Consider the following 72,089-nt stretch of genomic DNA (forward strand, 5'->3'; position numbering starts at 1 on the left):
CCCTGAGTAGGTTCTTGGTGGAGTTCCTGGGTGGGTTCTTGGGTAGGTTCCTGGGTGGGTTCCAGGGTAGGTTATTGGTGGGGTTCCTGGGTAGGTTTTCTGAGTAAGTTCCTGGTGGGGTTCCTGGGTGGGTTCCTGGGTAAGTTCCTGGGTAGGTTTTTGGTGGGGTTCCTGGGTGGGTTCCTGAGTAGGTTCTTGGTGGGGTTCCTGGGTGGGTTCCTGGGTGAGTTCCTGGTGGGGTTCCTGGGTGGGTTCCTGGGTAAGTTCCTGGGTAGGTTTTTGGTGGGGTTCCTGGGTGGGTTCCTGGGTAGGTTCCTGAGTGGGTTCCGGGGTAGGTTCCTGGGTGGGTTCCAGGGTAAGTTCCTGGGTGGGTTCCTGAGTGGGTTCCTGGGTGAGTTTCTGGGTGGGTTCCTGGGTAGGTTATTGGTGGGGTTCCTGGGTAGGTTCCTGAGTGGGTTCCTGGGTGAGTTTCTGGGTGGGTTCCTGGGTAGGTTATTGGTGGGGTTCCTGGGTAGGTTCCTGAGTGGGGTTCCTGGGTTCCTGGCTGACTGGTGGACTCTGTCTGAAGGCCATCTGGACTGTGGAGAATGAAGACTTCCACCTGCTGACAGCTCTGCCACAGACCATCTGTTGTCAGATCAGCGTACCTGTTCACTCGCTGAGCTTCACTGAGCGTGTGCAGACTGTGGGGGGGCACCCCAGGACAGGAAATGGACTCTGCAGCAAGTGTGGAAGTCCTCCATGATGGGACGACGACAAGGTCTCCAAATGACAGAAGGTAGAAAACACTGAGGAGGTGGAAAGATGGAGAAGATGAAGGCGTTTGTGTTCTGGAAACATGTAAATGAGACACGACTGAAACATGAGAGGACCGACAAACCAGAGGAAGAGTTCCAGATGAAAGACTACAACCAGATTTATTTCAAACTAATGGAATCCCTGCTTTTCATTGTTCACCTGTAGCTCTCTGCTGCCCTCTGGTGGACAAGCATCACACTGACACAACAGACAATGGACTAGTACTGTGAACAGAATACATTTTATAAGAAACCCACAACAATAACACCCCCCCCCCCCCTTTTTATTTATTTTAATGTATTTATATATTTATTTTTTATTATTTATTTTCTTAACCTTTCTCTTTTTCTATTGTCTTTTTTTTTACTTTTGTTTTTTATCTTGTTCATTTATACTGCACTTAAACTCTTTAAACATGGTTGTGAACATTTTTTTTAAATATAATTTTCATTCTGTCTTTTCATACATTTTTTCAGTAGTTGTTTGTGTCTGTTCATATTTGGGTAGGGCTATGTTAGTGCTTACAATCTTTTTTTACTCATGACCTCATTTTAACATCGCAAATTTCTGGCGTATGGAGAGAAATTTGTTCACAGTTAATTTGTTTTTGATCCTGTAATAGTTTGCTACACTGTTTCAAATAAAGGTTAATTTTAGAGGAAATTTAGTCTATATAATGTATATTATTATGGACGAAGGCAGAAAAGCCTGTTCCATTGGCAGATTTTTTTAAACAAAGAAGTTTTTTTTTTTTTTTTGCATATTATTTCCATGAAGTGAGTAATGACTGGTATTAGAGTTTGTTAAAATGTGAGAAAAATGCAGGTTAGCTGCATTAAAAAATGTTTTTATTTCCTAGTTTTCACACGATACATCAGTAAATCCATGTTTCTTTGCTTCAAAAATTAAACGCATGGTGTCAAGTTGACATTTTTGGAACTCCATAAAAAATAGGTTCATCAGAAAATGTTCAGTTGCATTGTTTTGTTCATGCCGAAAGAGGAATAAAAACACTCAGGAAATAAATGTTGATGAAGGTTCTCATAATTCATGCATGAAAGGTTTAATGCACTTCTGTATTTAATGGCCAGGACACTCTTGGAAAAGAGATTTTTAACCCTTTCATGCATACCGGTCACTACAGTGGACCGTTATTCTACATCTGTTCTCTCGTATATTCATGGGTTTTGTTGTTTTAGTTCCACATCAGCCGACACAGTGGACGCTTATGCACCATCCCATACACTGACATTCATACTGTGACTGTAACTATGCTGTTCTAGATAAACCTGATCTGCAGTTACATGTTTAAGTGTAAATCAGTTGTTAGTTGTTATTACACTGTTAGAAGTTTTTTTTTTTTTTGCATATTATCTCCATGAAGTGAAAAATAACTACTATTAGAGTCTGATAAAATATGAAAAAACATCTGATTTGCAGCATTAAAAATGTTTGTATTGCATAGTTTTCCATATCACTTTCTAATACTCGTTTTTAAATACATGTTTCTTTGCTTCAAAAATTAAATGTATGGTGTCCAGCTGAGTGGACATTTTTGTAACTCCTTAAAAAACAAACAAACCAAAACTCAATCGCATTGTTTTTTTTCATTTAGAGGAATAAAAACACTCTGGAAAACTATCTTGGGTAAGTTTTCTCATAATTCATGCATGAAAGGGTTAATCTCAGTGAGGTTCTCCTGGTTAAATAAAGGTAAATAAATAAGTAAATGGGGTCATTTTCAGTCACTGGGTGGAGTTTAGGGTTAAATGGGTTCATTCTTCTGTCACTATCAGGTCCATGGAGCTCACACTGAGTTCACATCCATTGTCTAACAGTTCTATTTCTTCATTCCAGTACCTTGATTTTACATGATGTCATATTTGGACAACGGGGGGGGGGGGGTTTACAAATGGTCGGAGGATGTTTGATAACACTGGGTTACAAAAAAATGTTTTTTGCAAGTTGTCTAGGTTTTTTCAACTGAATTAGGACCATTTGGCACCGCTAAATCCAAACATGACATCTGTTTTTCTCAGTCAGGTCAGGTTTTTTTGCTAATTTGATTTTGAAAAATTTGATCTTCTCACAAAATTGATTACATTTCTGTGACTTTATCAGTTGATTTTTTAGATAGTTCTCACCCAAAATAGGTTTTAAGAGAAAAAAAATCATTTTCTAACAGGATTCCTGTTAGGTACAATGGTGTATTCACCGCAGATGTAGCAGAATACGTCAGGCTTATTTCTGCAAGATCTTCTAGTCGAAGCCATTTCATTCACCTGTAATATTAAAAAAAACATTAATCATAAATTGGCAAAAGTAAAATCTTCAGAACTCGTTTATTGCAAGAAATATGAAAGAATTTTGTATCATATGATGTGAAAATGCCCATAAATGTAAGCAAAAATGTTAAAAAGCCAATATGTAGCATAGTTCAGAAAGTTGATCTGATTGAGCAAAATTAATGTGATTTTTGGATTCAGCACACCAAAATTATCCTAAATCAGCTCAAAAAACTTAAACAATAAATTTGTTGTTGGCCAGTGTAATGTTCTGAAAATATCAGATGAACAGTTCTGGGTATTTTTGTACATATTAAATCTGTCCACAGTCTGTTTTCTGCAGAACAGTTCAGTTGCTGTCGTTTATGTGCTCTATTATAAAACAGGATTGGGGGGGTTTGGGGGAGATACCTTTGCTTTTTGCCCCTGACAGCATAAGCCTCATTTATCTTGTTTTTTTTTGTTTTTTCTATGACCTTTTCTATATTTTCCCATCTTCTTTGCAAAACATTAGTACTCTACACTGAAACACTGCACTGCGTTCATTGGTCTGGTCGTTATGGAAGTAAATCTGTGTCATCATTTTTGGATGATAAAAGACATTGAATTTGGAGCGCTGAATTTTTTTTGCACTGAAATTAAGCCTCTGGATTTTTTTTGCACTGAAATTAAGCATCTGAATTTTTTTTGCACTGAAATTAAGTATCTGAACTTTTTTTTTGCACTGAAATTAACTATTTGAATTTTTTTTTGCACTGAAATTAAGTATCTGAATTTTTGTTTTTTGCACTGAAATTAAGTATCTGATTTTTTTTGCACTGAAATTAAGTATTTGAAATTTTTTTCCACTGAAATTGAGTATCTGAATTTTTTTTGCACTGATTATAAGTATCTAAATTTTTTTTGCACTGTAATTAAGTATCTGAATTTTTTGCACTGAAATTAAGTATCTGAACTTTTTTTTTGCACTGAAATTAAGTATCTGAATTGCTTGTCTCTGAATTCAACTATGTTAATAAATGTAATAAAAAAAAATTCAGATGCAAAAATTCAGCTGTAAAAAATTCTGATAATTTCAGTTAAAAAAAAAAAAAAAAATCAGTGCTAGAAATTCATTGCCTTTTATAATTCAAACTCTGATGACACAGATTTACTTCCATAGCTCGTACACTGAACGCTGCTTCATTTAACTCCGTCTGCGACTCCACAACATTAGCCTTCGTTTCCTTTTTCGTGTTGTTGCTGCTGCGGGAGAAAAAGCCGTTACGATCGAGCCAAACATACACGACTCCCTCAGATGCCACATCACAATGGTAGTTTTCAAAATACATTACCATCATGATTATTTTATTATCAAAATGCAATACAACTCTTGCTTCTTAAATCTTTTGGGAGGGGAACAATTGAAATAGTTACTACTATGATCTGTGTAAAAATGAAACAAACAAACAAAACAAAAAAACAAAACAAAAACAAAAAAACAACAACAAAAGCAATGTTTACAAAGAGAAACAGAATGCAGCGTCTGGTTTTTGAGGAACCCAGGAACAGACCCATGATTAGCTTCCAACCATCTGACAAAAGGTGGTCACTCAGACCCTAAAAACAAAGATCATGCGATAAATTCAGTGTACTATATTTTCTCCATACAAGTCTATATCACATTTCTTTCTATACAAGTACACATAATCATACATATTGTCCTGTTGTGTCTTTTAGGTTTGTATCTTTCGTTTTAAGGTGCTGGTTAATTTTGGGTCACAACTTGTTTCTTTGAATCGGTCAAACATTCATGGAACACGAGTACCCTTCTGTGTGAGTGTGAGCTGTGGGTGTAGTAGTGGGGGGGGTGGAGGGGGGTGGGGGGTCCAGTCACATGACCAGGCCCTCGGTCCTTGGAAATCTTCCACACAAACGTGGCCGTATTTTTTTTTTTTTTCCCCCAGTGTGGCTTTGAAAGTAAAAGTCTGAGGGAGGAGAGGGCGAATCCCACCAACGCCCAGCTGTCCGTCATCTCTGAGGTCCCGCCTTTCTTACTTGAGTCAGTTTGTAGGGATCAAAACAGAAAAATACAGCATTCTGTGGATAGGGAAGCATCTCTCACAGGAGAACATAGCAGCTTTATGTCTAGTTTTAAAAACAATCCAAACACCCACCCCCACTCCCACTCTTCCCAGTTTCCTTCACCATCACACGGAATGCAAGGATTGGTCAGAAAATACAGATATGATCTCTAGAGAAATACTGCAGGACAAAACGTCAAAGCTGACAGTTGAGTTTAGAAGTGAAGTTCGTCTGTGTCCCTGCACGCGCTCAGTATGAACGATGGACAAAAAGGAAACTGACATCAACTAGGGATGCACCCATCCAGTATTTAAACTTATATATATATATTCATATTTATTGATGGCAGTGGATGATGGTTTTCTGCATGAAATGGGGAATAATGTTCAAAGATGTAAAGGGTGAGTTTAGCAGCTACTGTTCATGACAAAACAAACATAAAAAACAAACAAAACAAACCCCCATTGGCATTGGTCTAATTTGAACTCCACCAAGGTTACGCATTTATTGCAGTTTTTGTTCGTTCGTAATCTTAGATTCACATTTTTTGTCGAAATGTCCTTTTTTTGGGACAGAAACCAGATGACTGAACGATCCTGAAATGCATCAAAACTGTTGCAGATCACTGGGTGTTTTCACTTCTGAAAACTCATTTGTTTTTTTTGTTTTTTTAGATTCTATCAATTAATGTAATTTTATTTATATAGCACCAAATCAAAACAAAGTTATCTCATGGCACTTCACATCTAGAGCTGGAATAAACCAGACTCAAATCTATGTATTTGGTTTGATAGTTTCTCTCCTGTGAGGTTAAACTCTGCGCTACATGTTCATCCTGCTGTCGTCAACTAAACGAGCTGCGTCTCCCTACAGTTGAGGCTTTTTTTTTTTTTTTTTTATATATATAACAGGTGTGACGTGATATTTACAGAAGAGGATTAGGGTCACTGAAAAAAAATTAAGGTCCAATATATATTTTTAATTATTATTCTGAGAATAAAATCAGAATTCTGAGAAAAAAAAAAGTTAAAATTCTGAGATTAAAGTCAGAATTCTGTGAAAAAAGTCTGAATTCTATGGAAAAAAAAAGTCAGAATTTTGAGGGAAAAAAGTTAAAATTCTGATTAAAAAAAAAAAAAAGTTAAAATTCTGATTAAAAAAAACAAAATTCTGATTTAAAAAAAAAGTCAGAATTTTGAGAAGTCATAATTCTGATTTTTAAAAATGTCAGAATTCCGATTTTTAAAAAAGTCAGAATTTTGATTTTAAAAAGTCCGAATTCTGAAGAAAAAAGTTAGAATTCTGAGGAAAAAAGTCATAATTCTGATTTTAAAAAAGTCAGAATTCTGACTTTTTTCTCAGAATTCTAACTTTTTTTCCCAGACTAATATTAAAACAACATATTGGACCTTTAATTTTGGGGTTTTTTTCCCTCCAGTGGTCCTAATCCTCCTCCGTACATACTGACATGTTATAAATTTGATTCATTTTAACTTCCTTCATCTTGTCTTTCTATTTCTTTTTGTTTACTGGTGACACTAGCTTTGCATGACTTCCTGTGACTGACCGAACTTTCCAACCACACCACGGTTCAGTTCCATTTTTGACCTATTTCTACTGGGTATCGGCCAAATTGTTTGTATACAGGCCTTTAGCGAACCCGTGGGAAGTGAAAAAAACATGAAAACAAAGAAAAGAAACATTTGCATCATCTATTATCCACTTTTATTTAAAACATCAGTGTTGGTTTTTGGCCAAATTCTTCTGTTTAACTGGTTCGATATCGTCCCAGAGCTTCAGGATGGATGCATCCCTGATTTGAACTTCTACAATAACAAGATGAATGCAGGCGTATGTGGGAACCATAACTGGATTTCAAATTTATTGGAAAAAAAAAAAAAAACAAGAATGCAGCACCATGATTCATGAGACCGATGTGTCAAGTACATCAGAGGTCTACAGTGAAGTGAAATTAAAACAGTCCAGTGGGGATGAACGAACAGAAGAGGGAGGAAAACCAACAGAACGAACGAAGAAAACAAATGAAGAACATCGAAACAGACGGAGAACTCTGAGAACAGAGGAGGGCTGTGTTCATGTAGAGGTGGGAGAACATGGAAGCTGGTAATCCTATGGAATGATCCTGCAGGGAGAGCCCCTCCCCCCCGCCCCCCCCGCCCCCCCGCCCCCCCGCCTCTGAAGCATCTTTAGAACGGATGATTCACGCATCACCAACCTTTGCGCCTTTCCAAAAACGAAAACACATTTTACTGCAGCACAGACTCGGCCAAGTTGCCAAATCAAAAAAAAAAAAAAAAAGTAACGAAAGAATTTGTTTTTAAAAAATAAAACAACTCTTGTATTCAGTTACATCTCAGCATGTATCCGACCTGGGTACCATGACAACAGGTACACCTTTTAGAACTCTGTACAGACATTTGTGTGGAACTTTTCCGACGTTCTAGAGCCTGTTTGCACAGTCCGGCACATGAGGAACACTGGGGACAATTTCAAGTTACATGTGATTTCTTGTTGTATTTTGTTTGTTTTCAGAAAACTGTCGTCCAAATTTCCACTGATTCTGTAACGGTGTCCAAAGTCAATGATTAGCTTTGTGCAGAATGTGGTCATTTATTTTTCTGAAAATAAAGAAAGAAAAGACAGAAAATAAGAAAAGGAGAATCCGTATAGAAGTCCGTGCTCCTCTTAGGTCTGTCTGTACATTTCCCCTCCGAAGACTCCGAGCAGCTTTAGGGGTCGAGGAGGTCCGCAGCTTCATACACACTCACATACACACACTCACACACTCACACACACACACACACTCCTAAAAGCTTCCTGACTGTGTCCTTACTCCCGGGCCCTGCAGAGGGGAGTGCTGGAACTGACTGAGGTTCGTCCCTTGTGGGGGGTAGTGGGGGGGTCCAGAGGCCGACAGCAGCCTAGAGCCCGGGCTGCCCGACTTCAGGCTGCGAGACCCCTGCTGCTGCTGCCCCCCCCTGGAGGCACCAGAGTCTAGTTTAGTGTGCCCCCCGTGGGTCCTGGAACCCGGGGTAGGACTGACCCCCACCAGGCCGCTGCTGTTCAAAAGGCTGGCTTTGAGGTGGCTGCCGCCGCCGCCGCCATACATGTGGCCCCCATCCACGGTACTGCCGCCGCTCTGCTGATGTAGAGGGCCCGCCGGCGGCCTGGAGTCTGAGGATGACGAGGTGGGGGTCTGACTGGGGTAGGAGGTGGTGGGGTGGTGGTCCTGGGACAGGCCTGGGTGGGAGGATGAGGAGGATGAGTGACGAGGGTAGAAGCTCTGGCCTGATGACGGACTGTAGGAACCCCGGAATGGAGAACTGGAGGTCTGCTGGAGGAACGACGGGCTGTCGGTCTGACGGTGAGAGTCTGAGGACTGAACACACACACACACACACACACACACAAAGTCATTCTGAGACCCTGACACTGACCCCGGGGCAATAGGCACTGAAAAAAATCTAAATCTTACCAAGATCATTTTCACTTGTTCCATTGGCAGATTTTTTTTTGCTTGAATTCAGCAAAAAAATCTTGAATTAAGCAAAAAAAAAATCTTGAATTAAGCAAAAAAAAATCTTGAATTAAGCAAAACAAATCTAGGATTAAGCAAAAAAAAAAAAAAAAAAAAAAAAAAGTCTTGAATTAAGAAAAAAAAATAAATCTACCAATGGAACCAGTGAAAATCATCTCTAAGATTTCTTGAAATCAGATTTTCCAGATCTATTTTCTTTAAATCAGTTCTTATATCTCACTGCAAAGTTCTTCTTTAGGTGATTCTGTCTGATTTGAAGTGTGATGAGATACTTGGACTAGAAATGAGACAAATACACTTGGTCAGATTTAGATTTTTTTCCAGTGAGCTACTGACGGCAGAGTCAGGAACCACAACTTCAAAGAACAGCTGAGTATGATGTAGCCCGCATGACTAAAACATTCGAAACACAATTAAAAGATAAAAAAGGGCCGTAGTAAAAAGTTCAATGTCAGTTTAGAAACGAACACAAGAGAAAGTCGTGCATGTGTGCAGTTAAATAACTGTAAACTTTGACCTTATACGAGGGTTCTATTAGTTTAACGGTGGATAAACTGAGGGAAGGGAGAGAACACACTGAGGGTGAACTCACTTTATTATCCATGAAGGGAAATTCAGTCTGTGCATTTATTTTCAACACGATATCAGAACTCATATAAATATACACTTTTAATTGGCGTGACGTGAAAGGTTGAAAATGTGTCGGTATAGCAGGCCACATGCCATAAGAACTGGCAATGACATACAGTGCGATTTCATGAGATCTGTTTATGTATTAAAAATACATAAACAGTACCTAGCATTAGCATTGGTACAGAGCACTCATCTGGTGCAGTCATTCCCACTGAAGATGCGGAACCAACTCCAGATCTCCATTAGCACCGTGGTCAGAGGTACCAACAGGAGAATGAACCTATATGTACCTGGTGTTTAATGGGTATTAACTGATCCATAGAACAAACAACTGGACAAATAAAGAGGCTGATGTTTTTAAGATGAACACTCAATCTGTAAAAAAACAGGCTGTTAGTTTAATGAGCTGATATTGACCTGTGTATTCAAGTGAATAAGACGTATGTGGGGATTATGTTTCTTTTCATAGCGTGTGTTGTAGGTTATACTGAAATCCAGTTTTTTCCAGTTGAGGCAGCTGGCCAAAATTAAAACAATTCTTTCTAGGCAGCACTTTGAAATAGTCATTCATGCTTTTGTGACCACCAGGCTGGAATATTGTAATGGTCTTTATGTGGGGGCTGGTGGTTCCTCCGTCGCCCGTCTTCAGATGGTGCAAAATGCTGCTGTGCGTCTTTTAACCGGCACACGTAAACACCAGCACATTTCCCCCATTTTAGCCTCATTCCACTGGCTGCCCATACATGTTAGGATCTGTTTTCAAATTCTTTTATTTACTTTTAAATCCGTAAATGGGCTCGCCTCGCCCTACCTCTCTGAGCTGCTGCGGCTTTATATACCCCATTATTGCAGTTGTTTTAAAGTGCTTTACAAATAAAGTTGGACTGGATTGGACTGGATATTGTAGGAGTTACCGGGTGAGTGGTGTAAGTACGTATGTCCATGGTGTAAGTACGTATGTCCGTGGTGTGTGAACCCACCTGGTGTGTGTACACAGACGGACTGTATCTGTGTGGACTCTTCATAGGAGAAGCCATGGAGGCTGCCTGCATCTCATATCGATCTGCATCTGAAAACACAAGGAGGAACACCATCATCATCCTCTGTGTCATGGTTCTGCGTGGACCTGTGACTCATTCACTCCTTCAGGTTCTCGTCCGTTCGTACCAGATTCCTTCTCGGTCGAACCGTCGCTCCGCTTGTAAATTCGCTCCATTTTGATGCTTCTCAGCACTCGCTCCAGAACCCCCTGTCCTTCCCTTAGACGTTCAACGCTGGTGGGAACCATCCTGTAAAACAGTTCCACACAAACAGTCATTTATGATCCATGACAAACAGTGGATCCTTCTGGAACTCTACTGGACCTGGAACCAGTTACACACATGTAGGACTCAGGTCTCGGGTCGGTGTGTAGAATCGCAGTACGAAATGGTTTTTCTGTTATTCTATTTTTTATTTTTGTTGTGTTTTATTTTTTTCCCTATGTTTTGTATTATGTTTGTGTCTGAAATTAAACTGAACTAAACTAAAATAAAAATATGTAATAACAGAATCATTGTTCACATCTTCATGTAATAATGCTGCATTTTATAATAACATTGACCAAAGAAAATACTTGTTTAAAAGACGAGGATCAATACTGGTAGTTGAGATGAAGACATGATTTACCTGAATTAAATTAAATATGTATTCTCTTCCGTTGTATATTTAACAATGATTACATTGAAAATTTTTTGTTTGTTTGTTTTCATGTGGAAACAGTGTGTTAATTGTAAATAGGGTTCAGCAAAATAAGTCTGAACTTCAGCCGAAACCCTTTCGGTCATATTGTATATGGAACAATGGATAAGTTGGTTTGGTTTGTTTAAAATAATTAACGACCGAATAAACTACTACTTCACTTCACTTAACATGGCACATTTTGTAATAAACTTTGCCAGATTTTGTAATAACTTATTACATTTCGTAACAGTTATTACAAAATGCAGGTGTAGCACTTTTTTTTTAAAGAAAATGTCATAATTTGGTGCATTATGTAATAAACCATCAAAATTGATGCCTTAATTGGAAAAACCATCATACCAGCAGAACAACAGTAAGCGCTTCAGCTGAATTAGAATTCATTTTGAAAAACATTAGATTGGTTAACTTTAGGCATGAGGACTGATGAACCAATCAGAGGCAGAGTAGGGCGGGTCATGCCAAGGAAAATATTGCTAACTAATGCCAGTTACCTCTGGAACCTGACTGGACACCTCAGGTGCCAGTTCCACCCCAGTTCATTGACAGGTCACTGCACATCTCAATGAAAGATGCGCGATTATTGGAAATGCAAATGAGAAAGGCAGAATGAAAGTCTTTGAAATGAGTAACACTAATAATGGATTAGATTTCTATAGCGCTTTTTTGGTCACTCAAAGTGCTTTACATTATCGACCCATTATTCATTCACTCTCACATTCCCCCTCTGGTGGTGGTAAACTACACATGTATCCATACATATGCCTTGGGGCAGACTGACAGAAGCGTGGCTGCCAATTCATGCCTCTGACCACCACCAAGCATTCATATGCCGTGTTTCCACTTGGTGGTACCAGCTTGACTCGACTCGGCCTTTTTGCGTTTCCATTATGAAAAAGGACCTGGAATCTGGTACCCGGTACTAGTTTTTTGGTATCACCTCCGCCGAGGTTCCAAGCGATACTAAACTGTGACGTATAAACACTGCAGATCACTGATAGGTCAGACAGTTTTCTCTGTGACCCACCGTTTTACAAAAAACAGATGTGGAAGTGGACAGTAAATATAGCGGTACATTAATCCACATGATGACAGCCTAAAACTACACCATGGTCGGTCGAGGAGATTCAGTCTTTGGTGGCCAACATAAAAATTCAGACGAGACAACACGCAACGAGCGAGTTTTCAGCAACTCTCTAAGCAGACGACACAGAAATAACGCGCTGCATCACTATGACGTCCACGTACTGTAAAGTCAGGAGTATCCTGTAATGGAAACGGTCTCCAGGAATACCAAGTCGAGCCAAGCTGAGTCAAGCCAGTTCCACGTAGTGGAAATGCGGCAATACACCAGTGTGAGTGGCACTGGAGGGTGAAGTGTGTTGCCCAAGGACACAACAGACTGACTAGGACAGAGCGGGATTCGAACTGCCAACCCTTCGCTCTGCCATCTGAGCCATAGCCACATTGAGAGTATACCCACTTCTTCAGGGACCAGTACACCATGGAGTGCAAATCCGCTTTCTGAGACCAACCCGAGCACTTTCCCAGAACTATCAAATGCATTGTAACGTGTGTGACGTGTGTCTGCTCTCACCACTGGTTGTTGTCCTGGCGTCTAGATGCTGACGGGGCCTGATGGTCTGGAGGACTGACCTCCTCTATCTGAGGAATGGAGGAGGTGTGTGGGGAGGCGGGTGGCTGCATCTGCTGATGGCCGTGAGGATGAGGATGAGGATGTGTAGGAGGATGATGATGATGGTGGTGGTGGTGGGAGTCCTGGCTGTAGTGGGGGCCCGACCGGGTGGGGGTGGCACTCAGGGACGAGCTGCTGCCGGCAGGTTCCAGGTCGCGGCTGCTGCCCTGCTTCCTCTTGCGGTATTCCAGCAGAGACACCTGAGTCAGCAGAGGGGAGGAGAGGACGGGTCTAATATCTGGAAACACACACTGAAGGAGCAGCTGCATGTCATTCACACCGACGCCGGGGCCGCGCACCGAGCCACATCATTCACTAAAAACGGCACTGAGTGATGGCAGACCGCATGCACCACACCTGACACTCACCTGGAGGGAGGGGCCGACAATGACTCCACACAAAAACAAAAGAAAAAAAAAAAAAAAAACGCACCTTCATCACCATGGAAACTACCTTCTGAAATGAAAATGTCAGTAGTCTCTTTTCCATCGGACATCTGCGCAAAACTTTACCGATGCTTATTAAATGTCGAAAAAACAGAAGTGCGTAATGTCGTTTTTTCCATTAAATCACAAATGCAATGATTTATTTATTATTGCGAGATGACACAAGAAGTCATTCCATAAACATGGCGACGAACATAAATATGGTGTTGATTCACATATATTCATTATTATTATATATTACCCCCAGAGATGTAACGATGTAAAAATTTCATATCACAGTTATTGTGACCAAAATTATCACAGTTATCATTATTATCACAGTATTGTTGAAATGATGTGGTTTCCTGGTGTGTCCACACATACCACCACGTTTCTTCTTCTTCTTCTCTTATTGTAACATCCGTCAATATCTGTTTTTTCAATTCACCTGACTAGTTGCGAAAAAAGGTCTTTCTGTCGCTTTTTTGTGTGATATACCATTTGCGCTATGCCCGAAAAACCACCTCCTGCTTGTGCAAAAAAAAAATTTTAATCGAAAAATGAGACTTTTGGCGAAATTGTCGTTTTTCCGTTAGGTAAATTTTTATGCTCAAGTTGTATTTGTCCCAATTTGAGGGTCAATGGAAAAGAGACTAGTGTATCCAACTTTGCTTGGGTTCATTCCATTAGCGTTTGACTAGTGTTGAGAGGTAACCACTGTTAGTAACATACAGCATCTGAAGCATCGACGGAACAGCAGGCAGCTTTGAAGGCACCACGCCATGATGCAACCACGCTGAAACAATGACACACACACTCATATCCACGTCCACACACACACACTCCTGCATAAACGTACAGTATGAACACCTCCACTGTTAATGAGAATGAGGGCACTGATCCCAGCTGAATGTCATGGCAGAGGAGGCTCATGGGAACACAGGGAGTGTATGACGGAGCACAGGGACAGGATGGGACCACTGGACGGCTCTTTAGTCAATGTTTGGAACAGAATATAACATACTCTACAAACAAAAAGTTAAGGATATTTGTAATTTTTGGGCTATTTTTTTCAGTTGGGTTCTTGCACAGCACTTTTCCCTTTTTTGTGTGTGAATCGAAACACATTTACAAATGGCAAAAATGACCAAAAAAAAAAGACAAAAAATATCCTTAACTTTTTGTTTGTCGTGTATGTGGGCTGATCTGCAGCACATAGACTGACTCAGTTTACAGCTGTATGCCTGTGAACCCATTTAAGGGAAATAAAAACCCTCTGGATCAAGCTGGAGTCTATTCCAGAAAAATACAAAGGGTTAATATTTGTAACTGGAGTAAAAACCAAATACACTGACGCTGGAGAAAATGGACAGTCTTTACAAACTGTGACAGTACTAATTAAAAACAGCTGATGATGTACGTATGTTCATGTTATAATTGTCATCCCTAGACCTCACTTTCTTGTTCTTGTTTTGTAAAATTAAAATGCTTATAAATAAAAAGCGTCCAAAAAAACAAAACAAATACATCTTCAACCGTAAGTAGGGGTGGGTGATACGGCAAAAATATCATATTGCGATTTTTAAAAAAATAAAATCGCAATATCGATTTTATCACAATTCTTTGCATTGATCTTTCAGACTAATTTGCATGTCTTTTTCAGATTATAGTGAGTGCGTCCATCTCTTTCCACCGTTTGTTACTCTTCTCATACAGACTGTCTTTACTAATTTTTTTTTTTTTTTTTTTTTTTTTTTACGACTCCAGCTACACAACATGAAATCTACGCGATGTGAACCTACATGAAGTGTCTGTGCGTCTCATATAACTCCATCCAGAGCCGTTGAATCCTCTACAGCTCTGACTAGGGATGCACCGATGCCAATACCAGTATCAGGTATCCGTCCAATACTGAGCGCGTGTACTTCTACTTGTATTCGTAAAAGCGCTCCACTACAAATACACTGAGACCACTTTACAGCAGCATGACATTCACAGTTCAGTGCAGCAGGTACGAGGAGGAGGGGTAACATCAGCAGTAGAGATTTAACAAAATAAACGACAGTGACAAAAGTAACGTTAAAGACACAGACGGATACGGACGCAGCATTCCTTCCATCCTCTGCGTACATTCCTATACATAATTCTGTTCGTTTTCCAGGTGCTGGCGGATGCGTACGCAGACGGAGAATACCAGCGGGAACCGTGGAGGTAGAGGATCTGTTCAAAGAGCCACTGTGTGAGTTAGAGAAAAACTACTGACACATTTAAGACAACTACCCTCATCAATATCAACATTAGTATCACATTAGTGTTACCTCTGTCGTCTATATGTTTACTATTACTGACTTTCTTTTTTTTCTTCTTAAAAAACGTTACTCTTCTTCGTGGTATTTGTCCAGTATGGTTAATTAAGAGCGGCCCCCCCTGGTGGATTAATTGACAAATGCTCACTCTAACGCATTAAATGTCCGTAGCAGCACTTTGTTTCAGTCAGACTAATGACAACGACAATAAAGCACATTTACAAAAGGAACTAAGAACTGGAATGGGATTATTAAGTACTCATCAGTACTCGGTAGTGGCAAGTACTCAAATGGAAGTACTTGTACTCAGTCTGGAATAAAGTGGTATCGGTGCATCCCTAGCTTTGACTACATCAGATTCTAGACCATTCCACCATCTCTCTGCTTTGTCGGATCATCGATACGTTCTAATATCGTCATATCGCACACCCCAAACCATAAGTATAACCAGACACATGTTTACAGCTCAAATCTTACAGTTCTTCATTCATTTTACTTGTTGTGGAAAATATCCGATATAAAACACAGCCAGAATTGGTTTAGTTTGCATCTTAAGTCCCTTGGTGATTCACAAATACATTTATTAATGAAGTGATTCAGCCCTTTTACAACCTGCCAAAAAATCTACCATCAAGCGCTGCAATATGAATATGTATCATGTGACCAATAGGAAAAACATCAGTCATTTCAAATGAAGGTTTTAGTGTTAAACGTGTCATAAATGCTTCTGCTCTGGTCTGCCTTAAATGTTTAAATTCCTGTGACTCAGCTCAGTCAACAGTTTAATAAAGCATACAGTTACATGAATAAACACTCTTCATTAAAGCTACTTTTACATCCATAAATGATTAAAACCCCAAATTTCCCACAGTGCTTTGTGATCACTTAATGTTGACCATATTGACAAATCCCAGCATGCTTATGTCATATCCAGAGCGGTAGAGAGAACAGAGTTACGACACTTCCATAGATTTGCACTGTAAAAAAAAAAAAAAAAAAAGGGTGGACAAAATATGGACCTCTTTCCGGGTTCTGGAGGTGGGGCCAGTAGTTCCAAACATTCAGTATGGCTCCGTCGGAACACATTCATTTCTATTTCTGCTGATCTATCAACTCTAGCGCTAAGTTAATACGATATGGTCCTCTTTGAAATGATCCAGTGTATTTCCTGTATTAGTGACATTTCTGTTGTAAATTCTGTTTTCTTTGGTCTGTGTTAGTGTTTGGATCTATTTCTATCTGATCCAACTGTTCTGTTGGATTGTCAGCTGTAGTCCTATAGTTAGATAGTTAGACTGGTCCAGCTGTTCACACTGAACCACTACAACTAGAATGATGTTTCTAAGGTAAGGTACCATTAGTCCAAATGTGGTTCTGTGGGTTTGACTGGAGTTGTTCTGTTGAAGCTGGTGGTGTTGGTTTCAGTTTGTCAGCTGAAGTTATGTGATCATTAGTGTCATTTACTGCAGGTACAACTATGGGTCCACTCAGAATAGAATAAAATAAGTGTCTAACATTTCATAATAGTTTCATGTGATGCCTGCAAGTAAATTTATTTGTCCTGCACTCGTTTCGTAAAGATAGTTGCGGTAGTTAGGAAGCTACATGGCTAATCCAAGGATTCCCACAGTGGGGAACGCATACCCCCAGGGATACTTGGAAGAAGCTCAGGGAGTACTTGAAATATTTTTGTAAAACTACATTAAGTAAGTCATCATATACCGAATACAAAGTAAATAATGAGAATTAATGCTGAAATATAAAACACAATACATCCATATAATAGTTTTATTGTCCATCATCTTACTGAAGCTTTGGTGACATTTTAATAACATTTATATTTCATATTATTCAAAATGAGTTTATTAGAGTAGATAAGGAATTATTTTTTGTTGATGAAAAGTTCATTTATTAATTAATGACCAATTTTTTATTCATTTTTCTTATCAATTGAAGAGGGCACTTTTCAGTTTATATTTTGCACAAAATTTACTTTAAAAAATTTGTGTTTTTTAATATATTACAGTTAAATATATGTTTGTTTACAAAGTTTTGAAAATATAAACAAACAATTCAATCAAAAATGTTGAAGCTAGAGTTGGAGGTACTTGGATAGAAAAAAAAAGTCTATTTCAGGGGGTACTCCACTGTAAAAAGTTGAGAACCACTGGTTCAACTCTATGTCAAGAAGCAGTGAGCTCCTGATCAGGGCACGTCAAAGGTTTCAGTGGTGGATTTGAGCTCATGATTAGAGCATGTCAAGCTACTCTCAAACAAGGGAGGTTTCAGTTTCAATAGCAAGCAGCCCAATGTTTGCTAAATATAGTTCTTTCAGTGGTCAACCCCACTACTCAAAAGCAGAACTGACACTAACATACATACAGTAGTGGCACAACGGTTGGAAATAGACTTGTGTGTGGTTTATTTGGCTATTTATAGAAGAACATGACAGCATGCCGTTTGTTTGGAACTACTGAGCCTTACATAAACCACCTGATCACCGTAGCGGCGATATCAAAGCGTGTCGCAACTCTCTCTCTCTATGGCTTTGGTTCAGGGGAATAAACACTGATCACACTTTGGAAAGAGCCATGAATGAGATGGAGCGAAGACGCATGGGCTTCATCTCGACACCCACAGGAGAACTCATGAACCGGTTCGGCCCGTTATGTTGAAAGACATGGATGACCCTTTACACACGTCAGTGAGTTCAGGGGCTGGAATGGCACAACAACTGAAAATACCTGCTTGAAAACACTACAGAATCAGTAGGTTTGGAGGAGTGGGGGAGGGGGGGGGGCGGAGGGAGCTGTAGGGGCATGGGGGGGTGGGTGTGTTATATGCAGATGCAATAGGAAAAAAAACAATATTTACATGCACACTTCTAAAGATGGAGTTGTAGGAATATTCACCATATTTTGTACTGGCTTGTATTCACTTCTTACAGCTATAGCCTGGTAATCTGGCTTCCCTGTCAGCAGACTAATGGTATGCTGGTTGGCCCTCTGCCTTGGAAGAAAAGTGGAAGAAAGACTTGGCAAAAAGTGTCAAGGAGCAGCGAGGAAGAGGAGGGGGGGAGGGGAAGGGGGAAGAAGGGTCAAAGCTACAGGGTGGAAGTCATTGCAGATAAACACTCACACAGAAATATCTTTAAAAAGCTTTGTTGTGTTCGGATTCGATCAGCTGACACAAGGGATAGATTTAAGACAGTCAACAGGAAACGCACAGAAAGGGGAAAGCACATCATGAGGTTTGCTTTTCATATCACACACTTAGAGTCAGTCGTGCTCGAGTAGAACAGATGAGGCATGTTGAGATCTATAAACCTATTATTATCGTTAAGACGTGGAAAACTTGCCTTCTTCTTCTGTGGTGGGTTGCTGGTGTGAGGAGGCGTGCCGCTGTCCGGGTAGCCTCCCCCGTAATGAGGCTCGCCGTACGGTGACATGGAGCCGGTGCCGATGTCTCCCAGCAGCCCCTGTCCGCTTAACGAGCTGTGGAAGGACTCCGCTGGGGAGAACCCCCCTTCTGACTGAGAGAGGCGCCGGTCCGTGGCCACGGCGTTCCCCAGGTTTGCATTGAGGGGTGAACAGGTGTATATGAGGTTGAACTCTGTCCTGAAGGCCTGCTCCCTGCTTAGGTCTGAAGTGGGACACGACGCCGGGTTGTGAGAACTGGTCCCTACAGACACCGGGCCCTGGGAGTCGTGGCCAGAAGCGCCACCGGGGAGGGAAAAGTCATCCGAGGTCATAGCGACGGGGCTCTCCATGCTGGAGGGGAGGGACAAGTCCGGGAACTGGGGCCGGGGGACGTCGAAGTCCGGCTGAAGACACGGCTGAAAGGGGACACAGAGACGGCAGCAGGGAAAAGGGGAGGGGGGCAAATTACTTACGAGCAGTTTAACAATCACAAAGGAAAGTCACCAAAGTTTTACCCAAAAAAAAGGGAAGCCACTTGGCGTTCTTCAGACACACTCGCAACGAGACAAAGATTAAGATAAAAATGTACCTGAGAACACCTCGAATTTAATTTTTTTTACATTAAATTTTATTTTTCAAAAAGTATCACCTCTGTGTAAGTCGCTGTAGTTTGCCATGTAACCTGGCAGAGTTAATGTTAACTAGAAAAGCACTCAGAGATCGCAGATGTCCGCCAAGGAAGATCAGTGCCCCCCCCCCCCCCCCCAACACCACCAAAATGTAATCATTTGTTCCTTGTGCCAGTATCAACATCTCCTTAAAATTTCATGAAAATCCATCCATAACTTTTTGAGTTATCTTGCTAACAGACAACAGACAGACAAACACCAATGAAAACATAACCTCTGCCGTTACACTTGGCAGAGGTAAAGATACCTCAGGAGAGATGGACTCTGGCCGGTGGACAGGAGACGCCTCAGGGGACGATATGTTCTATAAGAAAAAACAAAGGTCATGTCAAACACATGCACAGTAACGACCAATGACTGTGTTTTTAAAATATACAGTAAAGTGAAAAGAGGTAGCTTATTACTAGTTCCATGGCTAGAGTATTAGTATTGTGAAATAAAAATAGAAATGAAGAGGATGACTGACTTATGGACTTATGATTCATCGAATATATGTGTCTGTATGCATATTAATGTTCACTGAAATGTGTGTATGCTCAATATGTAATGCACATACTGATATGAATTGTAATTAATGATTTATTCCAAGCGTGCAATGAAATTTAACATATATACCAGGGGTCAGCAACCCTGGTCCTAGAGAGCCACTATCCTGCATGTTTTAGATGTGTCCCTCTTCCAACACACCTGATTCAAATGATAAGCCCATCATCAAGCTCTGAAGAAGCCTGATAATGACCATCAGATGTGCTGGAAGAGGGAAACATCTACAACAGGGGTCAGCAACCCTGGTCCTAGAGAGCCACTATCCTGCATGTTTTAGATGTTTCCCTCTTCCAGCACACCTGATGGTCATTATCAGGCTTCTGCAGAGCTTGATGATAGGCTTATCATTTGAATCAGGTGTGTTGGAAGAGGAATATATCTAAAAAATGCAGGACAGTGGCTCTCTAGGACCAGGGTTGCTGACCCCTGATCTAAAACATGCAGGATAGTGGCTCTCTAGGACCAGGGTTGCTGACCCCTGATCTAAAACATGCAGGATAGTGGTTCTCTAGGACCAGGGTTGCTGACCCCTGATATATACTAACAAGCAAAACATACATAATACAAATGTCAACAATCATAACAATCTTAGACAGAAGAACAGCACAATAGTTCCATTTATATGCATGAAAAGGGGTGGGAAGGAGTATTATTATCAATATTTTATTGTATTCACCGTAGATCTTATTGAGGGTGGAAGGAGGGGGGGTTAGAAGGGTTTTTGTTTGATTGGAGTGTTACATTATTGTGTTTATGATTGTATGTTCATTAAAATGGAAAATCAATACAACATATATATAAAAAAATTAAAACAAACAAAAAAGTTCACTGTGGACTTCAGTGGGAGACGAGAAAGTACGACGTGATTGATGTCAAACTGTCCTGTTGTTCAGAGCAGTGTGTCAGAATCAGAATCTCTTTATTGTCATTGTACAAGTGCAACAAAATTGAGGTAGAGCTCTCCAGTTTAGTGCAAAAATTTCAAGGCAACAACAAATAACAGTAAGAAGGCACAATTATTTACATTAGAAAAAATAAAAAATAACAGTATTGCAACTGGGAATGCTTGTAAAAAGAAATATAGATTTAAGTAGTGCAAATAGTATGAGAAAATAAATATTGTGGGATAAATAGTGTGAAAAGGTAAAATAATATGGAAGACTATAAACATTTGTGTGTGTGTGCGTGTGTGTTCACCTCAAACTGCAGCGGTGTGTTGCAGCGGCTGGTAGGCAGCGAGGGCATGGGGGAGTAGACCAGGCCGTTGGGCAGCAGCGAGCCGCAGGGGTTGTGCAGCAGCGGATGGAGGGGGTCCTCTGGGAGCGGCGGTGTGATGGGGGACAGCGGGCGGAGCAGGTGGTCTGAAGATGCTGGTGTTGTCTCAGCTGTGTACTTGGAGCGGCGCTTTTTGAACGGTGCGTTTACTTCTGCAGTTTCAAAGACAGAAAATGAGAAAAACTACATTAAGAGGATTCGAAAACGCGGTGCTTTTCAACTGTTTCCGTTTCTATTACACGTTTTAAACCTCGAGTCCATCATGACGTCAAAATATTCTGCTAATATTTCCAGTTGTATTAGTATTCGTTAGGGATGTCCCGATCCGATCTACAAGTCTGTACTGGCTGCCGATGTAGCATTTTTTAGAAGATTGGATTGGATTTTGTCATAAGATCTCCCCGGTTTTGGAAGGAGGGGAGGGGGGGGTAAACAAATGTCCTGCTGTCCCCTCAAATTAAAGTTCCCAGAGGTAGGGAAAAGGAAATTTAGCTGGACATCAGCGGGAAGCTCAGAGGAATTAATAAAATAAGTAAAAAGTTTCACTTTCCTTTTTGAGCAGTACATATTGAATTTATTTTGTTATTACTAGTGTACATGGCAGTTGCTATTTTGTCTTGATCATCTTTATTTATTAATATATTTGCTCGGACATTAGTTCCTTGTACATAATAAATGTTTAATTTTTTTCTTCTGCTCAAGACAAATAAAATGAATGAACTTTCACTCTACGCTGACTCATTCTGAGGTATGTGGTAGTGATGCGCAAGTCTGTTTTTTTTCAACCTGCAGGGCTTTTTTATTTATATATATATATATATATATATATATATATATATATATATATACACACATACATACATATATATATGTATATATATATATATATATATATATATATATATATATATATATATATATATATACACACACATATATATATATACACACTTTATTTTTAACAGCTAAAATTTACTTAGGGGGTCAAGTGAGTGGCCATTTTTGTCAAAAAAAAAAGTTGGAAGAAATGCATAGAACTATGTATAAATAATGCTAATACATTTGTGCACAGACTACTGATATTATTTGACAGTGGAAGCTATATTTTCAGAATTACTGGATTTTGAATAGCATGTGTATGTGAAAACTTTTGCTGGTGGACGGACGTGACAGTGGATGGACGTGTCATTACCCATGATGATCTGGTCAGTACCAGTAGTTTACTAGTAATAAACTTAAATACTTACTACTAAATATTTAAATAATCTTTCTGTTTACCATCTTTCTGTGTAAATATCTCATGTTACAACGTGGACACCTGTGGCTTATAGTCAGGTGCAGCCTATATATGTACAAATATTTTTTTCTTTTAAAATTTAGTGGATGCGGCTTATATTCAGGTGCGCTCTATAGTGTGGAAAATATGGTAATTTGTAGCATTATTTATTGGAGAATGTCAAACATCTGAGCTAAACTGGGAACATCTGACATTGACTGAACTGAAACTGATTGACTCTTACACCCACAACAACTGACTATGGGAAACTGTGGCTGAGTGCCAGTTGGAGGGGCCTGTGTACTTACCAGTGGACAGAGGGTTGGGGGTTGATCTGCTGCTGGTACTTTGCTGGGAGGAGGTGGACTCTGTGCCGTCCTCCACACTGGCAGAACAACTCTCATCCTCCACCTGCTTGATCCATCTCTGCCGCAGGAATGAAAAACACAACAATGACCAACCAAAAACCAAAAACTACTACATTTTTTAAAAATTTCTTGCAGTGAATTTGCTCCTTGAAAAACTCAAGACTGGTGGAGTATTCAGGCCTGGAGCTTCGAATCTCACCTTCTTGTAGCAGCCATAAGTGCCGTCCATTTGTAGTGGGCGGGGTCGGCGTCTCTCGGGGTTGAAGGGCGAGCCGAAGCGGATGTAGTGTCTGGGCGTGGTGCAGATGAGCGACGAGTGGGAGAGGCCTGGCAGCATGTTGAGCGTGGTGGCCAGCACCGTGGGGTCAGTGGTTATCCGCAGGGGGCGCTCAATGGGGACCTCCTGGTGGACTTTGTCTCCAGGAGGGATTTTATCATTGAGCCACTCTGTGACCAGGTACTAGAACACAAAAGATCCACAATGACTGACCGGGTACTAGAACATAAAGGATCCACAATGACTGACCAGGTAGTAGAACATAAAGGATCTACAATGACTCACTGTGCTTCTGTATGAGATTAGACACAACAGAATAAACAGGGTTCCTACAGGTTTCTACAAATTAAATTTCAGACTTTTTAAGACTACTTAGAACAGAATTTAAAATCTATTTCACGACCATACAGGCAAAAATTTGTGACTCCTAGAATTTAGGAAAATGTATTTATTTACTCCAATGCCTTGATTCCCATTGTTGTGAGTCATTTTTCACCAGGGGCTGGAAAGGTAGTGATAATTAGTTCCTAATTCATATAAATTGTGGGGTTGGAACTGAGTAATGTTCATTTCTTTGCAGCTTGGACATTGAACCGACACATTTATTTACTTATTTCTTTAACCTTTATTTGACCAGGAAAGTTAGTTGAGAACCGATTCTCATTTCCAATAATGACATGGACACATTTAAACACAATATAGTGAACAAGTTTATGGCAACATAATTGAAGACCTACCATATTGAATTTAATACCTTTTAAAGACTTTTTTAAGGTATTAAATGCAGATTTGGAAATTCAAGACTTTTAAGACCCTGTGGGAACCCTGAATGAAAGACAATAGGATCCTTAAAAACAGTCCAATTTCAGTGCAGTCTCACCTTCTTGGTCTTGGGGTACCGCAAGTTGCCTCTGTTTATGCAGTTTAGACCCTGACCGTCTCCATCTAGGAGATGACCGGCTCCCAGACTGCCCTCTCCGTGGCCCTGTTCAGACCCGTACGGGCCCTGGGACCCCTCCTCATCCAGAGTGGCCCCCTGCTCAGCCGACGAAGGCATTGCTGCCACAGCTGCAGCCGCTGCGGCCGCCGCTGCCTGCTGAGCAAGTGCTTGGCGCTGCCGCCGAGCTCGCTGCGATGAGCTGGAGCGGTAGCGAGAGATCCGGCTTTTAGGCCGAGGCTTGGCGGGTCGTGCAGGTTTAGGGGGAGCGACTGGGGCAGGGAGGGTGGGGGAGGAGATCTTTTCTTCAATGGATGTGGATTCCTGTTGAAAATTTTTTTTACATTTTTAATAAATCAAAGCAAAAAAAGTACAAAAGTAAGTAAATCCAGAAGGAACAGCTGATGGTGTTTGACTGACCATGACATAGGTGGTGCGTCGTGTGCTCACGCCCACTCCAGTGTTGTGGGGTACAGGGGTGTTTCCCCCAGTGGGGTTTCCTGCCCTGTCCTCAGCTTCCACAGACTCCTCTTTTAAGTCCACTCCTCCCACTCTCCTCCGCCTCCTCTCCAGACTGTTGAACGTCTACATGAAGCAAAGATGAAAAAGAATCCATCAGCACCCGCACATATGTAGAGAATAAAAAGGCTGAGTGATCGGATCATCTAATACCATGGACAGTTTGAACGTGTGACATTATCTACTGTTCAGATCACATCATTCAACCATAGTGTTGTCTACACTTCTCTACTCCACACATATTTAGTTTCACACAGGTTGTTGAATCATGGATTATTTAAGTCATTAATGTTGTGAGTTTCATTATGAACCTGCAGGGGTCAGTCTGTATCATCTACAGAGACAGAAGAACCTGCATTTAAAGTTACAACATGATGTAGAATATACATTCCAGTTCACACAATATCAATACTTATTTTTTTTGTGTGTTTTTTAAGTCTATAACAAATATAGGAAAGTGTTTAAACTAGTGGATTTCATTTCCATATTTTGTGGACAAAATCATTTTATTACAAAAATAATGCATGTGGAAATAATGTTATTGTTGATATAATATTGTACTGTTTCAGTGTTGCAGATTGTTCATTGGTTGTTTCTTGTGTGTTCACACTCTACAAAACATTTCATTCCTACAAAACATTTCATTCCTATGAGGACAGGGTACCACTGTAGTAGTGGAGTAGTAGGAAAGTAAAAAACAAACCACACATACTCTTTTACTGGAGACAGCGACTCCATTTTCATCCACCTCTCCTTCCTCTCCTTCCTCAGTCTTCACCTCATCCAGCAGTCTCTCCTTCATGACACAAATCACACGAGACTTGGTTAGTCAAGGATTTGAGGTTTTACACCCCTCCACCCACCCACACACACACAAGATATAATGAATTCACGTAAATATACATGCCACTTTTAATTGGCGTGTTATCTGTACACATTATAAGCTATCCACGTTTATGTTCACGCCACATCACACACCACGCACTGAGGGTTAGGGTTATGAATCAGAGATATTGGTGTATATTGACATGCAATCAAATGGCGTTGGATAACACACGAAAAAACACAAATGTGCACGTATAGCACGCCAAATGCCATAAGAACTGGTGTGACATACAACACCATTTTATGAGATCAGTCTCATCCACATATAGTTATAAAATAGTTTTTACATAGAGTTTCATCAAACATTATACTTATTTTATCTCAATGTTCAACAAATTTATTTTTACCACACCCCCAAAGGGGAAGCAAGGGTTTTTTTTTTCTGGTTTGGTTGGTTCGTTGGTGGGTTTGTTTGTTAATACTTTAGCAGCAAAACTATTGGTTTAATTCATACCAAATTGGGTTTATAGATTGCCAGTGACCCAGAATAGATGTGATTACATTTTGGGAAAAGTAGGTCGAAGTTCAAATTTTTTAATAATTTTTTTTTAAACTCCATCCATTTATTTACAATGAATAGAACAAAACAGAATAGAATAGAAAAGAATAGAATAGAATCTTTATTTTGTCTGTCGTAGTTTGTCAAATACGTAAATATGCACCACACACTGACATTTGTCTTCTGCCTTTAACCCCTCACTAGATCATGCATGCTAGGAGCAGTGGGCTCGCCATGTCAGGCATGGGGAGCAAAAAGGGGGGTTAAGTTCCTTGCTCAAGGGCACATCAGCCAACAACTCTCTGCCAGTCCAGGGAATCGAACCGGTGACCCTTCGGTCACAAGCCAACTCTCCAGCCGACTCTAGGCCACGGCTGCCTCTGGGCGAAATATGTGCGAGGGGCGGGGTTTGTTGTGCCTGGCACCACTTGTTTTGTCTGGATTCAAACAGCACCAAGTTAAAGCCCCACCTCTGTGTCACTGGTCCCCTGCAGGTCTTTGGCCTCTGGGTTCTGGTCCAGGGTCTGGGTCTCTACGCAGCCCTCCAGCTCTCTTCTCCGGGCCTTTCTCCGTCTAGTCTCAGCACCGACCAGAGGGGTGGGAGGCGGAAGGGAGGGGGGGCTCAACAGGCTTTCTCTGGGGCTCAGGTTGTGCTTCTGCACCGGGCAGTTCTGGTTTCCCTTATGGCAGGCACAGTCCACTTTGTAATTACTGTTGGTTTGGTAGGAAAAAGGAGAACAAGGAGGATTATGTCACAGGACTGTAGGGCATCAAGAAAACTTTACTGATACTTACTAAAGGTCGAAAAAACAGAAGTGCATTATGTTGGTTTTTCCATTAAACCACAAATGCGATGATTTGTTTATTTATTATCACGTGATGAAAAGAGAAGTCATTCCATAAACATGGCGACGAACATAAATATGGTGTTGATTTACAGATATATTCATTATTATTATATATTACCCCCCATCTCGTACTAAATTCTAAAAGGATTCGGTTTCCTGGTGTGTCCACACATACCGACACGTTTCTTTTTAAACTCTACTTCTTCCCTTGTTGTAACATCTGTCAACGTTCTTTTTTTTTTTTTTTTTGTTATTCATGTGACTCTAGTTGCGAAAAAAGGTCTTTCCATTGGAGTTGTGTGCGATATACCATTTGCGCTACGCCCAAAAAACCACCCCTTGCCAGCACAAAAACTTTTAATAAAAAATGAGACTTTTAGTAAAATTGTTGTTTTTCCATTAGGTAAATGTTTTATGCGCAAGTTATATTTGCGCAATTTGAGGGTTAATGGAAAAGCGACTAATTAAACATTAACCAGCTTCAACCAACTTCATGGTGTCCTCCCCTCCTCAGGCTCTGAGTGCTGGGCTCCACACACACACCCCACGCCCCACCCACATAGCCATATTCACTTAAATTAATTCATATAAACTCAAAACGGATAGTAACTGATACAAATACATTATTACAAATATTAAATTATTTAACTCATTGTTGTATTCTGGCTGCCTCCGCTGCTACCGCCACCACAATAATACCAGCAAATCAGGCTACTGGGATGATTATTATTATATATTTTTGTATTATTACAACAATTATTATTTTCCCCCTCTCTCTTTCTCACTTTCATTCACACTCCCCTCTTTCCCTTTTCCCTATCACCCCTAACCAAGCTATATTGTTTAGTTGCTTTTTACATTTATGACCTTTTTCACTGTAAAATAATGATGTCGTTGTTGTTTGTCATTACTCGGTTGTTGCTGTTTTTGGTTTGTTTATTTGTTTGATTTTCCCTTTTTTATGTGTTGTTGTTTTTCTGTCGACAATGTCTCGTTAACTACCACAAAAAAAATTTTTTTTACCAACTTCAAAATGCTTCAAAGGACTTGGATTATTTCATCGTATACTGGTTGACTGACTCCATGTGCTTGTGGTGAATAAGTAACAAAGTAATTAATTTTTTTTCATCCATTTAACAAAGCATGATATATACATACATACAGTTTGGATTTCTACATTAAACATGGATGAAAAGGTGTAGGCAGAAGCAACAGCTTATTTACGCCAACCCTATTTACAAAAAGGGAAGTTGCAGAAACAAAACAAGGTAACGAGATGGTGCAGTTTTAAACAATAATACAGGTAAGCAAATAATATAATCTAAGTAAAATCTTAGATTCATACTGTTAATTGCTTAGTTTATCCAGATATTTTATATTTATTGAATACCTTACTTTTAAACACTCTTTTCAATGTGGTGACTGAACAAATGTTATTGTGATTGTTTAAAGGAGTAAAACTGTGACATGGTACTGACCAGCTATTAAACTCATAGTCAAATCCAATGGTAACCTCAGCATCCTTAGTGATTTGACCGACAGCGTAGATGCACAGATGGATCATGCCTTCAGCGATCATGTGTCGGACCTGAGCAGAGAACAGACGCCGTTATCTTACATGAACAGCTCCGAGCTTTACTCCGAGTTTATTCTGCGTCACATGTGTTTTATACATTTAAAGACCGACCTCAGCGTTGGGTGTACAGGACCTCCTAATGAAGCGGGCGTCATTTCCAAAGGTCCGAGCGTCCACACACATCTCTACATCGTTGAACTTGGAGTAGAACAGCACAAAAGGGTAGGGTCTAGAAACACAGGAAAATGAGGGTTAAAACAGGACACAGGGTCAGAACATTATATTATATATGTGAACTACAACTGATACCAGGGTCCTGTAGAACCAGTATCTACTGAAAAGTGCATTTGGACGCCCCAACATATGGTAGACACTTGATATCAGAGAGGCTGGGTTAGGTTTGAATTAAGAGATTTTTTTTATATTTGGATGTTTTAGCAAGGTCTGAAATTAACACCTATTAAGCACCAAATGCAGGTAGACATTAGTCGTTTTTCCATTGGACATCTGCGCAAAACTTTACGGATATTTACTAAAGATAATTTTTTAAAAAACAGAGGTGCGTAATGTTGGTTTTTCCATTTAACCACAAATGCGATGATTTGTTTATTTATTATTGTGAGTTGACACAAAAAGTCATTCCATCAACATGGTGACAAGCGTAAATATCATGTTGATTTACAGATATATTCATTATTATTATGTATTACCTCTCTATTTCTTACTAAATTTAAAAATGATTGGGTTTCCTGGTGTGTCCACACATACATGTCCATGTTTCTTTTACAACTCTTCTTCTTTGCTTGTTGTAACATCTGTCAACATCTGTTTTTTTTTTTTTTTTTATTCACGTGACTGAATGTGAATGACAACGCCTGAAAAACCACCTCTTGTCAGCACAAAAACTTTTCATTGAAAAACGAGAGTTTTGGTGAAATTGTCATTTTTCCATTAGGTAAATTTTTATGCAAAAGTTATATTTGCGCAATTTGAGGTTCAATGGAAAAGAGACTATTTGAACCCAAAAAGATATGGATTAAAAAATTATACTTAAGAGCTACTTAAGAGCTCATCATTTAACTACATCCAGAGGAAGGGGCTTTAATACGGCATTAAAGTCTTCATCATAAAACTCATAAATCAATCACTCTATACTCAAATAACCACAATGGTTGTTTACATTTCAGGTTTTTTTCACCCTCCAACCTTTAAGATGTGGGTCAGTGACCATTTACACCACGTGATACTAGAGAAGATCCACTATTCTACAAGAGGGTGTGCTCAGATATTATATGATATGTGGAAACCTTGTCTTTTTTTTTCAATTCTCTGTTTATCGGTATTTTCCATGGTTGTAGAAACCTTTTCTAATGCATAGAGACGTTGGATATCACCCATATTGATGTTGTGTTGGACTGACCCCCTATCATAGAGAATTTAGGACTCACAGGGACCACTTTTGCTCTATTTGCATTTATAATTTTAAAATTTGTTCCCCTTTTCCTTTTTTTTCTTTTTTCCAAGCCCACTGTACACCACTACTTTAATTTATCTGCTTTGTTTTTAAGTGTACTCTGTATGTAATTTCAACAGGCAAACAATAAATACAATATGTGGTTGTATGCAGAATCAAAGCCAATATGCTAAATGGTACAGTAATATACGTTTATATATTTTTAAAGGGGTAGGGCTCTGTTGGAGCATGGGTGGGGATTGTTCTTGTTTGTGCTGACTCATGTCTGTAACATATTCAGTTTGTACAATTTCTGCATAAATACCAATAAAAAGACTTTGAGCAAAAAAAAAAAGTTTTCTCTTATTTGCCTTAGTTTAAATGAAAAATCTTTCACGACAGCACTGTTATTTATTTTTTTCTACATTAAAGTAATTTTAATGTCCTCTTACTTTTTGAAGAAGTGCCCGTTGACCTCAAACTGCTGCTTGAGCATGACCTTCCCCCGGTACTCGATAATGAGTGTGTCTGGTTCCAGGTTCTTGGCTGCTCGGAGGATCTTCCTGTGTTTTTGGACCCTTGTTACTCGGCCAAGCTGAAGCTATTTAGAAAAACAAAACAAAACAAAAAAAAACACCTCAATTATTTATCTCCATCTGGGACAGAATGTATTTGTGAATCACAGCAGTGGTATTAAACTGAGTTCAGATGAGTCGTGTTCCTGACCTGCATCTGGGAGCTCAGGACTGTGTTGTTACAGGCCAGCTCCGTGCGGTTGATGGTGTCCATGGCGTCGACTGAGGCTTGGATCTGCGTGGAGGAAGGTGGGGTGGTGGTCCCGCTCTCTGTCTTTGAAACGGCTGTGCTGGCAGTGCGGTGGAGCTGGAGGAGCGTCTGGACGTCGGCGCTGTACTGGTTGGCCGTGGCCTCCTCGTACTGGTCTGTCCACTGGCGGATTCGGTTCTCCCATCCCTCTGTTGTGTTCTCATCGAGCACACTGGCCTCGGTTGTCGAGTTCTGGACGTAGGAAAAGACACAAAAGAACGTCATTTTTGGAGCTTGAGGAACGACCCCGCATTAAACAACTGAGCCCAGTGAAGTGATCTTACCTTCATCCTCATGGACTTTCTAGAACCCTCTCTGAACGCCTGAAACAACAGAAAAACAGTGTCAGTTTAACCACGTACTCTTACTAATCCATATGTTGGTGATTACAAAGGGTTAAATGGGAGGGAATCATTTTTAGTAAAAAGCTAAAATGTCAAATAAAATGTAAAGTTTGGAAAAAAGACAAAAATCTAGGCACTCACTTGGTTGGAAAAATTAGAAATTGTAAAAAGGGGCAGTGAGGCATAATACTGTTAAAATTTCACTTATTTTTTCTTTAGAAGTTTCATTTTTTTCAGGTTATTCACATCTTTTTTGTTTGGATAGTTTGTAAATGTAACAACACAGAAATGAGGGGTCACTGGTTGAACACAAAATATTGAAATGACAGACAGTAGTAGTTATGCATTGTTTTCTTTATAGTCCAGCCATTTTCTCCAGCGCATCAGGGGTGCACAGGCAACACTGTCACGGGCCGTTTGGAACAAGAAAGCTGAGAGGGGTGCATCAGCGACCCTTGGATGGACCCCCAGATTGAGGTCCGTTGTTTAATAGTATGGGAGGCATATCACTCCCCAACCCGATACCCGGGGTTTGTGGGTAACTCGTTAATCCGCGCTTCACTAGTGAGCGGGGCTTTATCAATAGAACGGACCGCAACGGGGCCAGTTCACCTTCACTTTTATTTAGCAAAGGTGAACAGGAGACTGTTGTAGAGTGGATTATTGGTGTGTGCAGGTGTATGTATCTATATCACGCTACTCGCTTACAGTACCAATCAGCAGAAATTGTTTAATTTTCCATGGCACACCTGGTGATTTGTCACGGCACAATGGTTGGGAAACACTGCACTAAACATGAGCCCTTATTGAATCCAGTCCACATACCTTGACCTTCTTGGCCTTTGCTGTTCCCCGAGCCTTTTCTGTGCTCTTCTTCCTCTTTTTGGATTTGCTCCTTTTGACTCTATTAACGGTGAGTTTAATGCTGGTGGGCGTGTGCTGGGTGGCCGTGTAGGAGATGGTGGAGGGAGACACCTCTTCGTCACCGCTCTCAGTGGCACTGCTCTCCCCGGCTGCCAGGAAAACACAACCATGTTAACACTGCTCCACAATGTCTTAGAAAATATCTGCTTCAGACGTCAAATGTGCTACATCATACATACTTAGAAAATAAATGACCTGATGTTTACCTCCGCCAAGGAGGTTATGTTTTTGCCAGGGTTTGTTTGTTTGTTTGTCTGTTTGTTTGTCTGTCTGTTAGTGTGCAACATAACTCAAAAAGTTATGGACAGATTTGGATGAAATTTTCAGGGTTTGTTGGAAATGGGATAAGGAAGAAATGATTAAATTTTGGTGGTGATCGGGGGTGGGGGGGCCCACGGGGGGGGCCACTGATCAGCCTTAGCGGAGGTCTGCGCTCTCCGAGTGCTTCTAGTTTATATAGTTTTTTTTATTTTTAATACATTTGCCAAAATTTCAAAATAACTTTTTTAAATAATGTCTTTTAAATGAACTTTAAAATCACATTTTATTGCTGATGATTTTAATGTCTATTTAAATTTTAATGTTTTTATATCTTAACTTTCTCTCATCTTAAATGTATTTCTAAGCCTCTCCTGTCATGCTTTTATGTTTTATGTAAAGCACTTTGAATTATCCTGTACATGAAACATGCTATACAAATAAACTTGCCCTTTTTTTTTTTAATTCAAATTTTTATTCAGAACAGTCTCATAAGACATTATCAGGACATCAATAATACAAAGTACACTATTCTCTTTTTTTGTAAAGAAAAAAAGGGTATCAGTAATGCTCCCTGAAAGGAAGAAAAGGAAAGCGCCAAAAAAAAGTAGAATAAATAAAGTAAATAGGTAAAAAAAAAAAGGATAATAATAATGTTTGTTAAAGTTTGTACACATAGCCAATCACACTTTTAGGACATAAGACAAAGAAAATTATGTATAAGTAGATATACATGTCTACACACAAAGTAGCATTTATAGTCATAGTGCAAAGAGAAAGGAAAAAAACAAGTAAATAAGTCAGCAAAAAATGGATTTGCCTTGCCTTTTAATCGCATTTATTGTACCCTGCCTGTAGCACTTTGAGGTTTATACATAAAAATATAAAGTGCATTACAAATTTTATTATTATTATTATTATTATTATTATCTGTAAGCATTTGACTTACAGATCAGTGTTAATGGATACTGCAGGCAGCATACAGTGAATGTATGCTAAGTAAGTGTATTAACAAATGACAACATACCTGAGACATTGTCTGTCTTTCTGTGTTGACCTTCTGCTCCTTTCCTCCTGTCGAGTCCCCTGAAAACACACCAACACCACATGATCACATATGTGGAAATGACTACAACTTAAATACAGTCGTCTTAGGAAAGCACAGGAAACTAAAGGGCTAAAAGGTTTTCAAAGTGCCATTGTCTTGGTGGAAGTAGCTGAAGGTTGAGGAGTCGCACCTGCAGTTCTCACACTTAATGATGAGGCCGTCGGGCGTCAGGCTGCAGTGACACCAGCTGGCCACGGCCCCGTCCTCCTCTGAGGAGCTGTCGCTGTCGGCCGAGTTGTCCTCGGTAGGTTCGTGATAGCGCGAGCCGCGTACCACGCCATTGAGATCCATGCGGGGAATGATGGTTTGGGAGAGCGGGGAGGCGGGTGGGGTGGGGGGAGGGGGCGCGCCATAGTTGTGATCCTGACAACACACAACGGAAGACTGTTGCATCTTCAAACAACGGGTGTTCAGGCAAAAAAAGGGAAACGGAAAATGGAGACGAATGAAAATGAGGGCAAAAAAACAGGTATGTGAAACAGTACAGCTGTTAATAACGGAAATAGTTTGTGGTTACAGAAGCCTCAGACTAAGATAGACATCTAAGCACGGAATCAGAACCTCCAATCTTTAGTTTTACTCTTAATGTCATTAAACAGAACAAAGAACTTGAAAAGATTAGAAAAAGAAGAGACTGAATAGGTTTTATATTAAACATTACACATTCATATCTGCAGCTAGCTTGTTATTAATACAGGCTATTATCATTTTATTCATAATCCATACAATAAAACATGCTATGATTAGAAACGATGACTAGGAAAGATCTTGTGAACTCACAGCATATGGTAGTCCCCGATACCCATGACTCTGTGCGCTCCCACAGCTGTGGTTGTTGTAGTTTTTCTCATTCACTGCAGGGCTTGCTTCAACTGACTCAGGGCTGGAAAGAATCAGAAAAAAAAAAAAACCCAGATTATTTCGGTACATTTGGAAATCTGAATTACTTGTGGATAAACATTACAGCTTGCTGATTATTTTCATCCAGAACTGTTACGTAAGCAGCTGCTTTACTAAAACTCATCCATCAGTCACTAGATGGCACCAAGTATCTACAGATGCACAATGTGGGTCGCCATTATGTTATGCAACTCCTTCAGCCCTTTTAGCTGAGTTCAGGCCAGACACTCAATAGCTGCTGAATTCCCTCTTCTGCTATTCTGGAATAAATGTAAATGTCAAAAGGATCAAAATGACAAAGTGTTTTGCCTGTTATTTCATCATTTTGTCCTCAGACTGTGGTTTGGGGGGGGGGGGTGGGGGGGTGGTAAGTAAAAGTGGCCAGGAGCTGGGTAGGATGATGGGAGGGAGGGAAGGGAGGGGGGGTGGCTGCATTCCACATAACCTCAGTCATGTAAGCAGCAGCAGCAGGCTTACCTCCACAGAGAGAGAGGTGGAGACTGTTCCAGGTTAGGTTGTCTGTGGACATTTCCTCAGACACTACTCAGCAAAGTTAGAGCAGATTAGGAGATCTGAGCCAAACCTGCCTCCATTACACAGAGTGGGGGGGGCAGAATAAACACATACCACAGTAATAGAACTAAAGGAAGGAGCAGAGCTGAGTGACAAGCGGGCCCCTGGTAATGGGTCGTCTGTGCAGAGCAGTTGGCCTGGGCCGCAGTAATCGACTGCACATTTCTGACCACAGTCACAGTAACGACCCCAACACAAGGAAACGCACAAGACTTTTACTTCATGCCAGCGTTCTTCACTGCCCTGTCTGGATTTATTTTCGCAGTAACGAATCATCGCGTGCATCTTATACTTATTACACAGTTAAATGCCAAAAACATCAGTAGTTTGAGAAAAATATTCTTTTAAAGTCATTTTATTGCTCTCTCTAAAAACCCTACAGTTGGAAGTACTTAAGATTATTGCGGTGGTCTGGCGTTCATGACAACAGTCTGACACAGAAAGAATGGACTAGAATGTCCTCACTGACCCTAGAAGAATCAACTATTCAATAAAACTGTGCATTAAGTACCGACAGAAGTAAATGAAGTGACGACATTTATGTGGGACATACAGTATAATCACTGCGTCTTCACTTGGAGACTCCTGTACTTAAATGTGCTATTTTTAAGTCAGTTACGGCAAAATGCAGTATTCTGCCCAAGCCATATTAATTTAAATTAATTCATATAAACTCAAATTGATACAAATTAATAAAAATATCTAATTATTTAACCCATTTTACTATTATTGGGGCTGCCTCTGCCGCAATAATACTAACAAACAGGACTATTAGCATTATTATTACATAATGCTGTATTATTGTTATTATCATTAATATAATTATTAGCTCTCTTACCCCCTCTTCCCTTTTCCCTATCACCCTTAATCAATCCATATCCTCCTGCGACCCAGCAATGCATTTTTGTCCTCTGTAGTGGACAAGAGTTTCACAGCTTTGCTTTATAAAAAGAAAAAAAAAGTCCACTGAAAAGGACATATAAAAAATAAATTAAATAAAAAACGTAACTGAAAAAACTGCTGCATCATGCTTTTTCCAATTAAGGTAATTATTTAATGTAATATGGCAAAAATGTTTACTTACTGCATCTCAGGAGGATATTGCTTAGTTGCTCTTTACATTTATTACCTTTTTCATTGTAACATGATGTTGTTGTTTTTGTCATTATTTTTGTTTATTTGCTTGATTTGTCTTTTGTTTATTTGTTGTTTTTTTTCTTTCCACTATGTCTCTTTAACTGTATCACTAATAAAAACATTTTTAAAAATGCAGTATTCTTGCGTACATCATGTACAAACAGGTCCAAGTATAGGGCAGTGTACATCATGTACCGCCTGGATGATGAGTACAAATGGAAGAATCTAAATTCAGACATTAAATATCTATAAGCTTCTCATGTAAATTAAAAAAAGGTATTGAAGTGACTTTAAGTGTTGACGTACACAGTATATTCAACAAAAAATTCAGTTCAAACTTAACTCCTTGCATGTTAGAGGTAGAAAACATGTATTTATATAATCTATTCTCCTCCAGGTTTTCAGTGTTAATGTGTTGGATGTTACTGAGCTGCAGCTGTCTTGTTCAATAGTGTCTGTGTTTAAACTAAATAACTGATCTTCATGTTTAATACATGTATGAATAGGTCTCAGTAAGTACTTTCACATGACACATGGTACAACTGACAGAAATAACATTTGGGGTAAAAATACTTAAATTCTTGCTGCGAGACATGGGGAATCATTTTTTTCCACTTTATTCAAATGTCCAAAACATGCTGTTCTCATCATAAATGGATCCTAATTGAAACATAGGTCTTTAGCTCTGATGTTAAACTACAACTGGGATCAATACTGGATCAAAATGTTGACATGATCAGTTTGGATGAACACAAATCTGTTGTGACATGGGGAAAACCGTTTGGACCTTTGTTCAGTATCACAATAAAAGACTGACTGAAACTAAAACACTACAAATATGATCATAAACTTTTATTTAAACAGACATATTACAACTGAAGTGATATATACAGATAACAGCAGAGCATATTTGACTAATAATTGGATTGGACAGAACCTTTGTATATTCATGTACTGTTGAATGTTGTACATTCACAGACTGAAAATATCACTAATACAAGAACAAATATTTTTATCAAAGTTAATAGTGCATTTACATATATGAGTGTGAGCAAATATTATTATTAAAGTTAATAGTGCATTTACATATATGAGTGTGAACAAATATTAAAGTTAATAGTGCATTTACATATATGAGTGTGAACAAACATTATTATTAAAGTTAATAGTGCATTTACATATGAGTGTGAACAAACATTATTAAAGTTAATAGTGCATTTACACATGAGTCTGAACAAATATTATTAAAGTTAATAGTGCATTTACATATGAGTCTGAACAAATATTATTAAAGTTAATAGTCCATTTACATATTTTAGTCCTTTTTAGGTTTCATTTTATATTGATTATATCTTTATATCTTTCAGTGACACTGAAATTTTGTAAACAGTTCTATAAAATAGAGTTCTGAAGCTAAAAAAAAAAAAAAATCCTATTTGTGAAATGATAGGTGAAACTTTAATTTTGGACACTGATGTTGACTTTGGCTGGATCTGACCCTTCACTTTTCAGTTCTTCCGAGTTCTCCAAAAGAGGAGAGAAAGTGCTGACAGGATATTGGAAGGAAGTGTATTCATCACAGCCATGGTGGTACAACTGTAGCGTGTCTAAAGGGGAATGTCCAGCTACACTGTGGGTGAACTTTCCTCTGTACTGATTTTCTGAGGTGGCTGGAAACTGATTAGTATGAAAATGTCTCTGAAACATCCTCAAAGGAATACCCGGACAAGAAACGAGGCAAAAAAAATATTACAAAGAGATAATTCTTTGTTGTGTTGATTTCATTTCTGCCAGTTCTTTTCAGAGTTCCAGTCAGTGAGTTCCCACTGCTACTGTACTACACCACAAGGGCACGAAGAAAAAGTGAATGCTATACAAGGTTCGACACAAACAAATTAAGAGTTATATTTACAACAACAGTTTGAACACTTGGATAGAGAACAGTTTCCCAGTTTGGGATCAATGAAGTATATCTATCTGTATATCTAGTTACACACACAGTGGGTGAAAGGTCACATGCTTGTTACGATGAGACCTGAGACGTTAACATTAGAAAAACAGTATCTCAGCTGATATTCATGCCAAAGAAAACATAAGATCAAACTGAGAATTTGTGTCAACCTCATCTACAGATATGAGCTCAAAGGATGAAGAGTTAAATGTTCTAATAACTAGGGATGCACGATAATTGTTTTTTTTTTGTTTTTTTTTTACAACCGATAACTTCCTGCTTCTCGTAACTGATACCAAACACCAATAGTTCCCATTCTTTACATTCTTTTCTTCTTATTTACAGTCAGGGTTAAACTGTTAAACAGTTCAATAAAGGCTTCTACAGAAGCTAAAGCTTATGTCTGCTTCAAAAGGACAATAGACCAAGGGTTTTCAGTTTGTACTATTTATGTCCACAGACAGAATTCGGTGATGATCGAAGCTTCAGGTAGACTGTTGTGTGGAGAAGGGGCGGGATTAAATAAGTTATACTTCCTCCCACTCCTTTTCAAATGTGCAAATGAAGTCATGTATATGTATACGTTTTGTTTTTGTTTTTTTCATGACTTCTTACAACCCGTTTTATTTCGAAAGACCAAGTAAGATTGCTTTGTCTTGTTGCATATTTGACATAAACTAAACTTGAAAAAAAAAAAAAAAAAAAAAAAGATCAACTGTTGCTGTTTTCACTCATTAGGCTCCGTTCAGGTTTTTCTCTATAATGTGTCCCTGTGGAGAGGAAAAGGCTGAACGTGGACAACATCCATTAAACTGGGGTTGTGATTTTTGCAGAGGTGAAAGTGGGCGTGGCTACAGATGTCCACACCTACTTTGGTGCTGATTGATCACTGTTCTGGGGCGTTAAGCGATGTTCAGCTGTTTTGACGTTCAGCGTTTTTGAATGTCCCTCTTCTTCTGCTGCTGTTTTAATATTATAGTTTATATTAAAAATGGTTGATGATGCAAATCTAATCGTGTGAGGTGACTAAAAAAATGCATGTGAATGGTTTATGTGGATGTTTTTGTGCTATTGGAAAAATATACAGAAAAAAAGTGTGTAAAAGCAAAGGAAGTGGAATTTATTTAATTATTAGTTCGTAAAAGGGGGGTGGGAGTTTATAGGTTATACTTCTTCCCACTCCTTTTCGAGTGCCAAAAAATTTTGTTTGACCATGTTGTATGGTTCTTTGTTATCTGATGATTCTATGGGCTCGAAATACAACTAAACTAACTGTCGGACCAAAACAGACAAAACAACCGCTGGATCTTCCTCTTGGTCTTACAGCCGTACCAGAGAGTAAGGAACAGAAAACCCTTTGACTGGCAAACAATGGACTGATCCACACTTCTTCGTCTTCTTGGTTTTTATAGCAGTTGGCACAGCAACAATGTGCACTGTGTACTAGGGCTACAAGATATTGGCCAAAAATAAAATCCCGATTTTTTTCCTCTAAAAACTCGATTTTCGATTTAGATTTTTGGGTAAAACTACAAAAGACAACAGAAGTCGGCATGTCGTTTTCGTGTGCAGACCCCAATGCAACACACTGCTCCCACTGCGGCGTGTGATGATGTTTGAGGAGCTGAAACAAGTCGGTTGTGCTGCTGTCTTTAACTGATACGCCTTCAGGCTGAATTCACAGCGAGGAATGGTTTGGTCTTCATCAGAAACTTCGAAGCCGTACCAATTCCACGCAACCGACTTGCTCTTGCTATTTTTAGCCACAAAAACTTCCCAGTCTCCTTAGCAAATGTCATTTTTGTAATAGTGTGTGGAGACCAAAGACTGTGGAGACTGTGCTCACCGTTAGGAGGAGGAGCCTATGGTAGCCTGGAGGAGGAGGAGGAGCCTACGGTAGCCCGAAGGCACAAGAAAGGTGAAACTTGGTTTGACCAGTACTTTTGGGTCAAACACGGTATTCAAGATCTCTCTGACAGGACATTTTAGAGATACTATGACAGAATAATGTTGCTAAATGACCCACATTTTTACTTTTAAATTCATTTTTGCTTCAGTTGGACCATAAGGGATTATCCAAAACAAGGAGCCTCTTTATATTGAAATAAATGTTGGAATGGCAATCAATTAAAGTTGGCTCTCTGACGAGACATTACTGTGTTTTGACCCTTATCAATGAAACTTTGATTATCGGAATTATCTGAACGATGCCATTTTTTTCAATATTGGGCTGTTAATTATCGGCGCCGACAGTTATTGTGCATCCCTAGTTCTAACTGTGAGAATGATGAGCAGAAAACAGGAGCCCAGAGATTATCGCACCCCTTCGGTACCAAGTAAATACTCACTCTGATCCAGCAGCCATATCTGAGTAGGACGTTTCAGGTGTAGTGACTCCCAGCGCGATTACTATGCTCATGACGTCCAGCACAGCGACGCGTGGGAGGGGGGGAAGAGGGGGGAGGAGGAGGGGGAGGGGGAGGGGAGGGACAGGTTGGGACGGGGGGGAGGAGGAGAGGCGAGGAAAGGAATCACAGGGTCCCGACTACAGCAACAGACCGCTCCAGGGGTGGGGCGCCGCGGAGCCGTAGGCCACGGCTCACGGTCATGGGGGACCTGAGGGAGAGAACGGAGACGCCGTCGGTCAGTACGCAGCCATGACACAGCAAAACAACCTGCTACACAAGTCAGCAGGTCATGTGACCGCATGGAAAAACACCTGCTCTGCAGTAGGCGCTGTGTCTTTAAGAGATCCACTCTGACATTTTGGACTGATGCCTCTGACAGCTGATATTCTGTGTTGACATACAGCTCTTGAGGAAATACAGAGATCGCTACAAATGTCCAGAGCTGAACTTCACTGAATATGTAATCTAGAGGAAGAGGAAAGGTCAGAGGTCGTACAAAACAAAACCAAGCAACAACATTTTTGCTTCAGGAGTGACACAAAGTCAAGAACAGCAATGCAAAAGAATGCAAGAAAACTGTGACCAAGAATTCTAATTTTTTTCCACCAAATATTAATATTATATTTGTGATCAAGTCTGTATTCATTTATTAGTGGTGCCATCACAGCAAGGAATTCACTATCATACAAATATCTATATAGACATTATAATTTAGCTCTAATGGTATCTATAACTTCACTAAATTAAGTTCAGATACTCTGTAAATGTTTCTATAACAGAAAGGTTTTACACATCTAAGAGGACAGAGAAAGATATGAGACAAAACTAGACTTATTGCCCAAATATCACAAATTCACAGTAAAATGATTCAGAACTTGCTTTTTTTTTTATTCTGAAAACAGTGTACACAACAGCAGTATCTAGGGTCCAATGTTAGTGAACTTTTTGTTCTTTCTGGATAAGTAGGTCAGAAAACCACTTACCACAGATCAGCTTTTATTACGAAGATCAAATCGTTTTATTTATTAGTTAGAATACACACAACGATAAACCTTAGCCTTGTTATTTACTGTTTGTGTAACTTAATATAGATTAGAGGGAAGTGAGGTTGGTCACTCTAGCTATTTTGATTAATATTTTAATCTCTTTCCACAGTTTTGAGTGAGTTAGTTTCTGGATTTATTACCCCATGGTGTTATTTTAAATGCCAAAGGAAAGCTATCAAGCAATATTTAGGCCCTGAGTATGTTATGTCCATTTTAAATAATATTTTACCATTATAAAGTGTAAGCAAACTGAAAAAAAGCTATATATCACATTGGAAATACTGGGCCTAAAGCCAGAAATAACAAAAAAAAAAAAGAATTGAGTGATTTTTCCATGTACATTTCAGGTTTTATGCCTTGTAGCAGTGTATCTACAAATCATCATTACAACAAAATAAACACTATTTTATGACGCAAGAAACGCGAGAGTAAAAGTGCTACTGTGAGCCACAGCAGACTGTTCAAATAAGCCAACAGGCATAAAAGAAAAGGATGTGGAAATGGACACGCAAATGGAATGCAGTGGTTGGAGATGGCAGCCATCTTGGTTGAACACTGACAGAGTGTTGTCAAGTCTACGTAATGTTACATAGAAACCGTGTGTATACATGGCTAATGAGGAACCAAATTTGCTGACTCATGTTGACAATGGAGGCCTTTATGAGACGGAGCGCCATTGTTTTAAGTGATACCTCCACCCGAACATGGTGAGATCAGCCTGTCTCAGACCCACACAGGTTTCAGGCATGAAGAGGGGGGAGAGGGGTGCTTTTCAAAGAGCACAAAAACAACCAGGGGGCCTTTACAGCTGCGTTTACATTGAGCCTTCCTTTAGGATGCATTAATAAAGGGAACCAGCAGGAGGCACCTTCCTCCCAGACCCCGCCTGGAGGGGTGAGTCATCCAGCATGAGGCTCAGCCCTCCTGTCATGTGATCACACTCTGCTGAAACACTGACCCACACTCCTCCTCCAACCCCCCCATCCCCCCTTCACTCACACACACTCTCTCTCTCTTCCTCCCTGTCCTCGCTCTCGCTCAGTCGCTCAAACCCAGACGCAGAGCTCGAGGCTGGGCTGCTGAAACAGGAACAGGCCCTTCTATACTCGTTCACACGCTGAGGGAGAGGATTTGGCTTAGAGCAAGGTCATCCCTCGGGCAAACACATACAAATACGACACCTCACCCACAAGCACGCTGATCAGATTCACCGCAGGACAGGTCCGAAAAGACAACACACTGTTCCACTGTTACTGTACGGTCACAGAATTAAGTCATTTACCAGTGGAGACCAGCCCAGTGAATTAATAGCAACAGGATGCATGACATTTCTGTAGCGCTCCCCTGGCTACAGAGAATGCAGTCCTCGCTCTCCAGCACCAAGGCAACCACAGTAAGGCTGGGGACTTCCAATAATGTCAAGGTCAGTTCAGCGGACCACGTCCAGCTGGATACACCGTTAGGTAGCAACAATAAATGTCAGCTTGCCTTTAGTTATAAACAAGGCTGGGCAATACGACAACATTTATCACAATATCATTTTATCACGAGAAATATCATCATGATCGAGATGTTGTCTTTCATCTCTACGGTTTAATTTATTTACATTCTCAGCTGAAACCCAAACAAATCAGTCAGCTTTTGTCTTCTTGTGCTTTTTATGGTATAAGTTACTTTCATCTGGTTGTGTCTTTAATAATCTTCTCAATTTTATGCCGTTTCTGTCTAACTGCATTTTAGTTTGTTTCTCTTTTTGTACCTTTACATTTGTTTTACGTCTCGTGTTGTCGCTTGCATGTTTCATTTAGTCTTGTTTTATGCCACATCTTTCACAAACTTGTCACCTGTCTGTCACGTTACGGCTTTAGTCTTTAACGTCCATTTACACCTTTCAAGGCGTGTTTGTTGTTGCATCTTTTACAAATAATCTCAAACCCCAAATCACCGTCTTCCTTGTTCAACTTGGCTCAAGACCATGAATAATTCTACAAACTTCAAAGTGAAAATGTCCTTCTTCATGATTATCATCAAGATCGCCAAATTAAGAAAAAGCCTTAATCATGATGAAATATTTGAGCCCAGCCCCAGTTGCAAACACCGCAGTTACTCAAATGTGCAGGGATGTACTTAGGCAGGGAGAAAACGCTCGTCAGGGGATTTTGGTTACAGAAAAAGATTGACATGAAATTGCAACATATTTAGACATGACTTCATGGACTGGTGCCCCATCCAGATGCTTTTCACAAACCACACACCGTTTATTATCCTCATGGATGATCCCCAGCTCACAAAAATAGCCACCTCGCTCCTACCTAACTCACAAAGGGAGTCACTATTTGGGCCTCTTCCAAAAGAACCAGACGGTGGACTGGGGAGGTAAATTCCATACGAAGAAGGAAAGCCTTTCTTTACCGCCTGCTCCCTCCCTCCTCCCCCTCCCTCCCCCGCAGCCTCCCACTCTTCCTTGATCGTTCCTCTGGCCATGAATACCAGACTCAAATTACCAGCAGGCTCAACAAAGTCTTTTCACTTCCATTACAACAGAGGCCATTTTGGAGACAAGTCCAAGGGGGGAGGCCCGTACACACAAAATGAACAGCAAAGGAAACTCGCTCTGGAACTCTACCACTCATATTTCACATACATAACTCTCTCCTATCTCCCTTTTTTTTTTATTTTAAACAATGTTCGACATTTATATGTACAGACAGGCACACTTTGTCCTACCATACAATAAGCTATTTAATCCTCCTTTATTATCTGAAAGTGTATCTGAGGTTATGTAGTCATGGTTTTCGTGAGAGAAGCACAAGAAAAAAAAAAAAAGTATATAGATCAAACCATGAGAGTAAACGCACAGCAGCTGAAAAGCATGAACACACAAAATGCCACACCTCTGGTCTGGGCAGCACTCAGCACAGCAAGTTAGCGTTAAATAACACACTGAGGAAACAAAAATAGAAACACAAACATATGCAGACAAAAGGGCCTATAGCAAGGGCTTATTCTGCACCACTCAGACTGCTTTAAATGCTTTATTGATTTACAACTTCAATTGCCACGACTAAAATGAGGCCAAGGTAAAAACACATCTCTACAGAGAAACCTAATTCAAACACATGGTGAAACATTAAACAAATGACTGTCGAGAATGCGACAATTCTTGGGCGCCTAACCAAAAGCAGCCACACAGACGACTAGAAGCTGCAGATTAAAAAAAGCCTTAAGAAAATTTGGATTTTCCAAATAACAGACTACAATAACGTCTTATGAATTAACACGTGTGAGCCAAAACGACTGAGTGACTCAGCTGTTGTTTGCGTTGTGTGGTGTCTGTACCGTTTACTCTCTACCACAATAACTTGTATTGGTTTACTGCAGTTTATTAACAACAAATGAGTGATGAGTGTGTCTGTAGGTTAACAATGAAGCCCATCACATAACATCACCTGTCCTTGTTAGTGGACCATAGAGCCGAAGAACTGATACTTAAACATTTAAGCATGTGACAACAGTGAAACTAGCGATGAAAAGATAAATATTTAAATATTTACGCCAGGTCATTATTAGCTCAAACGGCTTGTGTGACAGTTACAAATAGTCACCACAGTCAGTACAGAAAAACATCTAACATGCAATATGTTTTAAAAGGGATCAGTGCAATGTAAAGCTTGTGTGTATCTGGTGGGTTTCTGCTTGTTTTATTCCTGCTTTTATCTGTATGTTTTGTACTAGATGTTATGTATGATGTACAGGTTGGATGGCACTTTTAAATCTTGTACTTGTTACAATGACAATAAAGATATTCTTTTCTATTCAAATCCAGTGCTTGGCTACTGCAGTAGATTCTTAAAACATGTACTTTTTTTTTTTCCTTTTTAACTGGGATAACGGTACAGTATGTTAATGTGAAGAATAGATTTTGGGAGTTTTTGTATCTAGGTGTGAGAACCCTTAAGTACAAAACCAAACAGCACAGAAATTAATTTAAAACAACTTAGTGGTATGGCCGAGCCATCGATCAGACCTTAACCCAATCAAGAACACCTCCGTTTAGTCACGGCCCCTATGCAACTCGACCAGGCCTGAGCAGAGTAAGAGGGAAATTCCAACAACATGACATATGAGCTCATACCGGCTTATCCACTGCTAAAGGTGTCTTAACACCTTGCGGTTTGATTTGTACTGTATATTAAAACGGCAACAATTGACAGATTAAACTAACCAAGGGAAAAAGGCATTTATGTGGTTAGTGATGAATCAGTTCTGTGTTTTTGCAACAGAACGTGACAAACTTGCTGTTGGGTGACATAAAAATTCCTCCAAGGACATCACTTTGGGCAGTAGGAGATTACCAGGAGATCTTTTTGTCTTAATAGAGTAAATGATTATTCAAGGAAACAACTGGCAGATTAACCAATCATGAAAATAATCATTACTTGCAGCCCTAATGGGTTCCCCCCCCCCGCTTCCTGAACTGCAGAGTAAATTACAATTTGGTGACAAAAAGTTACGACACAGCAAAACTTGAAAACATCCAAGTAAATCCACTTATCTACTGTCGACAGACGTGTTCATGTACTACCTGCTGACAGCAATTTATCAAAATCTTTAAAAAATATGAAAGTTTTTAAAAAAAATGGACAAATGGGAGAGCTAAGTTACAGGATGCAAGTAAAAGTCAGAGCAAAAACAAAGACAAGAACAGACAGGCATCATTAACAACTTCAAATGGATATAAATCACCCAAACACACTTTCATAATAAAACTGAATAAATGGCTTTTTTTTTTTAAACTTTCAAGGCATCTCTACTGGAAAATAAAACAGAAACAAAAGCATTACTGACATGGTTGGGTTGGGCTGACTACAGCATCACAGGACAGATTTAGGCACAGATATATACAGTCATGGAGAAAATTATTAGACCACCCCTTGTTTTCTTCAGTTTCTTTTTCATTTTAATGCTTGGTACAACTAAAGGTACATTTATTTGGGCAAATACAATGATAACAACAATAATAGCTCATAGTAGTTTAATTTCAGCGCTGATATCTAGTCATTTAACACGTTTTCTTGATAATAACCAAAATCACTTCAGTCCTTACATCAATATCTAGAGCATTGTACTGACAAAAACAGTGCTTTTCATGTTTTCTTTTCTGTCTGTTTTAGTCACATGATACACACAGGAGTTAGTACTGGATTGCATAACCATTGTTTTTGATGACTTTTGATGCCGTAATAATTTTTTCTACGACTGCATATCATGTGCTTAGCACTTTCTTCAGATTTTGACTAGTATACAAAGTACAAACAACCACCAGATCATTATGAAAACACTCACTAATACTCAAGTTGGTGTTAAGCATTAGCCAGTTTGGTGGAACAAACAAAAGTACTCTTGAATGCAGCAGGTAACATAAGAAGCGCCCATGGTTTTAAGCACTATAATAATACTAACGCACAGCACCTAAAGCTTAAGAAATAATAACTCAGCTTGGATTTCTCTGTCGCTTTGAAGAAAAAAAGATACTGCACAAGTGTTCCTGTAATTTAGGAAATAAGCATTTTAAAAGTGTCTATTATTCATGAAACTGTGCAGCTGTTTTCTACTCATTGTAATAATATACTTTCACAGTTATGCAAGTTGAGTTCAAATGAATGAGTATAAACTAAGACCTGCACTCAAAGGCATCATTCCCAAAAACTGTTTTTTTTTTTTTTTGTTTGTTTGTTTGTTTGTTTTTTAAAGAAGCATTTCAAGATTTTAAAAGACCTACCAACATGAGAGGAAAACACATCATTAATAACATATTTAAAATAAGCATATATTATGACATAGAAGTACAAGCCTGTTAACTCTGAATAAATGCATTAATTTGGTCTCATTAAACATTTATGGCACATGTTTTCAGTAACACATGCATTAAAAATAAACTGATTCAACTCAATGTATTACTTTACCAAGTATTCTTATAATACTAGGACAATAATACAATATGAGTAAGGTCATTTCTGCATTTCTTGTATATTACTGCCTAATTTCTCCATGCATGTATATGAAATGGATGTTTTTATACAAATATTCCTCTGAATGTCAATATTATTTCTGTAGGCTTTAAACAGCTGTTAAAATGCTAAACACAAAGCTTTTGGAAGCAGCAAAACTAAACGCTTGGTGTTCAGACCTTTTTTACATATGGCTTCAGAGACTCCACTATGTGTTATACATGCATGAAAATACATACACAATTTGGGTCTGAACAGCATGTCCGCGCTCACACAGCGTCCACCTGTGCCTCGCCAAACCTCCACAACACATCCAGTCCAGTGAGATTACACCAGCCCCCACAGTCAGCCCCCGCACACATGCTTTTCTGTACAAGACAGGATATGAATATATGTGCCATTCTCCAGCACTGCGCAGGTCGAGCTGCACTCTGAGCTACAGCAGGAGGAAATTGAAGATGAAGAACGGGAAGATCAATAGGACCTGGCTTTAAGACAAACGGGATATGTGGCCAGGGAGAGAGCAGGGCTCATTGTGGATCTGATTTCACACTCACCCAAACACATTTATAATATCTCAGAGATGAACACACACACACACCAGTCATGATGTCTGAAAACTAACTAGGCTTGAGTCTCATTCAGAATTTTTTTATACTTCTGGTAGAGGATACTGACACCTTAGCTTCAATACCAGTTCCTGAAAGATCCCCTTTTCAGTACAATTTTCCTTTTTAATATGCTAGATACATAGTAGGTTATATTATGCATTACAGTACAATTATTACTGCTTCCTTGGAATTTTCAGGACTCAAAATGTGTTTCATTACATAAAAATATAAACCTTGACCACAACTATAACATATTTTGTTGGAACAGTATCTCTAATAGAAACATTCAGATGATGTGTACACATGCTGCATGCACTGTCACTGACGACATTCACAATTATGTACTGAAATTTCGCATTAGATGACAAGACTTGTTTTTAGATTTGATAGTACCTGAGCCATTCAGTCAGTGCCATCACAGCATTAAAACAAGTAAGGCAATATACAGCCCTAAAAGTAAGATTTTTTTATGCTAAATGAAAAGCATTTTTGCTTACTCAGTTTCACACTGTGGCATCAGAAATGCATAGTGCACAGTAGTGTAGACGTAGCCTTATGCCTGGGTGCCTGTAAGCATGTTGTTAATTGCTTTATAAATCCTAACATTATTCAAAATGGTTCCCATTGTCATGGTGACATAATGAATTTGCCCTAAACAAGGAGGCAAATACAAGAAGTGGCAAGTATCCGCTCAGCTATTCTAACTGTACTCCTAACGCTAATTTTTCTAAAAATATGGGATGTGGTGTAGACTTCATGAAACTCCCTCAGTCAGGCTATGTAAAAAACGATTATATGATGCAATATTCAGCTGCTTAGAACACAATGTCTCACTACGGCAGCACAATAATGAGCTTCAACCACAATTACAAAGCACCAGAGCTGCTTGACATAGATATAGCTTCTGCACGACTGCCTGAAAAACATTCTGCAGCAAGTTGTGAGCAGACTGAGACATCCATCCATCAGGCAGCTGCAAACAAACATACATGACGAAGCACTCATCGCATCGCTCGACTTGGGGTGGGAACAAAATGACATAAAAGGAAATTATACAAACATCTGGTGTCACAATAACAAATGTATACTATATTTCAAAAGGCCGGTGGACGGGTTAGATGGTCACTGGATAATGCTTCAACTCTAGCAGTGATGTGGCTGTTGTCATGCTGAGCGGTCAAGCGTCCTGGGAGCGCAGTGTGGCTCGCCATTAACACAACAATGTCCAGCTGCCTGAATGGACCGGGACCAGACCGGGGATGAGAGACACACAATAGAGAACAAAGGCCAAGTGGGTGCTATAAGCGGGATGGGGGGAGTGAGAGAGAGAGAGCGGTCGACAGCAGGGCCAGCATGACACAAAATCAATCATCTGTTTTAGGGCAAACAAGCCAGCCGCTGTCTGTCGAAGCTCAGTAATCTACAAGAGGAAAAAGGAGACTACCTTTTTTGCAGGATTCATCCTGCATACAGAATTATGAGGTGGTCACCATCAAGTTTTCTTCCAGCTCTTCACAAAACTAATGGGTGTCCACATGGAAAACACTGTTTTCTGACAAACATTTGACTTCTTACTTTCTGTTGTCTGTAACTACACATGCTACGGTGCTGTAAGTTTCTACCAAAACAAGAATCATCATTAGTTCCTTCCTCCTTAAACTGTACAGATAAGAAAATTATAAGTAAATCGGCAACATTAACTTTCACTTATATATCCATTGTACGTGAGTGACTGTCAAAGACATCATTATTAGAAATCTAAAAATATGCTGCTTGTCAGAGGCTTAAGTCGGTTGAAGAAACAGCCAAACTGATCAGGTCTGGGCCAAGAAAAACCATGTTCTATTACATGCCTTTATCTACAAAGTGTGAAAATGCTGCTCTCTGCACAATAAATAACAGTGACCTCTATTGTACATATCACACATGAGCAAACTTGTAAGATACAAGCATAACAACAAACATTAACCTAAAATCTGTTGTGTAATCATTATGTTTTAGAGCTTTACAGTAAAGGACACTCAGTCCTCACAGTAGCAGAATTCCCTGTAAGCCATGTCTAGTCCCAAATGTGGGGAGGGATGTTTTCCAAGTAGTAGTCTCACAGAAGCATCAAGCCCAAAAAAGCCATCTTGTTGTTAGATAAGCTCACGCTCTGGCATAACATAAACCAGAGACACCCTCTGTCTCACACCACGTGATCTCACTGCATGACAAACACATTTACATGACATTTCCATTTCCTCCTTTGGCCGACAGTTCTCATCCAGTGCGACATGAGGGTTTGCCCTGGCTCCACCTCACAGCAAACACTGAACAGCTCAACACACACATGCACAACTAGCCAATGTTAGATTACAAGGTGTCACTCAGAAGAGAGGGGAAAACACACACACACACACTTGGCAGCCATTTTGAGTTGCAACGGGGCTTCAACTGTCCCACTCTGACTGTTTCAAGATCAGGAAAATAATACCAAGAATTCTGGGAAAGTGTGAGAGAGCCTTAAATAAGCCTTTTTACCAAAAGAAGAAAATCAGCCCCTCTTCACTGTTGCCAACAGGAACCATTTTCTCAAGGTGACAAACCAAGGCCCTTTATGAAGAGGAAAAACCTGGCCCCTGCCATTCCTTTCTCTTTTTAGTTTTTAGCACCGCTCATGTGCATTACAAAACAGGGCAGCTGTAAGCGCACTGGGGTCGAGTGGCTCGACTTTGATGCAAGAGCTTTTCCTGGCTGTTTTTCTTCTTCTCTGCTCCTTATTTGCTCTGCCTGACAACACCCTTTGAGCAAACACTCTTCAAAGTTTGCTTGGAGATTTTGCAATCTTGTTTTCACCTGACACAAAGCATTTCGGGCAGCACTTTAAGTGGCCAGGCTTTTGTTATCTTTAGTATTTTAACTTCCGAAAGAAAGACATACATATGAGAGGAAAGGGTGGGAAAGGAAACAGAGTGAGGTTAATATAGTAAAGCCTAAAATGGCTGCCTAAGTTCAAAAGGTGCAGAGACAGAAACTCTGAAGATTGGTGAGCTTTTTTTTTACTGCTACACACAGTCAGGTATCATAAGAGTGGCACAGGCAGCCTGAGTGTGAGAGAAAGAAGAGGAAATGAAGGACAAAACGTAAGGGTGCAATAAAATGAGAGAGAGAGAGAGAGAGAGAGAGAGAGAGAGAGAGAGAGAGAGAGAGAGAGAGAGAGCGCAAGCGAGAGAGAGGCGATTACGTAGACTGCCTGCCTCACCCCCCTTTCAGCCTTGTTTTTCCCCCCACTCTCCTCCTCCTTCTCCATTATTCTCCCAAGAAGCATTGCTTCTTAGTACAAAACAGAATTAACCAGCACAACCCTCTGCAACGCCGCTCCCCCCCAGCACCGGGGAAACGCTGCGCCCCATTGGAGCAGCTCCAGATTTCCTGCACCAATTGGAAGGCTTCGATGAGGCAGGCGTCAGAGCGACTTGTTTTTAACCCTGTTGTGCAAGACGGCACAGCCACACAACTCCCAGCAGCTGCAGAGGAGATGCTTCAGAGACTAAAGCACAGCAACTGCTGCTGGATCTGTTCATATTCAAACTCATGGTAGAGAGAACTGTAAGTCAGCCTCTCATACCCCAGTAGATTTCATTTAAAAAAAAATAGTAACCCAGTTAATATTTTTCACTTTTTACACAACAATAAGCTATAGAAATCCTCAGATAATCAGTGATACAGAAGAACCATCCGCTAACAGCTAAATGTAGTCTAGTAAAACAACATTTTATGAAGCTGAGTGAATTTAATCTGTTTTCAGACAGGTATAGATCCACAAGACCATCTTTGTTGACTTCCCCACATAGACACACCACACATGAAATCTTATTAACATATCAATAGCTACACCTGCCCTCCATGTAATGATACAGAGTGCCATCAGCATGCAAATGGAAAGCTAAAAGGACACCCCTACCCCACCCCCAATTCCTCGCAGCAGCAGCAGTCCCTGATCTCACTGCCTCTTCTCCAACCGTCTGCACCAAGACAGAATCCTGTCTTCTTTTGGAAAAGGGCCAGATTTACTCCCTCTTGTACAACACACACACACAAATGGCGCGGTTTGGCATAAATCCTGATCTAGAACTTACCACTCTGAAATATTGCATTAGGTAACAGACATTTCCTGGTTGGTAGCCCCTCTGTGAATGAGAGAGAAAGACTATTTCCTCAGTAAACAGAAAACTGGGCCAAGCTAACCTTGCATGTCTGCACATTCCTCAGATCTCCAAAGTTTTAGAGGCCCATATTGGGAAAGATGGGGGCCATATCCTGCTGACACACACATAAGTACAGTGTTGTTCCCAAAGATAGTAATCGTTGTTTTACTGTTCACACAACCAGCAAATGAATTTATCTGTAAAACATAACCCGAGGCTGCTTAAGAGGCCTGGAAAACCAACATTGTGGGGTGATTCACAACAGCAACAAGCGGCCAGGCGGTACATTCTTAGCTTTCCCAGAACAGCAGGTTGAGTTAAGAGGGAAAGCTATTGTGTTGCTTTTGCCTGCGTCCCAAATTCTCTTTATGCATTTCTTCTTCAGCTGGGTATAGGTCTTTGTTTCTAGCTAGTGAGTGCTGTTGTTTGTTCAAGATAACAAGGAGGGCCAGGTCAAGGAGGGGGGTTGCTGTGGGGTGGGGGCTCATGTTTCCTATGGTTCTGAGTGGCCAGGTTTGCATGCAGCAGCCCACACAGTCTATTAAAAGATGTGAAACATATTCAGAGAATGTCAGTCTCAACCAATGAAAACAGAGGCTCAGCACACTGCAATCTGGCTTCCAACAGGCTTCGAGATCAATCCAAATACTTGGCTCGGACTGAACACCCCCCAGCAGGGCACGGGTGTAATCTTTGTACTCATGAAGCAAGGTCAACAACCGCTCAGGAAAAACAGAGTCACTTCAATCCCCATGTACATTTTCCAATCTTTAATCGATCCGATTGTTTTTGATAACTGAGTTTACCTAGAATTTTATTTGATGACTGTGCAGAGATCGACTGCTGTAGATGGGGTGGCTATATAATGGTATCTAGTACTGATTCTGTATTCTGTGCTAATATTAACATCATGTGGCATTTACTCTTTAACACATGAGTAAATGTTTAGATTGTATGGAAGTCGAGCAGACAGAGATAAATATGGGAGAAGTGGCTGAACCAGCTGAATTATGACACGTCAGACAAAAAATATCCAAACAGAAAGGTTGTCACACATCCGGCAGCGTGATAATTGACCTAAACATGTCGGAGAGTGCACTAAACAGTGTCCTTTCTGTGTGCTGCCTGGCTGCTGTGTCCACACACTGCTGTGGACTACGGACTCCACACTAGGCTGGTCTACGTGGTGCAGCTGAGCGGAGCAGAGCTACTCAGGCGACGGCAGGGGCAGCCATTTGTACTCGCAAAAACGTGGGGTCCTAATAAATTCTAAACCTCCCGAGGAATATTACTTAACGACAGCAAAGGCACATTTTAATCACTCAGCAAATGTTTAGGCTCGCCTGTCAAGTGTTTGGCTTGTGCTCAAACCGCATGTTTTTTTTTTTTTTTAACTGAAACTGAAAATGACTGCAAAAATGTCATGGCCTACATCAATCTAGAGCGTCCCAGCACAAGTGGAGATGAAGATTTACAATTATATTACACCCAAAAGAAAAGTGATAGTGACCAAAACTGCGCAGTGTATTTGCAGACATGACACCAAGTTGGTTCAAACTTGTGATTGCTCCATCCTAGCGCAACAATGCTGCTCACTCTTACACGTTGAAATAAAAAATGGAGGCTAAAAAAGGAAACAAGAGCTCCCCTCTAAAATACCACCCATTTCTCTTAACCGCCACCGAGGCTGGGGGTTGGTAGGTGGGGGAGGTGAAGAACAGCAAGTCACTAGCCAAGAGATCTGGTTTTCTGATTTCTAAATCCACACACACACGCACACACAAAATACAGGAAAAACACAAACGAGCGTTCAGCTTGATTCACACGCCTCAATGAAGTTAGGAATGTTGCCAAAGACGAATGCATTTACATGATGTAGGCAAACGCCATCGCGCAGGCACCATATTTTTTAAAAAAGTCACCACATTCATGTCAGTATCCACTGCAATAACTACTTGAGCTGAAACATACGTATTCAGTTGTCAGATATCCAGGGGCTGAAATCGGTGTGTTGTGAAGTTGTGGTTCAAAATAAGGACAATCAACTGGAAAACATCCAAAAAGTTAGCTAAATGGCTAGTCCAGCATTTGTTGCCTTTGGCTTTGCCTGCTAACGTTTACTAGCACAGCAGCTGGTTGCTTAGCTAATATGAGTCGCCAATAATGGCCAAATTGCAGTGTACTTTAAATAACTTTGGATAAATTCGACGTTTTAGGGCCAACGTATCAACACTTAACACGTTACTGTCAAAAGCAGACGCAACAATTTGTTTTTTTGGTCCTAAACATAAAAAGCTGAACATTACATTACCTTATGTAATTGAGAACTCACTAAAATGTTGAATCACATGCGATGCAGGCCAATACTATTCTTGTTTTTATTAAATTCATGGTTGGACAACGACAACGACCAAACTCTATATGATAAGCTAACTTAAGGGTGTTGTTTTGACTGTAAGGTTAGTGGACATTAAGCCTCTGCGGCAGCGCATTATCGAAACTTGCTCAACAAACCAGGATTTATTTAATAATATCGACACCCAACTGTAGCCTAACACGGACAGGGCAAACACAATTCCCCTGTTAATTAGTTATCTTCATTATGTTGCCTATGTGTAACAGGTTTACTACTGGTATATAATAACACTGATCTGAAAACACTATTTGGACCAAGACTACACGAGTAAAAACTCCTGGAAACTTGAGGGATGGTGTTTTGAGCATGAGAGGCATTGTAGCTTCATATAATCATCATAACATTAGCAGCTATAAAAACTAGTACCGTGGAGAATGCCCGAAGTAACAAGCTAGCAATCAAAAACAACACGAGGAGCTGACCAAAAAACCATGGAAGAGCAATCCAGACACAGCCAAGAGCAGCCCTGCAAGGCAGCCAATATGGGGAGCTTTTAGCCCAGTCAGGCAACCACAGTGAGAGTGGAAACATAGAGAGGAAACCCAGCGTGTTCTAATAAACTAAAAGTGTACGCTAAGTAGTTAGCTAGCTATATTGGTTAGCTTCATAGCTATGGTAGGTCGACTGAAAACATGATTAGTTGGTGTCTGTTGTATTTATGTTACTACCTCCACATATGTAGCATAATACTCCCAAATAACCTAGATTTCGAGTACTTACCTAAAGAGGCATTCCAAACTCGTACAAACGAGGCAAAACCATGTACAGTGGAAAGCCTTCAGAGTATCCCAACATCAAATCCAACCAGACCAGTAGGCCTGAGTGACGGCCTCGGAGTCTCCTGTATCCTTTGCCCTTAAAAGTAGCTCCCTCTCCAAGGGTAAGAAACAAACTTCTCAGTGTCTCCCACGCATTGGCGGAAAGTTAAATTCCCTGTCCTGTGCAGGTGAAGTGCATCCATTGAGTGTCTATGAGAGATCCCCGGTGAATAAATCCATTTATTTCAGTGTATTTTATATTTACAGTCGGTATTTATAATGGGGTATATGCTGCTGTATGTGATACAGGGCTCTGATTCTGTCTCGGGTCCTTACATTCGCAGAGGCGCCCATCCCCCTCCTCACCGGCATCGACCGCGGGTCCCAGCGAAACTGACACACAACCACGCCACGGGGTTTCCCTGGCGACCGTGCAGGGGCTCACTCCTTGGGCGGCCCTTCCTGCGTTACACCGCCTCTCGCAGACAATTGGACGTGAATATGTCAATCATGGTGCACGCCGGCTGTGCGAGCAACTTATTGGCCAATTAAAGCGTCGATTGTTTTTTTTCACGCTGCTTACGCACTAAAGAGGCGGGACCAGCTTTGAGGAGGGGTGCGAAAATTCAGTTCCATTATGATCTGTGTAAACTGGTGGCGTCCACGAAGGAGACCTGAGCACAGTGGATGGATTCGGGAGACAATTTGACAGCCCCAACAAAGGACCTGTACCTTGAAAATTTCGGGAAATGCTCGTTATTAAATTCTAAATGCCGTGGAATTAATTTGAATCCGTTAGTGGGATTTTTGTTGCTTTTGAGGGGTATATTCATCTATCTACAGAGGAAGGAGCATTCATACCAGTACAGAGTAGCAAGCGTTAACAACACGGGGTCTCTGGGGCCCAGTTCCAGGGACAGCAGAGGCAGGGTTAGCCCACTGGGTCAGCCCCACCTACCGGTATGTCAGATGAATGGAGGAGGAGGTGTCGCTTTGGTAGCATCTGGTAAGGGGGTCTGACTCCAGAAGGAAACATGTTTCTCATCATCCCAAAACAATTAGAATTATAATAATAAAAAAAGTGCTTTGTTAAAAAAAAAAAAATTCCAACCCCTTATATCACTTTTATATTTATTGGAGCTGCTTCACCAATAATATCATCTGGGAAAAAAATGTGGATGCTCCCCCACAAGTTTTTAACCACAAATAAGGTTAAGGAGGTATCTTACAAATTATACACAAGTATTACCCAGCTAATCAGTTCAAAAAGGGCATTAATATTAACTGCTTTTTGTAGCTGGCATTCAGAAACAGTTCCTTTCTTTTTTTTATTTTGTTGCTGTTCTACCATAACACTATCCTCAGCTGATTTATCATTGATCATTTCACCAAAGAAAATGTTTTTGTTTTTTATAATTATGCTGAAAGAGAAGGAAAATTTTTTTTTTTTTCTCTAATAAATTTGTTTTTGGCTGAATGTTTTATTCATGAAAGTACACTTCTAAAGAAAATCCCTTGCTTTGTTGTTTTCCAAAAAGAAATGGAACTTTAAGCTCATTACCAGTTCGACAAATGAAAAGCCTATTGAAACATTAGATTTCTGTGACATCTACAACCTTTTTATGTAGTGTACATTACCCCTGGCACATCTGTTATCTCATGTTCCTTTTATATACTTGTACACTGTTTGTATTTCAACTCTTTTGTCATTTAAATAAACTGGGAAAAAAAAAAAAACTCTGGTAAGGGGGTTGGACAGGGAAAATGACCGGTGCTCTTGGGTTGCATCTACTTATTCCTGGTCCCTCCTACTTCAGTTCCCGCTGCTGAAATCAGTCTCCTACCCACAATTACTGCAGAAAAAACTACCCGACACCATGAAAATGCCTCTCTCAGCTCAAGAGTCAATTATTCCTGGGAGTTGAACCACAGAAGGTGACTTTTCCAGCCTGTAGAATTTACAAGAAAATACACGGAGGCTGTTGAATCCCACAGAGTCTGAAGTCAAAAAAGAAATAAGCACAAACCGGTGGTGGACTGTTATTTAACTCAAGTATCCATTTTCATAACGCACTACGACATTTCCACACAAATAGACACTCGTATGTAGCCATTGGTTTCCTGTCTTGTCATGAGACTCATGAGACGACATTGGATTGGCTGTGGTGATAAATGCCAACGTCATTTGTTGCAGAGGTCTGACGAGACGAGAGAGAGATTAGACAGCAAAATAATAAAATTATAACACTGCAGCTGTTTCTGATGGGGGGACCGTGTGTAAAAAAAAAAAAAAACAACACAAAGTTGAATCACACATTATGTTTGCCTTATGCTTAGTCTCATATATTTGGATTCTGGAAACATCTACAGAAATAAGACAAAGGAATATTAAAGCCATAGACTCAGTACTCTGTTGTTGCTGATTTTTGCATGTTTACTGAAATTTTTTTTTTTTTAATATATCTATGTATATATACAAATATGTGCTCATGAACATAAGGCCTTATGTACTTGGAAAATGTGGAATCAGCTGTAAAAAGCATCTTATTAACAGTAAATACACGGACTTCTTATACAGAGATCACATTTATCAGAAGAACAGATCAAAATGAAACTACAGCATGGAATACTAAAAGGATATTTAATAACGATATAATGAGGAGAATATTAAAACGTCATGGTTTAAGTGTTGCAGTGCATGCTCAGCTCTATTCTATCTGTTGGCATGAATTATTTTACATAATTCTCATTTTCTCTGCGTCTTCTTACATGTAAAGCATTTCCTCAGTTTGAAATTACCCTCCTTACAATAATGTGAAATTTTTTTTTTTTTTTTATTAAATATCCCCTGGTTCTTTCACTGATCCATTTGCATTCACATACATCTCCCACAATGCACCTGGATACCCCCAAATAATACTGTTACCAATGTAATTAACGTCTATAGCTATTTTATGTAACACAAGAACAGATAATGTTGAAGCAATAAAACTATGATGTCACTTCTTCTCAGTGTTTTAAGCTGATTTGTGCCTAATGTTATGTATAATAGACTCTGCCCTCCTACAAATGTTCTTTCCAAACAGACACAATTACACTGTTTTACCCATATTTCCTCTAATACACTGTATTAGTATAAAACCAAAGCATCATCTTTAGTAAAGGTGTGGGTTTGTTTTTTTTTTTACATGTTTTAAATAAATATTCAACCTTTGTCATCTCTTTGGAGGTAAATGACTGTGTTCTTTTGGGTTCCCAGTAGTCGGAGTCTTCGCTGCTGCAGTCAAAGCCAATGCAGCACTCGTCATGTAGAGGAATGTGTGAATGATAGGATTCAGCTTCGACAGCAGCAGCAAAGCTCTGGGTGTGAGCTCCGACAGATCCACAGTCATCACTGGAGGTGAAAAGAAAAATGTGTTTGATTTCCCCAGACACTCCGAATATCTGACATTCCACCGTCACCTGAAGTGTGTTTTCCTTCATATAAATAAGACAAGTTTTACTATGAAGTGACACGGAAAAAGCACAAATTAGATTCAAATTAGCCTCAAATCAGCTGAAACAGTTTATTTAAAGACCCACCTGTTCTCAGCTGCATTTGAATAGAGTTTGTATTCATCAGTTCAGATCTGCACTGTTTATATGAAGCTTAAAGTTTTTATCTGTTTTATCTATATATCTTTTTTTATTTTTATTTATTTATTTATTTTTCAGAAGTTTGGTTTAATATGTTCTTGTACTGAAATGTGCTGTGGATTTAAATTAGAGCAGGTCGGCTCCAACTACCCAAACCTGAGACTTATCTACAGACCAAACAGAAGAATTTATCAAGATTTCTTTTTTTTTTTTTTTTTTTTTTGTCAAACAGATGAAAAAAAGTTGATTTTTTACCAAAACATGTAAAAAAAAATAAAATTTTAATGTCTGAAAAAAAAAAAACCAAATCTTTATCATTTCAGTACACGGTATAAATCTAATCCGACTATTAATAGAGAAGTATTTATAGACTTCTTTTTTTTGTCAGACAGATGAAAAAAAGTTTATTTTTTACCGAAACACATCAAGATAAAAAAAAGTTGTTTTTTTAATCTGTGACAAAAAAATAAATAAATGTTTAGAATTTCAGTGAACAGTATGAATCTAATTGGACTATTAACAGAGAAGTATTTATAGATTTCTTCTCTTTTTTTTTGTCAGACAATTGAAAAAAAGTTCATTTTTCTACCAAAACACATCAAGATAAAAAAAAAGTGTTTTTTTTTTATTTTTTTTTTATCTGTGACAAAAAATAAATCTTTATAATTTCAGTAAACAGTATGAATCTAATCTGACAATTAACAGACAAGGATTTATAAAGATAGCTTTTTTTTTTTTGTCAAACAGATGAAAAAAAGTTGATTTTTTACCAAAACATGTAAAAAAAAATAAAATTTTAATGTCTGAAAAAAAAAAAAACAAATCTTTATCATTTCAGTACACGGTATAAATCTAATCCGACTATTAATAGAGAAGTATTTATAGACTTCTTTTTTTTGTCAGACAGATGAAAAAAAGTTTATTTTTTACCGAAACACATCAAGATAAAAAAAAGTTGTTTTTTTAATCTGTGACAAAAAAATAAATAAATGTTTAGAATTTCAGTGAACAGTATGAATCTAATTGGACTATTAACAGAGAAGTATTTATAGATTTCTTCTCTTTTTTTTTGTCAGACAATTGAAAAAAAGTTCATTTTTCTACCAAAACACATCAAGATAAAAAAAAAGTGTTTTTTTTTTATTTTTTTTTTATCTGTGACAAAAAATAAATCTTTATAATTTCAGTAAACAGTATGAATCTAATCTGACAATTAACAGACAAGGATTTATAAAGATAGCTTTTTTTTTTTGTCAAACAGATGAAAAAAAGTTGATTTTTTACCAAAACATGTAAAAAAAAATAAAATTTTAATGTCTGAAAAAAAAAAAACAAATCTTTATCATTTCAGTACACGGTATAAATCTAATCCGACTATTAATAGAGAAGTATTTATAGACTTCTTTTTTTTGTCAGACAGATGAAAAAAAGTTTATTTTTTACCGAAACACATCAAGATAAAAAAAAGTTGTTTTTTTAATCTGTGACAAAAAAATAAATAAATGTTTAGAATTTCAGTGAACAGTATGAATCTAATTGGACTATTAACAGAGAAGTATTTATAGATTTCTTCTCTTTTTTTTTGTCAGACAATTGAAAAAAAGTTCATTTTTCTACCAAAACACATCAAGATAAAAAAAAAGTGTTTTTTTTTTATTTTTTTTTTATCTGTGACAAAAAATAAATCTTTATAATTTCAGTAAACAGTATGAATCTAATCTGACAATTAACAGACAAGGATTTATAAAGATAGCTTTTTTTTTTTGTCAAACAGATGAAAAAAAGTTGATTTCTTACCGAAACACATCAAGGTAAAAAAAAAAAAATCAACTTAATTTTTTTATCTGTCTGACAAAAAGGAAAAATAAATCTTTCTAATTCCAGTACACAGTATGAACCTAATCAGACTATAAACACAGAAGTATCTGTTCAGTCATTAAATAATATCACTTTAGTTTAGAGTTATCAAACTGCCAGGAGGTAAAATTCGGTAGCAGAAGGATGGTGAAACAATGACACAGATCAGGAGGATTCACAGTAAAAACCATCCTGTCCTTTTTCCTGCATCTCCTAAATAAGTTGAAGGGATGCACACAAATCCATTCTTAAACCACGTCATGAGCTGAATGACAAAGGGACACTTGCCCACTTTCCCAGCCTCTCTGCCGCTGTAGGTAGTGGCCATATTTTACAAAGCTGCCATTGTTACTGCGGTGAAAAAAGCAGTGTCATATGGCAGGCCAGCCCACACCACACACTGCAACATGGCTGACCCCTCCCCCACACTACTCTGCCCGCCCCAGCCTCAGCAATTCATCTGCATAGTGTCTCCGCTTGTATGAGAGGAGGAAAAAAACAGCCAGAGTTCAAGTCTTTTTCTGACTTAATCGGAGGCAGTTAAGGGTTTCCAAAAATACGCACGTGTAACACAGAAGGCATCGAAAGAACAGGAATACACACACTCCCACAATCCATGTGTGACGCTGCTGTTTTTAGGATTTAACAAACTGATCAGATCTGAAAAAGAAGCTGGGAGTGGCTCCTCATGACCACAAATATTAAGAACAAGACAGATTAGAAGTGATGTTTTTAGTACGACTTTTAGCCTTTAAAGATCCAAACAGCCACCGGAAACCAAAAGCATTTACTGATCTGTAATGTTTAATAACTAATGAACCACTAAACCTATGAATACAATGAAATAATTGGTGTAAAATGGAGTTCTTCATCTTTTCATGGTCATCAGATATGACCCATTTGGACGTTCAGAGGCTCCATAGTTACCGTGGAAACACCGTCATCTTCTACAGCATCGATTCACCGGTAAAACCCATGGAGTTGGATCAATGACAGTGGATGGACACACTGGGTTTACGTTCAATAAGAAATAAAATGAACAGAAATAAATGAAAAAATGTACAAAATAATAAATAATGTGGAGAAATAAGAAAAGAAACAAATTAAAGTAAAAAAATAAAAATAAAATGAACAAAAACAATGTAAATAAATAAAATGAACAAAAATGTATGAAAAATGTACACAATAATAAATAATGTGGAAAAATAAGGAGGAAAAAAGAAATCAAAGTAAAAAAAAAAATAGTAAGAAAATGAACAAAATCAACCAAAATAAATAAAATGAACAAAATGTATGAAAAATGCACAAAATAATTATGTGAAAAAAAGTAAAGAAAAACAAAAATAAACTAAATACATAAATAAATAAATAAATAACAAAATTAACAATAACAACCAAAATAAATAAAATGAACAAGAATTTATGAAAAATGTGCTAAATAATTATGTGAAAAAATAAGTAAAGAAACAAACCAAAATAAAGTAAAATAAATAAATGAATACATACATACATAAGAAAATGAACAAAAATAATCAAAATAAATAAAATGAACAAAATGTATGAAAAATGCACAAAATAATTATGTGAAAAAAAGTAAAGAAAAACTAAAATAAACTAAGTACATAAATAAGAAAATTAACAATAACAACCAAAATAAATAAAATGAACAAAAATTTATGAAAAATGTGCTAAATAATTATGTGAAAAAATAAGTAAAGAAACAAACCAAAATAAAGTAAAATAAATAAATGAATACATACATACATAAGAAAATGAACAAAAACAACCAAAATAAATAAAATGAACAAAAATGAATGAAAAATGTACAAAATTATAAATAACGTGGAAAAAATAAGGAAAGAAACTGAAAAAAATTAAGTCATAATAATAATAATAATAATAAAAAACCAACAAAATGAAAAAAAAAAAAAAAAACAGCCAAAGTGAAAAAATATATAGTAAATCAACAAAAAAAGTAAGCAACAAGAATAAAATATGCCACAAACTGAATGAAATTGAAGAAAAAATAATAAACCCATGGAGTTGGATCAATAACAGTGGATGGACACATTTGTTTTTACATTCAGTTACTGATATCTTTGCTGAAAAAGTCACTTTTTCTTCAGTTTTGTCTGTTTTGATATAATTAACTTTGAATTCACTCTAAGTTTTAATGAACATCTATATGATCTGTGAACTGAATATAAAAAAATACATAATTTACACCAAAAAATGTCAAATTAAGAGGATAATATTAGGAAAAAAAATGGTGATAAATCAGTTTAAGAAAAAAAATCATTTGGGGAGTGCCTCTAAAGAGTGTTTCTGGGTTAATCTGATCTTTTATGAACATCTATATGATCAGGGAATTAAATACCTGAGTTTAACTGAAAAAACGCTACATACAGAGGATAATATTATAATAAATGTTGATACTTTGCTTAAAGGTGGGGTAGGAGGTCCTGGAAAAACGGTTCGAGCAGTTACATTTTGAAAATACACAATTCAATAGCCCACACCCCTTTCTTCAGACTTCCCTCTGAAGCCACGCCTCCAGAGTACCGGATTGGACTAACAGAGGGGGGGAGGGACAAATGGGAGTTGAATTTGATAGACATGTCACCATCCAATCATTTCGATGGGCCGGTTAAAATGATTGGATGGTGTTTTTTCAGTCCTGTCTGTTCCATAGGTGACTAAAATGTTTTTTTTGGGGTTTTTTTTGTTAGAGCACAGGTGTCAAACATGCAGTCCGGGGACCAAATCCGGCCCACCAGAGGGTCCAATCCAACCCCTGGGATGAATTTATGAAAAGCAAAAATGACACTGAAGATATTAACAATCATTTTAGGTCAATTCAATCTAAAGTGGATCAGACCAGTAAAGTACTAGCATAATAACCTATAAATAATGAAAACTGTAAATTTTTCTCATTGTTTTAGTTTTAAAAAAGTACAATTACACAAATGGGTTTACATTTACTGACGAACTTTTTATTAAAAACGTGAATAATCTGAAATCTCTTAATAGAAGTACACTAACAAGTTAAGGATATTTTTAATTTTTGGGCTTTTTTTTTCAGTTGGGGTTCTTGCACTGTGCTTTTTACTTTTTTGTGAATTGAATTGAAACATTTTTTGAATGACCAGACATAGTTTTATTTACAAATGGCAAAAATGAAAAAAAAAAAAAAAAAAGACAAAAAAATGAAATATCCTTAACTTGTTGTTTGTTGTGTATGTGGGATTTGAATAATATTCTGCCTGTTATTTAATGTTTTGTGCATTTGTAGATCCACTGTGATCTCTAAGTTGTGATTCGCATGTATAAATGATAAACTAAGGAGTAATATTGTTAAAATTGCACTTATTTTACTTAGAAATTTTGAGGTTGTTCATATTTCTTCATGTTATGTTCGAGTACAATTCATAGATGTAAACATTAGTCACTTTTCCAATGACCCTCAAATTGCGCAAATGTAACTTGTGCATAAAAATTTACCTAATGGAAAAATGACAATTTTGACAAAAGTCTAATTTTTTTGATTAAAAGTTTTTGCGTTGGCAAGAGGTGGTTTTTTAGGCGTAGCGCAAATGGTATATCACGCAAAACTGCAATGGAAAGACCTTTTTTCGCAACTAGAGTCATGTGAATTAAAAAAACAGATGTTGACGGACGTTACAAGAGAAGAAAAAGAAACGTGTCGGTATATGTGGACACACCAGGAAAATGAATAATTTTTTAATTTAGTAGGAGATAGAGGGGTAATATATAATAATAATGAATATATCTTTAAATCAACACCATATTTACGTTTGTCACCATGTTTACGGAATGACTTCTCGTGTCATCTTGTGATAGTAAATAAATGATCGCATTTGTGATTTAATGGAAAAACCGACACTACGCACTTGTTTTTTCGACATTTCGTAAATATCGGTAAAGTTTTCCGCAGATGTCCAGTGGAAAAGCGACTATTTTCATTACAGAATTAGACTTTTTTCACTCTTACTATTTATATTATTTGACTGGTGCGGCCCACTTTACATCATATTAGGCTGAATGTGGAACCTGAAACAAAATGAGTTTGATCCCCATGTTAGAGCATTTAATTAATTAGTTGTAATCAGGGTGTGAAGGGGATTTTAAGCAATATAGTTTATTTATTTAGTTTATTTAGTAATATAGTAGAAGGTGCTCCAGGAAAACATCTCCTACCCCATTTTTAAGAAAGGCTAAATATAGAGAAAAATTAATTTGGAAGTGCCACCAAAGTAGCTGTGGGTCTTTCTGTGTTAATACTGAAACACAGCTGTCATGTGTGTTTTCTGAAAGCACACACACTTTAAACTGAGCAGTGGATGGATCCAGTGGAGGCAGGCAGAGTGCATAATGTCCGGCCCAGCTCAGGCCTTTATTACAGAACATTGGAACAGATTTAAACACATTCCCTCGTCCACACTCCAACTCTACAAGTGAACCCAAACATTAGAACCAAGATTATTTTGCATTAAGAAAACACATAGAATAAGGTCCAATAACTGTGCATAATATTAAGGATGGCACACCACAGATTATACAGCGTACAGCCCCGACAGGCATATACATATACAAAATAGAGCAAATTAATCCATTTTATCATATTATTGAACTATGTACGGAAGAGGATTAGGGCCACTGGAAGAAAAAAGAATTAAAAAATCAGGTCCGATATATATATTTTTATTATTATTCTGAGAAAAAAACTTACTTTTATCTCAGAACTCGGACTTTTTTTCCCCAGAATTCTGACATTTTTCTCATATTTCTGACTTTAATTCCAGAATTCTGACTTTTTTTCCCTCAGGATTCTGACTTTTCTCAGAATTCTGACTTTAAACCCAGAATTCTGACATTTTTTCCTCAGAATTCTGACTTTTTTCCTCAGAACTCTGAATTTAAACCCAGAATTCTGACTTTTTTCCTCATAATTCTAACTTTTATCACAGAATTCTGACTTTTTCCCCTCAGAATTCTGACTTAAAATACAGAATTCTGACTTTTTTCCCCTCAGAATTCTGACTTTTTTCTCATAATTCAAACTTTTTTCACAGAATTCTGAGTTTTTTTCCTCAGAATTCTGACTTTTCTCAGAATTTAGATTTTTTTTTTTTTCCCTCAGAATTCTGACTTTTTTCCTCAGAATTCTGTCCTCTTTCCATAAAATTCTGACTTTTTTTCCTCAGAATTCTGGCTTTAATCTCAGAATTCTGACTATTCTTCTCAGAATTCTAACTTATTTCTCTGAATTCTGACTTTTTTTTGTCATACTAATAATTTTAAAAAATATACTGGACCTTAATTTTAATGTATTTTTTTCCAGTGGCTCTAATCCTCTTCCGTAACTATGGGATAGGGGTCTTTGGGAGAATAGTTGCATACAGACACAATTTCATGTCAACATCAAAAATAGTGATCACAGATTATCAGGTAATGAATTAGCTTTCAGTCAGGACAAAAAACAGGGAGATATTACATCTGTTTGGGCAGAATTAGAATGAGCTGGAGCTTCTCCACCCCATGGCAGCGACTCGGCTCTAGCTTGTTTTCGACCGCAGACACAGAAGCCGATCACATAGCAACAGCACATGAAACCCTAGACGCAGACGTATAGACGCAGATGCCTCAGTCGATGCGTCTGCTCACCGCTGTCATATGTCCATGTCGACACCGTACTCGACCGCTCAAGACCTGCCTGTTAACATACATGTACAAACAGGGAGTGCTTTTTTTTTTAAACCAGGTCAAAAAAAAAAAGCATGTTTACATTTTATCTTCAGATTTTATTGAGATGTTTATAGAGGCAAGGGTTAATGTAAGTCACAGGTGTCAAACATGCGGTCCGGGGGCCAAACCCGGCCCGCCAAAGGGTCCAATCCAACCCCTGGGATGAGTGTGTCTCCATAATTTAACATCCAGGTTTTGAAGGTTATTATATAATCGTTGATCATAAAACCAGCGGAGATGAGTTTGCATTTTCAACAACTCCAATGTTTTCAAAGCTGATGGTTTCTGATTAAATGTCTGAAACATTGTCTGTCGTTAACACGTTAAAATATACACGTAAACAGCAAACTCCTTCATTTTGAATAAACGCATCTATGAGACTAGTTGTTGGGGACATTTAATATCGTTACACCAAACACAGTCACTTATCTACTCACTAGTTCACTGTCACAGCCGTGTGGTGTCGAACTTCTAACAGGAAAAGTCTTTGTAGAAAAGGTAAAGGCATGAAATCAAACTACAAAGTTGGAAGCTTAGTGGTGGTGACGTTTAAGTCATGTGACTGTGATGTAGTTCATTTATGGGCTGAAGTCTTACTTCTGCCAATGGGATTTACCTTAAAAAAACAAAAGTCATAAAAGTGTTTTTCATTTGTGACACACTTCCAGGAGTGTAAGTAAATATTGGTATCGCGATATTTCACTTTATGATACTGTGCAGATATTTAAAAGTACTGTATCGATATTTTTAGCCATTTATTCAAATGCAGAAAAGGCGGAGGTTCATTTTTGTTTTTTTTGTTTTTCCAGCTTTTATTTCTATATTCACATGGGCATTTTGTTGTTTGTTTACTGCAAAAGTACTTTTGTGATACTGCAGGTCATAAATGTTTTTTTTTTTTTTAATTGATAATGCTGTTTTGTTAAATAATGGATAATTCAAGCATCCTAAAAGCACTTTTTACTGTCTGTAAGAGGCAAATGTTTGTTTTTTAAATTGGGAATGCACAAAAATAATGTTCTGATGTTGGATGATTCAGGGACTGAACACTACGTATTCTTTTCACAATAGAATACCAACATTTAAGCAGGATGTTGAACTGTAATGTCTGTAAAACATATTTATTTATTTATTTATTATTTGTGTGGATTTGTTTGTACTGGTAAAGCCATGTGTTAAAACTTTATTCATCCAAATGCTGCACTGTAAGTTTTTCCAGGAAATAATCTTTAAAAAAAAAAAGAAACAAAACAAAAAATATTGCCCTGTTAACAGTATTGTGATATATCGTATTGTGTCACCAGATTCTTGCTAATACACACCCCTACACACTTGTATTAAACCTTTCTGTTTATCAGGGAATGAATTTTCTGCACTGACACAAAAGTTGCAGAAACACTCCCTCTGGTTTTGGGCCATGATGTGAACAGCCGTCAGAACTGCGCTGCTCTATACAGGCTACAGTGACTAGATTATTGGGTATCAAAACGTTCGCTTTAGTTCATTCTCATCTCACACAATTATGACTTCTTCTTGCTGACAATTCCCTCTGACTAATCAGCTGCCTGCTATATTTTCACAGACATAAAAACACCTGATACTGGGCTCCAAACACAAATTATGCCCGACAGAAAACGACAAAAGGTGGCTAGAGTCGAGTCGTAGCGGTACCATGCAGTGGAAAAGTGCCTTTATCCCAGATTAAACAACCCCGTTAATAAGAAGAACTACAACACTCGTCACCCACCTACAGTGTCAGGCTCTGCTTAATCAGAGGGTGGACAAAATAACAGATGTGTCTGAATTCAGAGTTGGACTACAGTCTAAGTAGGTGGCCTGTTTCAAAAAGAGAAAGGTCACCAGGAGAAAAAAACAAAAAAAAAAAAAAACGCCAACTGCCTCGGATCTATTCCTGTGTGAAGGATGCGTCTCCCTCTCTCCTCCTGCACTCAGCGCTGACACCGTGTCTCACACAAAGAACCAAAGGGAAACAAATGGCTAAGAGTGTTTGTTTTCTGCTGTTGGGACATGTCTTGTTTTCCCTCATTCTTCAGTTCGTTTTTTTTTTTCAAAGGTCGTTTCACTCCTGCATGCCATCTCTCTGGGTACTGCTGGGGAATGCTGCCCTCTGCTGGTTGGACGGTGGTACTGCAGAGCCATGCGTTTCCACCCCCCACCCCCCCACCCCTTCTCATTGTAGGATCAGACCCTCAGAGCAGCTTCAGACTCCCAGTGACGTTGTTCACCATCTCCTCTTCACCCATGATGGCCAGGACGGTGCGGGAGCCGGCCTCCACCTGACAAACAGCAGAACCACGGTTACAAACAGCAGAACCCTGGGGAGGACGGGACAGTGTTCTACCTCTGAACCCGGCTTCTCTCACCTGGGTCAGTCCCGCGTCCTGGACCAGGTACGTGGGCAGACTGAGGCTCATGGCCAGAGCCTGCAGCTCCAGTAGATGGGCCACATTGGTGCCCTGGACCACCACCTTCTTGGCTCTGAATCAACACCAAGAACATCATTTACAATCACGTGGACTGACTTCATTTTTTTTTACTGTATTAAAACATGCAAGAAAATGATAGAATTACAGTTTTTGTTCAGTTCTTCTATTATTTCTGCATGAATTAATGATCTCAAGAATTAAAAAAGCAGGAACCCAAACAAATGGATGGAAATCACAATAGACATTTATAAAATGGAAAAGATAACAGCATTTGTTCATCACAAATTGGAGAAATTTGGTTCATACTGGGTAAACTGGGTCAACTATGTCACACCCTACAGGCCTGATTCTGTTTTCACAAATCAGTGATTGTGCTGAATGGAAAAGAAGATCACTCCCTACTTGTTCATAGTTTTTTTTTTCTTTTTTTTCTCCTTTCTTTTATTTGGTTATTTGACATAAAATAAAAATATTATTCTGGCATTTAGAGCAGACAACAGATGTATGCGATATGTAAATGTGATGTACTGAATGGGAATGTTTGATACTGAATGTCAATAAAAAAAAAAAAAACATTATACAAAAACAAAACAAAACAAAAACAACAGGAACCCATTACAATAATCACAAATTATTATCATAATATTGTTTTGCATAATAGTAATACTTTAATTCATTCAGATGTACGCTAAAAATAAACCACTGTCATATTTCATCATTTTCCACCATTTGACTGACACTCTGTTAATGCAGTTCTATTAATGCACCCCCTTCACTTCTACTGGTAAATTACATTCTCACTCATTTCTATGCACAGTGCATTTCAGCAATAAGCTTATTTACATCAAAATCAATGCCAATAAATTACTACATTCTTATTATTAATCATTAGATGTATGGTTTGTGCCTTTTCTGATCTATATTAATAGTACAATCTGTCATGTTTCTCTTGACTGAGTATATTATTATACAGCACTGGTGTGCCTTAGCAGTTTCGATTAATCATTACTATTATTATTTTTTATTTATTATTTATTTATTTTGTGTAACATTTAAAGTGGGAATTTTGTACTTCTATTTTGTATTTATATATTTTTGTCTTTCCTGTAATCTGGAGGGGATGTGTGCCAGAGTGGGGGGGTTTGTTCCACATGTTTGTCCATTTGTTTGACTTTTTGATCAGACAACGGAACCATGTTCTTTGTTTTTACATGTGAAAAAACCCATAAAACAGAAGGTTTAAAAAAAAAAAAGTTTGGTTTGTGTGTAAATAAATGATCGTTAAGCTCATATCAAATAAACTGAACAGAAAAACACATGGAAACTTTTAAAACTCAGTTATTAGTATTAATTATCATCCTAACTAGATCCAGTTAGTGACACTTGCAGGTTAAATTCACCTGATCTGTCATTACATAAAGATGTAAAAGACACTTTCTACAACAGAGTTGTGGTTCTTTATTATCATTGGCTGAGTTTCATGGATATTACTACACTTAATCAAAACTTCTGTATAACTTTTGTTTTGTTGAATGAACTGAACGTCGATGTTACCACTCTACAAATACTGTGATTCTAGACTAAACATAGAGAAATTGTGTCAGTTATTGGGGAAAAAATGTGTCTTTCACTGCAAACTTATTGACACAGCAACTGAAATGAGAGAAGATGCTGGTGCAATAACCTTCCCCCTGGCACTGACAACGAAAACATTGAGCTACGGGGGTTACAGCTCTGGCCCTCAGCCGTTCACTCACTAAAGCACAGCCTCCTGGGCTTTTATTGAACAGCAGAACTCTACAAAAGAATATATCTGACTTACTTCATAATATTAGTTTTATATAGTGGTAAAGTTGTTCACTGAAACTATTTTTGCATCATTTCTTATGAAATATTACTGTATTCACTCTGATATGTACTGACACTAAACTGAGCACTGAGGAGTAAAAGACCATCCACCTAAAGAACTGTAACGCTGACTGGAAAGGTTTCAAACTCTTTCTTTACAGCGATATACGATGACAAGGACAGCAATGAATGATGTCATTAGGATTATTTTCCAAACAAGTTATTGAATAATACAACACTAGTCGCTTTTCCATTGGACATATGTGCAAAACTTCACCCATATTTACTAAATGTCGAAAAAAAAAGTGTGTAATGACGGTTTTTCCATTAAATCACAAATGCAATGATTTGTTCATTTATTATCGCGAGATGACATCAGAAGTCATTCCATAAACATGACAATGAATGCAAATATGGTGTTGATTTATAAATATAATCCCTATTATTATACATTACTCCTCTATCTTGTACCAAATTAAAAAATGACGGGGTTTCCTGGTGTGTCCACACATACCGCGCATTGTTTCTTTCAAAACTCTTCTTCGCTTGTTGTAACATCCGTCAATATATAATCTTTTATATTCACATGACTCTAGTAGCGGAAAAAGGTCTTTACATTGCAGTTTTGCATGATATACCATTTGCGTTACACCCGAAAAACCACCTCTTGCCAGAGCAAAAACCTTTGAATCAAAAAGCAAGAGTTTGGGCAAAATTGTTGTTTTTCCATTAGGTAAATTTTTATGCGCAAGTTATAGTCACGCAATTTGAGGGTCAGTGGAAAACAGACTAGTGCATTATCATAGAGTCAGTCTGACAGAACCTGTTGTGGACGGACCTTATTCTACATGTGATGTCACTGCAGCTCTACTCTAACATCCTGTGCCCTCTTACCCAGTGTGATCCCACTTCCAGGCCATTTCCCTCCAGCTGTTCTTTTCTTGCAGAGTCTGGTACAGACCGACAGCGGCATGGGCGACCTGGGCAGCAACCTGTACAAAA

General features: G+C 38.7%; 2 protein-coding genes across 6 annotated transcripts in view; both read right to left on the bottom strand.

Annotated features, from left to right (window-relative positions):
• Positions 1 to 6,558: 6,558 nt before the first annotated feature.
• On the bottom strand, positions 6,559 to 55,926 carry setd5 (SET domain containing 5). 4 transcript variants are annotated; one of them, XM_030133739.1, is made up of 25 exons: positions 55,496 to 55,926; positions 40,442 to 40,709; positions 34,313 to 34,415; positions 33,663 to 33,895; positions 33,452 to 33,510; positions 32,068 to 32,255; positions 31,183 to 31,221; positions 30,800 to 31,090; positions 30,526 to 30,674; positions 28,732 to 28,849; positions 28,523 to 28,632; positions 26,667 to 26,907; positions 25,525 to 25,608; positions 24,714 to 24,878; positions 24,237 to 24,617; positions 23,279 to 23,539; positions 23,020 to 23,137; positions 21,358 to 21,587; positions 19,862 to 19,918; positions 18,865 to 19,341; positions 18,419 to 18,511; positions 12,677 to 12,975; positions 10,507 to 10,628; positions 10,320 to 10,408; positions 6,559 to 8,547 (listed from the first exon to the last, which is right to left on the bottom strand). In XM_030133739.1, the coding sequence occupies exons 2-25, from the start codon at positions 40,510 to 40,512 to the stop codon at positions 7,975 to 7,977; spliced, it is 4,551 nt and encodes a 1,516-aa protein (XP_029989599.1). In that variant the 5' UTR covers positions 40,513 to 40,709; positions 55,496 to 55,926; the 3' UTR covers positions 6,559 to 7,974. The 4 variants fall into 4 exon arrangements, with proteins under 4 accessions (XP_029989599.1, XP_029989598.1, XP_029989601.1 ...); XM_030133738.1 differs by having other exon boundaries at positions 33,663 to 33,925; XM_030133741.1 differs by lacking the exon at positions 18,419 to 18,511.
• A 12,899-nt stretch (positions 55,927 to 68,825) lies between these two features.
• The window catches only part of LOC115419170 (probable peptidyl-tRNA hydrolase 2), a 6,341-nt gene continuing 3,077 nt past the window's right edge, over positions 68,826 to 72,089 (bottom strand). For both annotated transcript variants that reach the window (XM_030133821.1, XM_030133820.1), the window contains exons 5-7: positions 71,982 to 72,079; positions 69,177 to 69,291; positions 68,826 to 69,089 (exon numbers count right to left, since the gene is read on the bottom strand). In XM_030133821.1, coding sequence (XP_029989681.1) covers positions 69,003 to 69,089; positions 69,177 to 69,291; positions 71,982 to 72,079 — 300 coding nt within the window. In that variant the 3' untranslated portion in view covers positions 68,826 to 69,002. The remainder of the gene's footprint in view (positions 69,090 to 69,176; positions 69,292 to 71,981; positions 72,080 to 72,089) is intronic.

This window comes from Sphaeramia orbicularis, chromosome 5 (genome assembly GCF_902148855.1).
Source record: "Sphaeramia orbicularis chromosome 5, fSphaOr1.1, whole genome shotgun sequence".
In the NCBI taxonomy this organism is placed as follows: domain Eukaryota; kingdom Metazoa; phylum Chordata; class Actinopteri; order Kurtiformes; family Apogonidae; genus Sphaeramia; species Sphaeramia orbicularis.

What these genes read in the sequence shown, in the direction of transcription:
- setd5 (XM_030133738.1), bottom strand. Translation starts at nt 40,512, where the DNA reads ATGAGCATAGTAATCGCGCTGGGAGTCACTACACCTGAAACGTCCTAC. An exon ending in TCCTGAGCTCCCAGATGCAG is followed by an intron (nt 30,675 to 30,799) that starts GTCAGGAACACG and finishes TTTTCTAAATAG; the next exon opens with CTTCAGCTTGGCCGAGTAAC. An exon ending in ACACACCGCTGCAGTTTGAG is followed by an intron (nt 19,919 to 21,357) that starts GTGAACACACAC and finishes TTTTTCTTATAG; the next exon opens with AACATATCGTCCCCTGAGGC.